Source organism: Oncorhynchus gorbuscha, linkage group LG14, assembly GCF_021184085.1.
Source record: "Oncorhynchus gorbuscha isolate QuinsamMale2020 ecotype Even-year linkage group LG14, OgorEven_v1.0, whole genome shotgun sequence".
NCBI classification, from domain to species: domain Eukaryota; kingdom Metazoa; phylum Chordata; class Actinopteri; order Salmoniformes; family Salmonidae; genus Oncorhynchus; species Oncorhynchus gorbuscha.
The window spans coordinates 34,753,578-34,814,525 of record NC_060186.1 but is presented as its reverse complement, the minus strand read 5'-3'; the positions used below and the strand labels follow the sequence as shown (position 1 = coordinate 34,814,525).

General features: G+C 42.6%; 1 protein-coding gene, 1 long non-coding RNA gene and 1 pseudogene across 6 annotated transcripts; 1 reads left to right on the top strand and 2 right to left on the bottom strand.

The window, feature by feature from the left end:
* Positions 1–734: 734 nt before the first annotated feature.
* On the top strand, positions 735–34,983 carry LOC123994838 (lysosomal-associated transmembrane protein 4A-like). 5 transcript variants are annotated; one of them, XM_046297868.1, is made up of 8 exons: positions 6,233–6,428; positions 10,371–10,373; positions 19,652–19,790; positions 23,327–23,403; positions 25,419–25,541; positions 26,828–26,941; positions 27,209–27,307; positions 33,359–34,983. In XM_046297868.1, the coding sequence occupies exons 1-8, from the start codon at positions 6,303–6,305 to the stop codon at positions 33,431–33,433; spliced, it is 756 nt and encodes a 251-aa protein (XP_046153824.1). In that variant the 5' UTR covers positions 6,233–6,302; the 3' UTR covers positions 33,434–34,983. The 5 variants fall into 5 exon arrangements, with proteins under 5 accessions (XP_046153828.1, XP_046153824.1, XP_046153827.1 ...); XM_046297869.1 differs by having other exon boundaries at positions 6,234–6,428; positions 26,828–26,923; XM_046297872.1 differs by lacking the exons at positions 6,233–6,428; positions 10,371–10,373 and adding an exon at positions 735–1,070.
* A 9,675-nt stretch (positions 34,984–44,658) lies between these two features.
* Positions 44,659–49,714, bottom strand: LOC123995517 (annotated as a pseudogene).
* A 16-nt stretch (positions 49,715–49,730) lies between these two features.
* LOC123995878 lies at positions 49,731–50,005 on the bottom strand. Its single transcript, XR_006831902.1, has 2 exons — positions 49,837–50,005; positions 49,731–49,760 (listed from the first exon to the last, which is right to left on the bottom strand). It is a non-coding gene; the product is annotated as an uncharacterized LOC123995878 (long non-coding RNA).
* Positions 50,006–60,948: the final 10,943 nt, after the last annotated feature.

Below are 60,948 nucleotides of genomic sequence, written 5' to 3'. Positions count from 1 at the left end.
TATGGGCAATGGCCTAATGACTTCTTGGGTCATTTCTACACTGAAGTTGTCCTTGTGTCTGTATGTCCTGTAAGCAGTATTATATACCTCGAGAAGTCTTGTATGGATCTGGAAATCATCTAGATGTTTCTGGCTCTGGCTTAGGCTCTGGGCCTGGCTCAGGCTCTGGAGAGTGGGCGGAAGGTAATCCTGTTCATTTTATGTCTGGGTGTGTATGTGCGTCTGTCTGTGTCTGAGTTTTTTTTTACATTTCTCAGTACCAAACATCTCTGACCAAACATGCTTCCACTCCTTTCAGTGTCCAAAGGCAGCAGCAGTTTAAATGACCATGGCACAGTGAGGTTAACCACAATCTCAACATTTACATTGACAATGAGTCAAGATGACTCCTTGTTCAATGACATCGACAAAGAGGATAAAAGTGTTCCAATTATAAGGAGAGACAACACCATAATAAAATAACAGTTTTTTGGGGATTTACTATGAGCTAAATATGTTCTCAAGAAAAAAATTGTGGAGTGTGAGTATCCTCTCTTTTTAGTCTTTAGTGTGACTCCGACCTGACCTTTGACATAAGGCCTAAGATAGGAGATGATTCTGGATCTGTCACGCCCTGATCTGTTTCACCTGTCCTTGTGATTGTCTCCACCCCCCTCCAGGTGTCGCCCATCTTCCTCATTATCCCCTGTGTATTTAAAGCTGTGTTCTCTGTTTGTCCATTGCCAGTTCGTCAAGTCAACCAGCATTTTTGTTCTCAGCACCTGCTTTTCCCAGCATCTCCTTTTTCTCACCCTCTTGGTTTTGACCCTTGCCTGTCCTGACTCTGAGCCCGCCTGCCTGACCACGCTGCCTGCCCCTGAGCTTGCCTGCCGACCTGTACCTTTGACCCACCTCTGGATTGTTGACCCCTGCCTGCCTTAACCTGTCTATTGCCTGCCCCTGTTGGAATATTAAACCATTGTCAATTTGACGTGTCTGCATCTGGGTCTTACCTTGATTCCTGATAGGATCCGCCATTGGCAACGTGGCAAAGAGCGAGGTTCATCTAGCAAACAAAAAAACTCTTGCAGGTAACGTCTGACTTATTTACTATATATTATTCAGTATATTACTTCCTCCATATTTACTAACAGATGCACTTAGAGGAGGCTGGTGGGAGCAGCTCTAAGAGGATGGGCTCATTGTAATGGCTGAAATGGAATCCGTGGAACGGAGTCAAACGTGGTTTCCATATGTTTGTGTTTTATATCATTCCATTTATTCTATTCCAGCCATTACAATGAGTCCGTCCTCCTATAGCTCCTCCCACCAGCCTCTGTTTGCTCTGTGGTACTTTTAGTCCAACCTTATTAGATTATTCCTCTTTGCAGCTATTATTGCTGGAGTGGTGGGGAGATTGGTATTGGCTGCCGCTCTGTTAATTAACACTCATGATCTATAACCTAAGACAAAGGAGTTTATTGCGTAACTTCCTTATGCATGCATGACTGTAAGTCGCTTTGAATAAAAGCGTCTACTAAATGGCATTTATTATTATATAAAGAAGAATGTATACATTAATGATGTCGTTCTTGCTGCTGGTGATTCTCTGATCCACCTCTACGCAGACGACACCTTTCTGTATACTTCTGGCCCTTCTTTGGACACTGTGTTAACTAACCTCCAGATGCGCTTCAGTGTCATACAACTCTCCTTCCGTGGCCTCCAACTGATCTTAAATGCAAGTAAAACGAAATGCATGCTCTTCAACTGATGGCTGCCCGCCCCTGCCCGCCTGTCCAGCATCACTACACTGGACGGTTCTGACTTAGAAAATGTGGACAACTACAAATAACTAGGTGTCTGGTTACACTGTAAACTCTCCTTCCAGACTCATATTAAGCAACTCCAATACAAAATTAAATCTAGAATCGGCTTCCTGTTCGCAACAAAGCATCCTTCACTCATGCTGCCAAACATACCCTCGTAAAACTGACTATCCTACCAATCCTTGACTTCGGCGGTGTCATTTACAAAATAGCCCCTGACACTCTACTCAGCAAATTGGATGCAGTCTATCACAGTGCCATCCGCTTTGTCACCAAAGCCCCATATACTACCCACCACTGCGACCTGTATGCTCTCGTTGGCTGGCCCTCGCTTCATATTTGTCGGCAAACCCACTGGCGCCAGGTCATCTATAAGTCTTTGCTAGGTAAAGCTCCGCCTTATCTCAGCTCACTGGTCACATTAGCAGCAACCCCATAGGACGCTCTCTAGCAGGTATATTTCACTGGTCACCCCCAAAGCCAATTCCTACTTTGGCCGCCTTTCCTTCCAGTTCTCTGCTGCCAATGACTGGAACGAATTGCAAAAATCACTGAAGCTGGAGACTCATATCTCCCTCACTAACTTTAAGCATCAGCTGTCAGAGCAGCTCACAGATCACTGCACCTGTACATAGCCCATCCAACTACCTCATCCCCATACTGTTTTTTTTCTTTCTCCTTTGCACCCCAGTATCTCTACTTGCCATTCATCTTCTGCACATCTATCACTCCAGTGTTTAAATTGCCACTATAGCCTATTTATTGCCTTAACTTCCTTATCTTACCTCATTTGCACACACTACATATACATTTTTTTCTATTGTGTTATTGACTGTATGTTTGTTTGTTCCCTGTGTAACTCTGTGTATGTGTCGTACTGCTTTGCTTTATCTTGGCCAGGTCGCAGTTGTAAATGAGAACTTGTTCTCAACTAGCCTAACTGGTAAAATAAAAAATGATTCAAACCTGCAGATATCCACTTACAGTAAATGAAGATACTTTTAATTTATAAAGGGTTGGTCACCACTGAGATCAAGGGAGCCCTGTGAACATGAACACACACAATTTAATGTAAAATAATAAAATCAATATAACAAGATTAATCAAAACAAATGTAATGATTATTGGGTGTCTATTTCTCCAGAAACTCAATCCAGGTGTGTGTGTCTGTATGTAGCTTAGATACACGATGAAGTGAAAGGGCTAGCATGCTTTTTGTCTCCAAAAAATACAATACATGTAGTGATTGTTATTGGTGTGAAAATGCTATATATTTTGATTTAGTTTTGTCATGTGTAGTTTCCTAACAGAAATGTTTCTATTTATTAGAACTTTTTGACAGACTTTCGCTCTTTTGTAACCACAATGTACTTTATATGTAATTTTAACAACAAAAAAATCCATATTTTTATTATGATCTGTAAAATGTGTTAATTTGGGATGTTACACACACCTTGATGAAATGGACACTGTACATACAACTGTGTTGCATGTAATTAATGTAGTGAGTCTAAAGTGTACCTTGTAATAATTTGATGTCTTATGTACCATCACTCATTATTATTATTGCTTAATGAGTGGAAATGAACAGTGACATCCCTCACACAATACACTGCTTGTGTTGCAACCGTGAGACAACTTATGAAGCAGAGCCAAAAACAATATCCCTCTGACTCTGATCAATGTCAATACACGGTGTTGAATCACTGAGGTCATGGAGAACTGTATTACTACATTTCTGAAGATTAGATTATGTATATTACATACTTCACCTGCATTGCTTGCTGTTTGGTGTTTTAGTCTGGGTTTCTGTACAGCACTTTGACATCAGCTGAAGTAAGAAGGGCTTCATAAACAAATTTGATTTATTATGTTATTTCCGGAGACCTTCTCCCTTACCTCACCTCGCTCATCAACTTATCCCTGACCGCTGGCTACGTCCCTTCCGTCTTCAAGAGAGCGAGAGTTGCACCCCTTCTGAAAAAACCTACACTCGATCCCTCCGATGTCAACAACTACAGACCAGTATCCCTTCTTTCTTTTCTCTCAACTCTTGAACGTGCCGTCCTTGGTCAGCTCTCCCGCTATCTCTCTCAGAATGACCTTCTTGATCCAAATCAGTCAGGTTTCAAGACTAGTCATTCAACTGAGACTGCTCTTCTCTGTATCACGGAGGCGCACCGCTAAAGCTAACTCTCTCTCCTCTGCTCTCATCCTTCTAGACCTATCGGCTGCCTTCGATACTGTGAACCATCAGATCCTCCTCTCCACCCTCTCCGAGTTGGGCATCTCCGGCGTGGCCCACGCTTGGATCGCGTCCTACCTGACAGGTCGCTCCTACCAGGTGGCGTGGCGAGAATCTGTCTCCTCACCATGCGCTCTCACCACTGGTGTCCCCCAGGGCTCTGTTCTAGGCCCTCTCCTATTCTCGCTATACACCAAGTCACTTGGCTCTGTCATAACCTCACATGGTCTCTCCTATCATTGCTATGCAGACGACACACAATTAATCTTCTCCTTTCCCCCTTCTGATGACCAGGTGGCGAATCGCATCTCTGCATGTCTGGCAGACATATCAGTGTGGATGACGGATCACCACCTCAAGCTGAACTTCGGCAAGACGGAGCTGCTCTTCCTCCCGGGGAAGGACTGCCCGTTCCATGATCTCGCCATCACGGTTGACAACTCCATTGTGTCCTCCTCCCAGAGCGCTAAGAACCTTGGCGTGATCCTGGACAACACCCTGTCGTTCTCAACTAACATCAAGGCGGTGGCCCGTTCCTGTAGGTTCATGCTCTACAACATCCGCAGAGTACGACCCTGCCTCACACAGGAAGCGGCACAGGTCCTAATCCAGGCACTTGTCATCTCCCGTCTGGATTACTGCAACTCGCTGTTGGCTGGGCTCCCTGCCTGTGCCATTAAACCTCTACAACTCATCCAGAACGCCGCAGCCCGTCTAGTATTCAACCTTCCCAAGTTCTCTCACGTCACCCCGCTCCTCCGTTCTCTCCACTGGCTTCCAGTTGAAGCTCGCATCCGCTACAAGACCATGGTGCTTGCCTACGGAGCTGTGAGGGGAACGGCACCTCAGTACCTCCAGGCTCTGATCAGGCCCTACACCCAAATAAGGGCACTGCGTTCATCCACCTCTGGCCTGCTCGCCTCCCTACCACTGAGGAAGTACAGTTCCCGCTCAGCCCAGTCAAAACTGTTCGCTGCTCTGGCTCCCCAATGGTGGCCCCCCAATGGTGGAACAAACTCCCTCACGATGCCAGGACAGCGGAGTCAATCACCACCTTCGCTCTTATCCAGAGCGACTTACAAATTGGTGCATTCACCTTATGACATCCAGTGGAACAGCCACTTTACAATAGTGCATCTAAATCTTTTAAGGGGGGGTGAGAAGGATTACTTTATCCTATCCTAGGTATTCCTTAAAGAGGTGGGGTTTCAGGTGTCTCCGGAAGGTGGTGATTGACTCCGCTGTCCTGGCGTCGTGAGGGAGTTTGTTCCACCATTGGGGGGCCACCATTGGGGAGGCCAGAGCAGCACATTGCCACGTCTAACTTCAGAGTAAGTCAAACCTACTATATCACTAGTACTCTCCTGCCATCTAGAGCTCAAAGGATGAGTACTTTGACTGAATCTCAGTTGAATTTGTCACACGTAATAATACCCTAATTCCATACATGGTCTTTGGTCTACACATAGTTATTTGCTGTTTTGTATCCATCATTCCAACATTAGCCGGGGTATTAAAACCACAACAAAAAAACACTCCAAAAGACTTCTGCATTGCTGAGGCATTGACCTGAATACAGCATGCATTCACTTGAGATATGTATTCTATTCATGTTAACAGATTATCTTTATTTGTAACTCGTAAACAAACCCAGTGCTTTACTTGGATTGAAATAAGTGCCGATACTCATTTTGGGTGCCGGTACTGTTTACATTTGGGTGCAGGAGCTCCACAATACATTTGAGCTAATATGCTATAAGAGAAACAGGAGCTCAAGCAGTAAAACATTTGAGTTGCCCATACTCAGCTCCGGTGAACTCCTGCCCAAATCAAGCACTGCATAAGCCCCATAAAGCAGAAGTGAAAGATGCAGGCCCATATTTAGTATAAGGGTAGAACAATTGAAAGAAAGTTCTGAATAACATTTTTTTTTTTGGAGAGCATGCTTTTAGAGAAGGGAAACTGATGTAAGAGAAGCGAAACTAACGATAGAAATGTAGGAAAGGAATTTCCCCATCATCAACCCCTGATTGCGCCATAGGGACAGTTTTGCGGATATGTCAGTGTGGTGAGGCAGCTGATTGGTTGACGTTCATCATCCTAGCTCCACAATGGCCAAAAACTGTTGTCAATCAAAACAGCTAATCGTTTGTGTTTTCTTTCAACACGCCTGTCACATAAGTGGGCGTTTCATATCAGTGTCGGTTGTTGATGGTGGAGGCTTTCTTAGTCGCCCAGCTTTTTCAGCGATGTTTATCCCTACTCTTGAGGAAGACATGCACCATTTTAAACCGAATCGACACAGGTTCTACACAACGCGATGCTGTGGGTGTTGCCATGTCAGGACGGGAACCATCATTCTCGGCACTTGGTACGTACACAAATGTCAATGTCGCCTGACTTTTTAGATTGTGCTAGCTAACGTTAACTAGCTAGTGTTAGCTTATTTGCGGTTATGTTGCAGTACCCCCCTGGTTGCCACTGTACTATTGAGAGTAGGCCATTGTGCTAACTACCAAAAAGCTAAATCGAATACCATCTTTGTCAAGAAAGTTAGTTTGATATCTGATGCGTGCCATACTTTTGTAACATTGTATCTATATGGAATGTGCTATATTGGCGCTAATGTTATCGGATAGCTAGCTAACTAACTAGCGGTTAACGTTACCCGTATGGACTTTCAGCTCCCCCCGGTGCACATCGGATGTTGTTTTAACGTAGGCTAACTGTTACCAGCGTGTCAGGTAACAGTAATGTTAGGGTAAATCCACTTGAATTCAATCACTTTTTGACCGCATCCCTTTCCATACATGTTTACACATGGAAGAAGTGGTCAGAATTGGACAATTCGGACCATTCAGGAGTTACAAGTAGGGAAGTGAAACATTCATGCTTCTGCACCAGACCGGTCTCATAGACATAAAATCAAAATTGATTGGTTAGCAGATGTTATTGCAAGTGTAGCGAAATGCTTATGCCTCTAGATCCGACAGGTCAGCAGTATCTAACAGTTAGTATATAACAATTCCATAACAACCTAATACCTAACAAATTCCACAACACCTAATACACAATCTGGGTAAAGGAATGGGATAAGAATATATACAATATATGGATGAGGAGTGACCGAGCAGCTAAGATGCAATAGATAGTATATAATAGGATACACTATACAGTATATACATATGAGATAAGTAATGCAAGATATGTAAACATTCTTAAAGTGGCATTATTAAAGTGACAAGTGTTCCTTTTTATAGTGGCCAATGATATCAAGTCTGTAGGTAGACGGCTGCCTCTGTGCTAGTGTAACAGTACTCTTCTTGCGTTGTGTACAATCAGTCATCGACTCGGAACTCCAATATGTAGCACCAGTCATGTAGATTTATTCTGTTAGGAACGGCACAAAATTGCACGTCATGCAATGCACGTCTCACCATCCAACTCTGCACTCACGCACTGTACAAAATATATGAACCCCCCCACCAGACACAGTAAGTTGCTAGCTAGTACTGGCGGGAATTCTTTACAACAAAATGCACAACAAATATTCTCCAAACCAGCCAATAAGATGCCATGTTGAGTAGGTGAAGGCAAGACAAAGTCAAACCAAAAACCCATTGGCTTAACAATAAAGTGGCAAGCAATCCCTGTTACATTAGGGATGGCTGTTTAACAGTCTGATGGCCTTGAGATTGAAAAACAGCTTCTATCCCTCTGTCCCAGTTTTGATGCACCTGTACTGACCTCACCTCCTGGATGGTAAAGGGGTGAACAGGCAGTGGCTTGTCCTTGATGATATTTTTTGCCTTCCTGTGACTTTGGGTGTTGTAGGTGTCCTGGAGGGCAGGTAGTTAGCCCCCGGTGATGCTTTGTGCAGACTGCACCACCCTCTGGAGAGCCCTGCGGTTGTGGGCGGTGCAGTTGCCGTACCAGGCGATGATACAACTTGACAGGATGCTCTCGATTGTGTACCTGTAAAAGTTAAGGGTTATTGGTGACAAGCCACATTCTTTCAGCCTTCTGAGGTTGAAGAGGCTCTGTTGCACCTTCTTCACCACACAGTCTGTGCTATGTACACCGAGGAAGTTAAAACCTTCCACCTTCTCCACTGCTGTCCCGTCGATGTGGATAGGGGGGTGCTCCCTTTGCTGTTTCCTGAAGTCCATGAGAACACATTCTTATTTACAATGACGCCTAGGAACGGTGGGTTAACTGCCTTGTTCAGGGGCAGAAAGACAGATTTTCACCTTGTCAGCTCGGGGGATCCAATCTTGCAACCTTACAGTTAACTAGTTCAACGCAATAACGACCTGCCTCTCTCTCGTTGCACTCCACAAGGAGACTGCCTGTTACGCAAATGCAGTATGCCAAGGTAAGTTGCCAGCTAGCATTAAACTTATCTTATAAAAAACTATCAATCATAATCACTAGTTAACTACACATGGTTGATGATATTACTAGATATTATCTAGCGTGTCCTGTGTTGCATATCATCTGACTGAGCATACAAGTATCTGACTGAGTGGTGGTAGGCAGAAGCAGGCTTGTAAATATTCATTCAAACAGTACTTTTGTGCATTTTGCCAGCAGTTCTTCGTTGTGCATCAAGCATTGCACTGTTTATGACTTCAAACCTATCAACTCCCGAGATGAGGCTGGTGTGACTGAAGTGAAATGGCTGGCTAGTTAGCACGCGCTAATAGCGTTTCAAACTTCACTCGCTCTGAGCCTTGGGGTGGTTGTTTCCCTTGCTCTGCATGGGTAACGCTTCGATGTGGTGGCTGTTGTCGTTGTGTTGCTGGTTCGAGCCCAGGGAGGAGCAAGGAGAGGGACGGAAGCTATACTGTTACACTGGCAATACTAAAGTGCCTATAAGAACATCCAATAGTCAAAGGTTAATGAAATACAAATGGTATAGAGGGAAATAGTCCTCTAATAACTACAGCCTAAAACTTCTTACCTTGGAATATTGAAGACTCATGTTAAAAGGAACCACCAGCTTTCATATGTTCTCATGTTCTGAGCAAGGAACTGAAACGTTAGCGTTCTTACATAGCACATATTGCACTTTCCAACACTTTGTCTTTGCATTATTTAAATTATATTAAGTTAAAATACGTTTTTTTTTTGGTCCTCCAATAATCGGCGTTGAAAAATCATAATCGGTCGACCTCTAGTCAAGACCCAGGGACTCAAACTTAATGATGAGTTTGGAGGGTACTATGGTGTTAAATGCTGAGCTGTAGTCAATGAACAGCATTCTTACAAAGGTATTCCTCTTGTCCAGATGGGTTAGGGCAGTGTGGATCTATTGGGGTGGTAAGCAAATTGAAGTGGGTCTAGGGTGACTGGTAGTGTGGCGGTGATATGATCCTTGATTAGTCTCTCAAAACACTTCATGATGACAGAAGTGAGTGCTATGGGGCAATAGTTTTTAGTTGAGATACCTTGGCTTTCTTGGGAACAGGAGAAATGGTGGCCTTCTTGAAGAATGTGTGGACAGCAGACTGGGATAGGTATTGATTGAATATGTCCGTAAACACACCAGCCAGCTGGTCTGTGCATGCTCTGAGGACTCAGCAAGAGATGCCGTCTGGGCAGGCAGCCTTGCGAGGATTAACACGTTTAAATGTTTTACTCACGTCAGCCATGGAGGAGGAGAGCGGGTCGCGTCAATGAATCAAATCAAATGTATTTATATAGCCCTTCGTACATCAGCTGATATCTCAAAGTGCTGTACAGAAACCCAGCCTAAAACCCCAAACGGCAAGCAATGCAGGTGTAGAAGGGTACTGTATTGTCCTCAAAGCGAGCAAAGAAGTTGTTAAATTTTTCTGGTAGTAAGACGTCGATGTTCGCGACGGCGCTGGTTTTGTTTTTGTAAACTGTGATTGTCTGTAGACCCTGCCACAAACGTCTCGTGTTGGAGCCATGGAATTACGACTCCAGTTTGTCTCTATACTGACACTTTGCTTCTTTGATTGTCTTGTGGAGGGAATAACTACATTGTTTATATTCAGCCATATTCCCAGTTGCCTTTCCATGCTTAAATGCGGTTGGACGTGCTTTCAGTTTTGCTTTAATGCTGCCATCAATCCATGGTTTCTGGTTAGGGAAGGTTTTAATAGTCAGTGGGTACAACGTCTCCTATACACGTCCTTCATAAACTCGCTCACTGAGTCAGCGTATACGTCAATGTTGTTCTCGGAGGCTACCCGGAATATATCCCAGTCCACGTGATTAAAGCAATTTAAGTGTGGAATCCGATTGGGCGCTTCTTGTTTTCGTTCCTGCCTATGGGAGGGAGCATCAAGATGGTGTCATGGTCAGATTTACCCAAAAGGAGGGCGGGAGAGGACCTTGTATGCATTGCGGAAGTTAGAGTAGCAATGGTCGAGTGTGTTACTCACTTGTGTACTGCAATCGATATGCTGATAGAATTTAGGTAGCCTTGTTCTCAAATTAGCTTTGCTAAAGTCCCCAGCTACAGTAAATGCAGCCTCAGGATTAGAGGTCGACCGATTATGATTTTTTAAACGCCGATACCGATGATTGGAGGACCAAAAGAAGCCGATACCAATTAGTCGGCCCATTTAATAAATAAATAATTTATTTGTAATTATGACAATTACAACAATACTGAATGGACACGTATTTTAACTTAATATAATACATCAATAAATCAATTTAGCCTCAAATATATAATGAGACATGTTAAATTTGGTTTAAATAATGCCAAAACACAGTGTTGGAGAAGAAAGTAAAAGTACATATTTGCCATGTAAGAAAGCTAACGTTTACGTTCCTTGCACAGAACATGAGAACATATGAAAGCTGGTGGTTCCTTTTAACATGAGTCTTCAATATTCCCAGGTAAGAAGTTTTAGGTTATAGTTATGGGAATTATAGGACTATTTCTCTCTACCATTTGTATTTCATATACCTTTGACTATTGGATGTTCTTATAGGCACTATAGTATTACCAGCCTAATCTCGGGAGTTTATAGGCTTGAAGTCATAAACAGCGCAATGCTTGAAGCACAGTGAAGAGATGCTGGCAAACCCTCTATCAAATACGAGCCTTTGGTCATTAATATGGTCAAATCCGGAAACTATCATTTCGAAAACAAAACGTATATTCTTTCATTGAAATACGGAACCGTTCCGTATTTTATCTAACGGGTGGCATCCCTAAGTCTAAATACTGCTATTACATTGCACAACCTTCAATGTTATGTCATAATTATGTACAATTCTGGCAAATTAATTACGGTCTTTGTTAGGAAGAAATGGTCTTCACACAGTTCGCAACGAGCCAGGCAGTCCAAACTGCTGCATATACCCTGACTCTGCTTGCACATAGAGTAGTGACACAATTTCCCTAGTTAAAATAAATTCATGTTAGCAGGCAATATTAACTAAATTTGCAAGTTTAAAAATATATACTTGTGTATTGAAGGGCATTGATGTTTATGGTTAGGTACATTAGTGCAACGACAGTGCTTTTTTGTCATGAATGCACTTGTTAAATCATCACTTGTTTGGCGAAGTAGACTGTGATTCCATGATAAATTAATAGGCACTGCATCGATTATATGCAACACAGGACAAGCTAGTTAAACTAGTAATATCATCAACCATGTTTTAACTAGTGATTATGTTAAGATTTTTTGTTATTTTTATAAGAAGTTTAATGTTAGCTAGCAACTTACCTTGGCTCTTTGCTGGACTCGTGTAACAGGTAGTCGGCCTGCCACTCCTTGTGGAGTGCAATGTATTCGGCCATAATCTGTGTCCAAAAATGCCAATTACCGATTGTTATGATTTGAAATCAGCCCTAATTAATCGGTCGACCTCCTAGTACATATTCTTATTCCATCCCTTTTACTTATAATTGTGTGTATTAGGTAGTTGTGTAATTGTTAGATATTACTGCACAGTCAGAACTATAAGTACAAGCAATTCGCTACACTTGCAATAACATCTCCTACCCATGTGTATGTGACCAATCAAATTTCAGTGTGATATCGATTGAAGTGATTAACCAAAAAAAGTGTTGTGTTAAACTTCTGCGTTGGCGATCCACTTGAATCAAAATGAAACAATTTTAACTAGCTGACTCCTACAAATTGTCCTCTAACCAGGGATGTACACGTTATTCCCAGATTGTGTGGTTTTTGAGCTGTGTTCGTTTTAACAGGACGCTAAATCAATTGATTTCGATGTGATAATCGGTATGAGTGTAAGACAAAAGTGTTGCATTTGTCTCTCTGTTTTGGTGACCCCTGTATCAAAATGCAACATACCGAAATGTAGCAGACTGTTCTGCAGGTTGTCCTCTGACCTGTAATGTAAAAATATCTACTGTTTCCATGTGGTTTTTGAGTTATGGTCATTTCCACAGTGTATATCTCGAAGAGTGATTTATTGGCACTTGTCAAAAAAACAACAGGGTTTTTGGTGCGTGTGCAGTTTCCAGTGCTCCTTTTTAAATGTATTATTGTTTTTTTTTACAAGTAATTAGGACTGGTTGATATGCCCTAAAACTTGAATCAATTTTTTTACAAACTTAAGGGCGATTCATGATGTACAGTGCATTCATAAAATATTCAGACCCCTTTTTCCACATTTACGTTACAGCCTTACTCTAAAATTGATTAAAAAAATGTTTAATCAATCTACACAATACCCCATAATGACAAAGCAAAAACAGGTTTTTAGTAATATTTGCAAATGTATTAAAAATACAAAACTATCACATTTTACATAAGTAATCAGACCCTTTACTCAGTGTTTTGTTGAAGCACCTTTTTGGCAGCGATTACAGACTCAATTATTTTGGGGTATGACGCTACAAGCTTGGCACACCTGTATTTGGCAAGTTTCTTCCATACTTCTCAGCAGATTCTCTCAAGCTCTGTCAGGTTTGATAGGGAGCGTAACTGCACAGCTTTTGTCAGGTCTCTCCAGAGATGCTCGATTGGGTTCAAGTGCGGGCTCTGGCTGGGCCACTCAAGGACATTGAGGCTTGTCCTGAAGCCACTCCTGCGTTGTCTTTGCTGTGTGGGTCGTTGTCCTGTTGGAAGGTGAACCTTCGCCCCTGTATGCGGTCCTGAGTGTTCTGGAACAAGTTTTCATCAAGTACCTCTCTGTACTTTGCACTGTTCATCTTTCCCTCAATCCTGACTAGTCACCCTGCTGCTGAAAAACATCCCCAGTTACTGCCACCACCATGCTTCACCTAAGGGGTGGTACCAGATTTCCTCCAGATGTGATGCTTGGCATTCAGGCCAAAGAGTTCAAATATTGTTTCATCAGACCAGAGAATCTTGTTTCTCATGGTCTGAGAGTCTAGTTGTCTTTTGGCAAAGCCCAAGCAGGCTTCAGTTTGTGGCTTCCGTTTGGAAACTAGCATAAAGACCTGATTGGTAGAGTGCTGCAGAGATGGGTGTCCTTCTGGAAGGTTCTCCCATCGCTGCAGAGGAACTCTTGAGCTCAGTCAAGAGTGACCACCGGGTTCTTGGTCACCTCCCTGACAAAGGCCCTTCTCCCCCCCCATTGCTCAGTTTGGCCGGGCGGCCAGCTCTAGGAAGGGTCTTGGTGGTTTCAAACTTCTTCTGTTTAAGAATGATGGAGGCCACAGTGATCTTAAGGATCTTCAATGCAGAAATGTTTTGGTACCCTTCCTCAGATCTGTGCCTCGACACATTCCTGTCTCGGAGCTCTACGGACAATTCCTTCGACCTCATGGCTTATTATTTGCTCTGACATGCACTGTCAACTGGGACCTTATCTATACAGGTCTGTGCCTTTCCAAATTATGTCCAATTTAATTTACCACAGGTGGACTCAGTTGTAGAAACATCTCAAGGATGATCAATGGAAACAGGATGCACCTGAGCTCAATTTCGAGTCTCGTAGCAAAGGGTCTGAATACTTATGTAAATGTATCTTTTTTTATTAATTTGCACACATTTCTAAACCTGTGTTCGCTTTGTCGTCATGGGGTATTGTGTGTAGATTTAAGAAAATGTTTTATTTAAACCTTTTTAGCCTCATGCTGTAACGTAACAAAGTGGAAAAAGTAGTGGGGTCTCAATACTTTCCGAATGCACTGTACACAGGTGAGAGTAGTGTGGAGCCGTCCTCTTTTTCCTTCCTTCCTTCCTCTAAACTAGTCAAGCTTGCTTTTCGTTAATAAAATCACAGTAAGCCTATGCCCCAGCACTTTGTGCCTGCATATGAGAGGCGCAACATCAAATAAATGAATGTGCCTGAAAACAAAAGGCTAAGTGAATTTCTACTCATCGTTACCATATTATATAGGGCGTGCAAATTGACTCGCTTGGACGAGTCATGTTCTCTTCCTCCATGTAAATAAATATAACTGCAACCACAGCGTACACAACAGACACACCCAGGTACCAGGAGACAGGACAGATGGCAGACAGTGGAATGTTTCCCAGTTATCACTCACTTTGTGACTGACAGTCGCCTTTCCTGTCAATAGATTGCTAGAAGATGCATATCGTTCATTCTAGCGGGAAATGGCTCTGAATACTTTCCCCCCTAACTTACTGTAAAAAAAGTAGCCCAGTTCATTGATTTAATATCGTTCCACGTACAAAAAACTGCAGTAAAAGTGCAGTAACTGCAGTTGACTGTAGTATTTTGGATGCAGTAAATGCAGAATAACTTGTGTACTGCAGCTATACTGCACTCCAACTGCAGTTACACTGCAATATTACTGCAGGGGGAGAAAAGTGTTTTGTTTTCAGCATACTGCATTTATGCTGCACTATAACTGCAGAAAAGTTTTTTTTACAAACCTCTGAATTGTAAAAAAAAAAAAAAAAAAATATATATATATATATATATATATATATAATGCAGTTATTTTAATTAGAAAAAGTAACCTGCTCAAAATGAGTGTGTAACCGGCTGTATAGCCACAGCCTGCACTAGTGGTAAACACTGCACTTAGATTAGAACTATGATCTAAGATCCCTCCTAATGTGTTCTCCAACTCATAAAACATTTTAGAATAAAGCTCAGTGCTGTTAACCTTGCAAGGTGAGGTATTGAATGCAGGAGTGTCAATAATTTTGACACCTACCTTTTTTGATGAAAAAAAAGTATTACTTGCTAAACAATCTTTATCTGAGACAAATATTAGTATGAATATATATATTTTTTAGTATACAATATAGCTCAGTATTATAATGATTTTATACAGTAGTTTTTGCGCATCTTTATCAAGGGTGTCAATAATTTTGAACTCCACTGTTTGCTTTCTTCGTGTGAACATCAAGAGACGTCACTATTTTCAACATTCTACAACACACAAGTGTCCTGGGCCCGGTTTCCCAAAAATCATATTAAGGCTAAGTTCATTATTAGAACCTTCTTAGAAGCATCGTTAAATATCTGAGCTGTTTGCTAAAACCATCGTTATTTGTACTTGAAAATGTTTGTAATCTTAACGCCTGCCTCAGACCACTCGTAGGACAGCTAAGTGTGTCCTTAGATATTTTTTCCCCCTTTGCCCTTACACAAGATCTCAGCTAAACAAAGAATCACATAGTTTATCCATCTCTCTGACCCCTGATAACTTCAGGACAAAGTTGACTACAAATACAAAGTTGCCAATGTCTTCAATATGCTTCAAATGAAAACCGAAATGACTTCGTTAAAATATAAATAGTATTTCAATCATATTGAGTTCTTTTTAGCTCCTTGTAGGCTAATGTCTGTAATTTCTCAATATATTTCATGATTATGTGCCAAATCTGTGATTTTAGTGAATTTATATTGAGTATGCATTCAAATAAGCCGCCTCAAAAGTTGCAGTGGTAATAGGAGATGATCCGTCGTCAGTATTGTGAGATCATTTTAAACTAAGATTCTAATGGAGAAAGCTAATCCGAGAGCAGTGCTCCCTTCGATATTATCAGTATTGACACTATAGGTGTGCCAACATGACCATACACTCAATCAGATCTGTAAAATGACAGTTGATAATCAGATCGAATGATATTCGTGATTGGAAAAAACGGAAGTTTTTTAATATGCCTAAATATATGTTGGCAAAATTACTCCCTACACATTCTCAATGCAAAAAAAGATGCAGATTATGAGCCGTGTGCGGAGGGGTGTGTATGTCCTCCAATTTGCAGTGGGCGAGAAACTGATCGGGAGAAATTATGTAGAGTGGATGGAGAAATACATTTTTACTCTATCCAAACAGAACAGCAGGATCAACGTACAGCCTGCCCTTCTCTTTACAGACAGCCAAACTAGCCAGTTGAGTTATTTAGACCACGTTGAACCTTGCACATGACTGACTGACATGAGAAAAATATGTGCTGGCATCCGAAAAGTACTTTTTTTTCCCCAAATCACAGATAATTACAAAATACTATGATCATAATCGTATCTAAAAAAATAATAAAAAATGCCCGTATCTGTTATGATACTCGTTTTGTCTTACTACTCGACACCTGCTCCAACGATGCCTTAGCAATTTCTCTCTGTGTTGTGTTTTGGGAAGCCCATGTTACATCTTTGGCCGTTGTAGGAAAGATGCATCTTTAAAACGCTCGACCTCATCTTTACTAGATGCTGTTTTTCCACTAACCTCATTGCAACTCCCCTCCAAGTCTCCGACCACTACCTTGTATCCTTTTCCCTCTCGCTCTCATCCAACACTTCCCACACTGCCCCTACTCGGATGGTATCGCGCCGTCCCAACCTTCGCTCTCTCTTCCCCGCTACTCTCTCCTCTTCCATCCTATCATCTCTTCCCTCTGCTCAAACCTTCTCCAACCTATCTCCTGATTCTGCCTCCTCAACCCTCCTCTCCTCCCTTTCTGCATCCTTTGACTCTCTATGTCCCCTATCTTCCAGGCCGGCTCGGTCCTCCCCTCCCGCTCCGTGGCTTGACGACTCATTGCGAGCTCACAGAACAGGGCTCCGGGCAGCCGAGCGGAAATGGAGGAAAACTCGCCTCCCTGCGGACCTGGCATCCTTTCACTCCCTCCTCTCTACATTTTCCTCCTCTGTCTCTGCTGCTAAAGCCACTTTCTACCACTCTAAATTCCAAGCATCTGCCTCTAACCCTAGGAAGCTCTTTGCCACCTTCTCCTCCCTCCTGAATCCTCCTCCCCCTCCCCCCTCCTCCCTCTCTGCAGATGACTTCGTCAACCATTTTGAAAAGAAGGTCGACGACATCCGATCCTCGTTTGCTAAGTCAAACGACACCGCTGGTTCTGCTCACAGTGCCCTACCCTGTGCTCTGACCTCTTTCTCCCCTCTCTCTCCAGATGAAATCTCGCGTCTTGTGACGGCCGGCCGCCCAACAACCTGCCCGCTTGACCCTATCCCCTCCTCTCTTCTCCAGACCATTTCCGGAGACCTTCTCCCTTACCTCACCTCGCTCATCAACTTATCCCTGACCGCTGGCTACGTCCCTTCCGTCTTCAAGAGAGCGAGAGTTGCACCCCTTCTGAAAAAACCTACACTCGATCCCTCCGATGTCAACTACAGACCAGTATCCCTTCTTTCTTTTCTCTCCAACTCTTGAACGTGCCGTCCTTGGTCAGCTCTCCCGCTATCTCTCCCAGAATGACCTTCTTGATCCAAATCAGTCAGGTTTCAAGACTAGTCATTCAACTGAGACTGCTCTTCTCTGTATCACGGAGGCGCTCCGCACCGCTAAAGCTAACTCTCTCTCCTCTGCTCTCATCCTTCTAGACCTATTGGCTGCCTTCGATACTGTGAACCATCAGATCCTCCTCTCCACCCTCTCCGAGTTGGGCATCTCCGGCGTGGCCCACGCTTGGATTGCGTCCTACCTGACAGGTCGCTCCTACCAGGTGGCGTGGCGAGAATCTGTCTCCTCACCATGCGCTCTCACCACTGGTGTCCCCCAGGGCTCTGTTCTAGGCCCTCTCCTATTCTCGCTATACACCAAGTCACTTGGCTCTGTCATAACCTCACATGGTCTCTCCTCTCATTGCTATGCAGACGACACACAATTAATCTTCTCCTTTCCCCCTTCTGATGACCAGGTGGCGAATCGCATCTCTGCATGTTTGGCAGACATATCAGTGTGGATGACGGATCACCACCTCAAGCTGAACTTCGGCAAGACGGAGCTGCTCTTCCTCCCGGGGAAGGACTGCCCGTTCCATGATCTCGCCATCACGGTTGACAACTCCATTGTGTCCTCCTCCCAGAGCGCTAAGAACCTTGGCGTGATCCTAGACAACACCCTGTCGTTCTCAACTAACATCAAGGCGGTGGCCCGTTCCTGTAGGTTCATGCTCTACAACATCCGCAGAGTACGACCCTGCCTCACACAGGAAGCGGCGCAGGTCCTAATCCAGGCACTTGTCATCTCCCGTCTGGATTACTGCAACTCGCTGTTGGCTGGGCTCCCTGCCTGTGCCATTAAACCCCTACAACTCATCCAGAACGCCGCAGCCCGTCTAGTGTTCAACCTTCCCAAGTTCTCTCACGTCACCCCCGCTCCTCCGCTCTCTCCACTGGCTTCCAGTTGAAGCTCGCATCCGCTACAAGACCATGGTGCTTGCCTACGGAGCTGTGAGGGGAACGGCACCTCAGTACCTCCAGGCTCTGATCAGGCCCTACACCCAAATAAGGGCACTGCGTTCATCCACCTCTGGCCTGCTCGCCTCCCTACCACTGAGGAAGTACAGTTCCCGCTCAGCCCAGTCAAAACTGTTCGCTGCTCTGGCTCCCCAATGGTGGAACAAACTCCCTCACGACGCCAGGACAGTGGAGTCAATCACCACCTTCCGGAGACACCTGAAACCCCACCTCTTTAAGGAATACCTAGGATAGGATAAAGTAATCCTTCTCACCCCCCTTAAAATATGTAGATGCACTATTGTAAAGTGGCTGTTCCACTGGATGTCATAAGGTGAATGCACCAATTTGTAAGTCGCTCTGGATAAGAGCGTCTGCTAAATGACTTAAATGTAATGTAAATGTAAAACACTCAGAAGCCTATCTTCCTTCGTGATGACGGTCCCAGGTCCAACATTGTACAGTTGTTATTTCAGTGGAAATGAATAATAATGTTGTTCCTAAAACACAAGAGACTATCGGCCTCATGAAATAAATTGGTTAGGCTTAGGCCCACCATGTGTAGTGGTGGCGGATGGGATGTTGACCTTCACAGAAACTAACAAGGTTTTTTTGAGAACACTATCCAGACTAAATGTTTCATGAAATGTGGCTCTAAATCTCCCTCCATTCCCTTCTTTCTATCCATCTTGGCTACATCTCTCTGCACTTTCTACTCCTTTTTTTTACCACTTTTACTGACATTCCTTAGTCTATCATTCATGTCTGCGGAAAGGAAACGTAAGTTGAAACAGAAACTGGTGTAATAAAATATAGATTGTATCCTAGCCTGGTGCCCAGTCAGATCTATTTGTAATGTCTTGACAACTCCTATGGTTGTCACTCAAGCAAAATTATAGGCGTTAGCAAACCAACACAAACGGATCTAGGAGCATGCTATGTATTCAAGAACATAGTCTAACAATACCTTTCTCTCTCTTGCCAGGTGGTGAACCTGTTGATGGGCATCCTGCTGACTGTGGCCGTGACCCACCCAGAGAATGTGCCCACCGTCGACTTGCAGTATGAGGTCATCGAGCACTATTTTAGCCACACCTTCCAAGGAGAGGGGAATGTCCTTAAGGGTTAGTTTATCTAATCTTCATGTGTGGCTCATTTTCAACTAGAGTTGTCTATGTTCACCATTAGTGACATCGTCCACAATTGCTGCAGGCAGTAGCTAGCATGATTTAGCATCGTCCCCCAATTTATACAATATTTGTTAACATTTCCACGTAGTTAGCAAAGCTGCACTACCTTTTTATATACTGGTAGCTCATGGCTGTCCCACACACACACCGAGAGACACACCGAGAGACACAGCCAAATCCCCTTGATAACGTCGCCATGGATAACTATCACCAAATGCCTGCTTCTTTAACCTTTTTAGCCCAATACGGACATGCACAAAATAGTCCAAATTGGTGAAGTGAAAAAAAAAAAACTAAGTGGTGCGTGCATATGTATTCACCCCCCTTTGCTATGAAGCCCCTAAATAAGATCTGGTGCAACGAATTACCTTCAGAAGTCACATAATTAGTTAGATTGCACACAGGTGGACTTTAAGTGTCACAAGATTTGTCACATGATCTGTGTATATATACACCTTTTCTGAAAGGCCCCAGAGTCTGCAACACCACAAAGCAAGGGGCACCACCAAGCAAGCGGCACCATGCAGACGAAGGAGCTCTCCAAATAGGTCTGGGATAAAGTTGTGGAGAAGTAAGGATCAGGGTTGGGTTATAAAAAAATGTCAGGAACTTTGAACATCCCACAGAGCACCATTATTTCCATTATTAAAAAATGGAAAGAATATGGCACCAACAACAAACCTGCCAAGAGGGGGCCGCCCACCAAAACTCACGGACCAGGCAAGGAGGGCATTAATCAGAGGGGCAACAATGAGACCAAAGTTAACCCTGAAGGAGCTGCAAAGTTCCACAGCGGACTACAATTCAGCTTTTTTTGGCCATGAAGGAAAACGCTATGTCTGGCGCGAACCCAAAACCTCTTATCAACCCGAGAACACCATCCCCACGGTTGAAGCATGGTGGTGGCAGCATCATGCTGTGGGGTTGTTTTTCATCGGCAAGGACTGGAAACTGGTCAGAATGATGGATGGCGCTAAATACAGGGAAATTCTTGAGGGTAACCTGTTTCTCTTCCAGAGATTTGAGACTGGGATGGGGGTTCTTCCAGCAGGACAATGACTCTAAGCATACTGCTAAAGCAACACTTGAGTGGTTTAAGGGGAAACATTTAAATGTCTTGGAATGGCCTAGTCAAAGCCCAGACCTCAATCCAATTGAGACTCTGTGGTATGACTTAAAGATTAATGTACACCAGGGGAACCCATCCAACTTGAGCTGGAGCAGTTTTGCCTTGAAGAATGGGCAAAAATCCCAGTGGCTAGAAGCTTATCGAGACATACCCCAAGAGACTTGCAGCAAAAGGTAGCTCTACAAAGTATTGATTTTGGGGGGGGTGAATAGTTATGCACGCTGAAGTTTTCAGTGTTTATCTTATTTCTTGTTTGTTTCACAAAAAAATATTTTGTATCTTCAAAGTGGTAGGCATTTTGTGGAAATCAAATGATTACAAACCCCCCAAAAATGTGTTTTAATTCCAGGTTGTAAAGGCTTCAAAATTGGAAAAATGGGGTGAATACTTTTCGCAAGCCACTGTAGATGATTTCAATGAAGACATAAAATGATGGCATTATAAACAGGAGGCTATAGGCCTATTTCAATCATTGAAATACATTTAATACTAATCAATGAAGTTCTATTTTGATACCTTCAGGCTTCTGTTTGTAATTTGTCTCAATATATTTCATGATGTGTAACATGTGCACAATGATGTGACTCAATATTTTTGGCTGTAGGCGGTAATAGGAGCTGATCCGTTGTCAGTATTGTGAAATAATTCTTAGTGTTCATTTTCACAAGTACTCTTAAGTTGTTTTTAGTGGTTGTACTAAATAACTTCTAATTACACGTTGCTTTTGTTTATGTTGTGAACATAGCAGAAACTCAAACTAGCTACATTGACTAACTAGTAGTTTCTTGACTTCATGAATATTAGTAAAATAGCTAGTGGTGTCTAGTGGGAGACATTGTGCAACCAAAATCAACTATATTTCTCATTTCAATTCACAAGATGGAATGAACGTGTGCGTTATCAGTCAAAAATGGAACCTCTGAGATTCTGGAGCTTGAACGATGCCGTTGGATGTGACTCAACGCGAGCAGTATAGCAGATTTTAATGATTTCATAGGGAGCATTCCCTTAATGGTTAATGTCTGGCGGCAACTCCGGACGCCCGATTGCTGTAGTGTAGCAGGGCTGTTAGTGTCCGAAAGTAACTTAGCCATGCATTGCATTTGTATTGGGTAACCATTAGAATAAGGCGCCTCATATTTGCAGCCATAGGTGGTAATAGGAGTCAATCCGTTGTAAGTATTGTGAAATAATTATAATTTTAAGATAAACTTTTAATGGACAAAGCTGATCCGAGAGCAGTGCTCCCTTTCGATCTTATCTGTAAGGTCCCTATGCCTCTAACGCACTTGTCGACCGTTCTCTCTGCATGATGTTTTGGGAAACGAGTCTTTGGCCGTTGTAGAAAAGATGCATTGTTAAAACACACTTAAGCCTAAATTCTATCGCTATCATGAAACTGGGCCGAGTTTCTATGCACTGTGGTTGACTTGCTGTTTACAGGGTGGGGGGTGCGCTACATAAATCCTGGCTTTGATACAATGTCAGCATTCAGCGAATTGATTGGGCTATTATCAAAGCCTGGCACTGCTGTGGCTTCATCAGTGCCATTTCTAATCGGTCTCTTCCCACTTAGTTCTTCACATATGATTTGGCGCAGTATTTGCACATGTACACAGCTTTTCCTTCCACATTAGCTGCAGTGAAATGTCTCCACACATCAGATAGTGCCCGTGGCATTTTCCTGTAATGATTAGAAAAAAATAGTTTAAAAAAACATATAAATAGATAAGCAGTTAAATTAAACAACTCCTCTGTGAGATAAAGGTTTTAAAATGAAACATGCATGGAAACAGGTGAATTAACACTGTTAGCAGGCTCAAGCAAGCTAAAACCCACATGATAGCAAAAACTAACTAGCAGAAATTGTTAACAAGTTTGAAATGATTTAAACACACTTTGCTGTAGGCTACTATTTACTAGTTAACAAACAATCATGTATGTCAAAAAATATATTCACCCCACCCAGTATTGTAATCAACTTACCAGAAAGCATGTAGTCCTTAGCTCAGACCGTGTAGTAGTGTGGGCTCAATAGCTTCTCATTAGTGTGCAAGATCTTGAGAATCATCTACAATTGCAATTGCCATAGAATTGGGGATAGTTTAACCAAAATATGCCACAGGACCTAGAATTGCCTTATGTGTATCCCACAAAAAGGTTCACTGTTATAAGTTAACTTTTAAAAAATGAATTTAAGCAACATTCCCCAAATTCCAGGGCTTAACTTCCCATGATAAATTCAGGAAATTTAGCGGGAAGTTTCCCACCCTTTGCAACCCTATTTGTCCTTCAATAAAGTAATTTACCCTATTAAATGTCTCTATCTGTGTGTTTATAGAGAATGCCTGTGTGGGATTTGCCATCTCTCTGCTGATGCTCACTATCAGCGCCATGATGGTCTATGGAGCCATTACTGTAAGTTATTTCCTTTCTGATTTGTGTGTCTATGTGAGCGTGTTTTCATCCACATCATGTCCATAATGAAATTCATGACAATTACAAATTCTCGAGTCAACTTCTCAACATTTTTGCTCAGGGGTGGGAAAATAACCCCCTGCATAATCTTTCATCCTGACTACTCTCTTGGTTTGTTATGCAAATGTCTGCTCCTAAATACACACTCATGAAAGCCTCGTTTTCCTACTTTCTAATACACCTTTTGGTCGCGGCTATTCTAAACCCTGAATACAAATTAAATTAACATGTATTGCGGGCCTACGACAAATACCCCTGGAGGAGTGTGTAACATAGGAGGTTGAAATTATGTTATTGAACCTCAACCGTTACGAAAGAAAGCGGATTGAAACAGGGAGGGACTACCTGGAGTTGTCAAATAATAAACACTCATTTTGAGTTTTGCATTGCAAAATGTTTTAAAACGATATGTGCCCTAATGAATACAACTCAGGTGGCAGCCCTCCTGGTGTCTAAAAGGACCATTTCTAACGTATTTAATGCTTTTCCAGCAATGGACATTGACTCACTGCATGCAAACTCCTTACTTGTGCATTCTACTGGCCCCACCAGGGCAAGCAGAATGTTTGCTACACAATGTTGCTCTAATGATTATCATGTTTACCTCACCAGGCCTGCCTGATGGGCATCCATACTGACAGGTTTGGTGGCTATGTGACGTGGACCCGACTAGATCTGCTAGTTTAAATGGCGACGCACAGCCAACGCTTGCGTCTCGTAGAGGTTCTGCGTAAGCATAGAGCGTTATGCCTTAGCTGTGACTGCAGGCTCTTAGGTTACCCTTGATGCCCTGTATTCAGTGTTCACACAGTAGGTCCATTGCTGGCTGTAGCCTCCCCTGCTAAATACCAGTCATGATGACCTAAGCAAAGACGTGTACAGTGCCTTCAGAAATCATTCACACCCCTTGACTTAAAAAAAACAACCTTTGTTTGTGCTACAGACTGAATTTCTAAAATGGATTAAATTGAGATTGTGTATCACTACACACAATACCCCATAATGTTAAGGTGGTATTATGTTTTTATAACTTTATAAACAAGTCACATGGACTCGCACTGTGTGCAATAGTAGTCTTTAACACGATTTTTAAATGACTACCTCATCTCTGTAGCCCACTCATACACTCATCTATAAGGTCCCTAGCTCGAGCAGTTAATTTCAAACCGACTCAACCACCGATCAGGGATGTCTTCCAATGCCTCGTAAAGAAACACCTATTGGTAGATGGGAAAATAATTTGTATTTACTCCACATTACTAACCTAAGTGACATGGTGAAAATAAGAGCCTGTATACTGTTATGTTCCCCAACAAGAAAACCAAAAATGTTGTTCAAACAGAAGGGGGAACGAACAAAGAGTCACTGACAACAACCAAAATGAAATGGGTGGATTTTAGGAGGGTGTCCACTGAAGGTTGCATAGCAACAACTGGGACCTAAAAAATATCCACCATGAGCACCCACTACCAAACTTACACAGGAAGCAAACCAAAAAGTGGAGCAAAATGAAAACAGGTAAGATCAGACAAAGGAATTTTTATTTTGATCAAACAGGGAGAGTCAACTCAAGACAACTGGAGCACTGGAGCACCTTCCGTCTAACGAGGTGACACCAATCGGTGCGCCCTATGTGCTAAAAGACCAACCTCAAAACATAAATGGAAAAACCAAAACTTATAACAATACAAAAAAGTATATTTAACCCATTTTGAATTCAGACTGTAACACGTGGAATAAGTCAAGAGGTATGAATAGTTTTTGAAGGCACTGTACATAGAAACTCTTGATTTTGTGAGATCCTCAACATAGTACCCAACATTTAGATTAAGCTTTTGCTATGGCTACATATGGCCCTTGCTTGACAAACCTCATGATGAACTCTAGTGAAATGGCCATCCTTTCACACTTTTGTTTAGTAATGTGTGTGTGGTCCCCCCCCCCCCCCCCCGTAGCATCGTGACGGCTGGCTTATCCCGTTCTTTTGCAGCCAGCTCTTTGACTTTGCTCTGAGTTGCCTGGTGGCCATCAGCTCCCTCACCTACCTGCCCAGGATAAAGGACTACATGAAGGAGCTGGTGAGTCAGTCTAGTCCTTCACCACTGCCTGTCAGCTAGTCTCACAAATCACAATTATGAAGCGAACCAGAAGTCTTGTAAATGTTTAAAAATAATTTAAATAATTGTTTTATTCTAACAATTAACAGGAACAATTTTACGATAACCACCATTCTTATGATACAGAAAAATACAAATCTGCTATAAAACATCCAGTTAATGCTCTTCGTTTTCTGGTCAAAGCACAATCAAGTGGTGAGGAGGTGCTCCGCGGACCCTTACACTTCAGCTCCACTATAAAAGTTGCGTTACCTTCAGCGTTGTGGCGTTCTACATGCTTACACGGAGCACGTTGTTTTGAGAGCGAAGGAGCAGAGTGGAAGAGCAACTTTATTTAAAAAAATCTCTACTGTTACATATTGATCTGTTATGCGTAAGTGCCATGGCTTCGGTCCAGTTTTTCCGCAAGTACTCATTGTTTCTAGTGGTTGTACTGAATATCCTCTAATTACACGTTGCTTTTGTTTACATTGTGAACATAGTCAATGTAGCAAGCTAGAGTTTCTGTTAACTAGTAGCTTCTTAACTTCATAAATCTTAGTAAAATAGTGAGTGGTGTCTAGTGGGGGCCATTATGCAACCCAAATCAATGTCATGAAAGTGTGCTACTCCGGACGCTGTAGTGTAGCAGGGCTGTTAGTGTCCAGAAATAATTTAGCCATGCATTGTAGTCATTGCGATCTCTAGCGTTACTATTTTCTCCAGTTTTCTCGTGTCAATTAACTTGTGACATTCCTGGATTACTCGTTATATTATTAAAGCCCGATTTTAATCAACAAATACGATGGTCAGTTGAAAAAAATGTTTTAACAATTGAGACAAACTAATAAATCAGATTACTTATATTTAAGGACAGAATCTATATACAATCCCGATATGAGCTTTAACTGTCGGTAGTAAAACAAAGCTTAAACTGTTTGCGTGAACTCTAAATATACAGAAAATTAATGTTGAGTTAGCTTCCGGGTATGGTAGACTGCTCCTCACCACTCTATGAAAGCAGGTAATTAAAGAAAAACATTAATATGGGTTGCTGATTCAAAGTTAGAGTTTATATTCAGAGAGAACTAAAGTAATTTCTGAGTACTTGGGAATGTTAGCTGGCTAACTCATTGACCTCGCTCTGTAATATACCCCCCTAGAGGGTTTAAATGTGTTCTCACTATCGTTGTCACCTGGCCTGTCTGTCTTTATGGGGTTTTGTTTAGCTTCTGTATGTGCCTAATGCCTCTCTCCTCGCCTCTCAGCCAGACTTCCCCTACAAGGACAACCTGCTCTCCATGGACTCCAGCTGCCTGCTGCTCTTCGTCCTCGTCTTCTTCACCTTTCTCATCATCATGAAGGTCTTTGGGGAAATAGCTGTGATTGAATGCTCTACTCCATTCCCAAGAATATGCAATTTATTTGATTTACTGCACTTGTTAGTGTTCATGTGAGATTTGGTCTGAATGACCAATCCATGAAAGTAATTTAGTAGACTGATAGACCCTGACTGACAGGTCTTTAGTAGATGGGTTATAGGCCTTCAGATGCTGAACACATTGCACACATTGTGGCTCTCTAGGACCAGGATTGAGCATCACTGGATCAGGTAGAAGGACTAAACATTTTGACCACTTTCCCCTCAGGCTTACCTGATCAACTGCGTGTGGAATTGCTACAAGTACATCAACAACAGGAACGTGCCGGAGATCGCCGTCTACCCTGCCTTTACGGCGCCTCCCCAGGTATGTTTGTGCCTGAAAAGCCCCTACTCGGATTACCGGTAATTACATCTGAAGCATACCTTTCACATCTTTAAGCAGTCTGCAAACAGGTTTGGTTTGCTCCTAGCAGAACTTGACTAGGCGATGCAAACGTCTGCTCCCTAAAGACCTTCACTTGAAAATTTTCAAAATAGTATGCCAATATTACTGTTTATCCCTCTTGAGCAACAACCGCCTGAAATACTTCATCAAAATGGATAAATCAAGAAATCTGTAATTAATGTTGACGATTTTTCAGAGGTCTTAACTAAGATGTTTGGAGCAGTATTTCAAGTGAAAAGATTTGAATGAAAACTAGTAGTCTCTCATTGAATGACAACAAACACTTAATTGAAGAATCCTGTCCATAGTTCCATCTTCCACTAGGAGTAGTACTGTTGACCATTCACAGACGAAGGGGCGTGGACTTTGTCTACCGAACTTTGACTTGCCTCGAGGAAAAAAATGTTTGCTCGATCAACCGAAGTAAAAACTGCAGAATAAAAATAACTGTTTTCCACAAGCACAAGTTGCTAGCCCAATAATTCAAAAAGTAGCAAGCCAGGCTCCCCTGGTTTAAGACATTTTTGCAGAACAAACTATTTTGGTGGCCTCTGGTACATTCTAATGCTATATGGTATTTTCACACTAATTAGTGTTAGTTTTATCAGCTGGTGTACAATATGATATAAAACACCGGAAACATTTTAATTTTGACTGCACTGGACCTTTAAAGAATCCTATAAGAGTCTGCTGACTTCCACGAGCTTCAAGCTTCCTTTTTTAAGACAGATGAGAAAATACATCTGCCATACAGGTATGATTGAAGAATGAAGCAGGTGTCAAGCATTGGCTTTGCTACACAGAAAGCAGCAGCAGCTGACTACTCCATTGTCAATACTTTGATTAAATCAAAATCCATATCAGTATCGTTATTTTTATTCAATCTGTTTTATTTGATCATATTTTGGACCAGAGTTAGGCTAGTGGCGAGATCCTACCTATTGTTTCTGCAGTGAAGAGGATTCACCATCTTCATCAAATGTTTGCATAATTAATCTGCAGATTAATCTCAAAAAGGCCTACCAGTATGCAAATTAGGGAGCCAAATGAACAGCTATCTTACTGATGGAATTTGGTAGGCTACTGACGAGTCACTCACTTTAACGTCACGGTTTGGCAAGTCCTGATGGACTTCATATAAAAAATACAAACAAGATCGTTACTCGTCCCGATGTGATACTATGGACGTACACTGTGTACGAAACATTAGGCAATCTTTTCATGACATCGACTGACCAGGTGATTCCAGGTGAAAGCTATGATCCCTTATTGATGTCACCTGTTAAATCCACTTCACTTAGTGTCGATGAAGGGGAGGAGACAGGTTAAAGAAGGTTTTTTAAGCCTTGAGATAATTTTGATATGGAATGTGTATGTGTGCCATTCAGAGGGTGAATGGGTCAGACAGAAGATTTGCCTTTTGAACGGGGTATGTTAGTAGGTGCCAGGCGCACCAGTTTTTATGTCAAGAACTGCAACGCTGCTGTTTAAAAAAAAAAAAAAAAAAAGTTTCCTGTGTGTATCAAGAATGGTCCAACACCCAAAGGACATTTGGCCAACTTGGCACAGCTGTGGGAAACATTGGAGTCAACATGGGCCATTCAGCACCTTGTCAAGTCAATTCCTAACGAATTCAGGCGGTTCTGAGGAAAAAAGGGGTGAAACTCAATATTAGGAAGGTCTTCTTAATATTTGTGGACTCTGTGTATAACTACATTGTATGATTTATTAAGGATATACAGTACTTTTTATACAGTAAAGTTGTAGAAGAATAATGAAGACATAAAAATGATGAAATAACACATGTGGAATCGTGTAGTAACTAAAGTGTTAAATTGTTTTTGGGAATCTTCAAAGTAGCAATACTTTGCCTTGATGACAGCTTTGCACATCCTCTTTGGTGGCTTTGACATTCTCTCAACCAGCTTCACCTGGAATACTTTTCCAACAGTCTTGTAGGAGTTCCCACATATGCTGAGCACTTGTTGGCTGCTTTTCCCTTCACTGTGGTGCAACTCATTCCAAACCATCTCAATTGGGTTGAGGTTGGGTGATTGTGGAGGCCAGGTCATCTGATGCAGCACTCCATCAATCTACTTCTTGGTCAAATAGCCCTTAAAGCCCAAGGGTTTGTTGGGTCATTATCCTGTTGAAAAACCAATGATAGTCCCACTAAGTGCAAACCAGATGGGATGGCGTATTGCTGTGGTAGCCATGCTGATTAAGTGTGCCTACTCTGCGTCTCACAAAGACACGACGGTTGAATCCAAAGATCTCAAATTTGACTCATCAGACCAAAGGACAGATTTCCATGTCCATTGCTTGTGTTTCTTGCCCAAGCAAGCCTCTTCTTCTTATTGGTGTCCTTTAGTGGTTTCTTTGCAGTAATTTGACCATGAAGGCCTGATTTCATAGTTGTTGCAATTTGTAAGTCGCTCTGGATAAGAGCGTCTGCTAAATGACTTAAATGTAAATGTAAATGTTGTGTCTGTTACTTGAACTCTGAAGCATTTATTTGGGCTGTATTTTCTGAGGCTGGTAACTAATGAACTTATGCTCTGCAGCAGCGGTAACTCTGGGTCTTCCTTTCCCGTTGCAGTCATTTACATTACATTTACATTTACATTTAAGTCATTTAGCAGACGCTCTTATCCAGAGCGACTTACAAATTGGTGCATTCACCTTATGACATCCAGTGGGACAGTCACTTAACAATAGTGCATCTAAAACTTAGGGGGGGGTGAGAGGGATTACTTATCCTATCCTAGGTATTCCTTAAAGAGGTGGGGTTTCAGGTGTCTCCGGAAGGTGGTGATTGACTCCGCTGTCCTGGCGTCGTGAGGGAGTTTGTTCCACCATTGGGGGGCCAGGGCAGCGAACAGTTTTGACTGGGCTGAGCGGGAGCTGTACTTCCTCAGTGGTAGGGAGGCGAGCAGGCCAGAGGTGGATGAACGCAGTGCCCTTGTTTGGGTGTAGGGCCTGATCAGAGCCTGGAGGTACTGAGGTGCCGTTCCCCTCACAGCTCCGTAGGCAAGCACCATGGTCTTGTAGCGGATGCGAGCTTCAACTGGAAGCCAGTGGAGAGAACGGAGGAGCGGGGTGACGTGAGAGAACTTGGGAAGGTTGAACACCAGACGGGCTGCGGCGTTCTGGATGAGTTGAAGGGGTTTAATGGCACAGGCAGGGAGCCCAGCCAACAGCGAGTTGCAGTAATCCAGACGGGAGATGACAAGTGCCTGGATTAGGACCTGCGCGCTTCCTGTGTGAGGCAGGGTCGTACTCTGCGGATGTTGTAGAGCATGAACCTACAGGAACGGGCCACCGCCTTGATGTTGGTTGAGAACGACAGGGTGTTGTCCAGGATCACGCCAAGGTTCTTGGCGCTCTGGGAGGAGGACACAATGGAGTTGTCAACCGTGATGGCGAGATCATGGAACGGGCAGTCCTTCCCCGGGAGGAAGAGCAGCTCCGTCTTGCCGAGGTTCAGCTTGAGGTGGTGATCCGTCATCCACACTGATATGTCTGCCAGACATGCAGAGATGCGATTCGCCACCTGGTCATCAGAAGGGGGAAAGGAGAAGATTAATTGTGTGTCGTCTGCATAGCAATGATAAGAGAGACCATGTGAGGTTATGACAGAGCCAAGTGACTTGGTGTATAGCGAGAATAGGAGAGGGCCAAGAACAGAGCCCTGGGGGACACCAGTGGTGAGAGCGCGTGGTGAGGAGACAGATTCTCGCCACGCCACCTGGTAGGAGCGACCTGTCAGGTAGGACGCAATCCAAGCGTGGGCCGCGCCGGAGATGTCCAACTCGGAGAGGGTGGAGAGGAGGATCTGATGGTTCACAGTATCGAAGGCAGCCGACAGATCTAGAAGGATGAGAGCAGAGGAGAGAGAGTTAGCTTTAGCAGTGCGGAGCGCCTCCGTGATACAGAGGAGAGCAGTCTCAGTTGAATGACTAGTCTTGAAACCTGACTGATTTGGATCAAGAAGGTCATTCAGAGAGAGATAGCGGGAGAGCTGGCCAAGGACGGCACGTTCAAGAGTTTTGGAGAGAAAAGAAAGAAGGGATACTGGTCTGTAATTGTTGACATCGGAGGGATCGAGTGTAGGTTTTTTCAGAAGGGGTGCAACTCTCGCTCTCTTGAAGACGGAAGGGACGTAGCCAGCGGTCAGGGATGAGTTGATGAGCGAGGTGAGGTAAGGGAGAAGGTCTCCGGAAATGGTCTGGAGAAGAGAGGAGGGGATAGGGTCAAGCGGGCAGGTTGTTGGGCGGCCGGCCGTCACAAGACGCGAGATTTCATCTGAGAGAGAGGGGAGAAAGAGACAGTCCTCATGAGAACTAGTTTCATCGCGCTTTATGGTTTTTGCGACTGCACTTGAAGAAACTTTAAGACGTGAAGGTATGTCAAAAACTTTTAAAGTAATGACTGTTGTTTCTCTTTGCTTATTTAAGCTGTTCTTGCCATAATATGGACTTGGTATTTTACCAAAATAGGGCTATCTTCTGTATACTACCCCTACCTTGTTGGCTCAAATGCGTTAAAAATAATTTTGTGGAATTTCTTTCCAAGGCACACCTTTTTGATTTGTTTAAACACTTGTTTGGTTAGTGCATGATTCCATGTGTTATTTCATCACTTTTATTCTACAATGTAGAAAATAGTAGAAGGAAAAGAAACCCTTGGATGAGTAGGTGTCAACTTTTGACTGGTACTGTATGAGATTAACTTTGAGTCAGTTCGACACCTTTTAAAGACTAGCCAAGCTTGCTGTTTGTCAATCAAAGCACAGTAATTGGCCTATGCGCCACTAATCCGTGGCTGCATGTGAAACTAGCCAGGGTGCAACGTTCACTTCTCACTGGCCCGGAGTGGTGATCTACTGGCCCGAACATGGTGTAGTTCTTAAATGCATTGTGGACATACAGGGGCCTATAGGTTGGCATGCTTTCTCTCTATATTCAGCTATTAATAGGCTACATTTGGTTATTGTGTATTAAACATCTGTGTAATATAATTTAGCAATGCAAGTCATTACTCCATTGTTTAGAAATGCATTCTATTAATTGCATTCATTTTTGTTTCTAAATGGTCATTTTGTGAAGATTTTAAAATAGGACACTATTTCCAAAAGAGTAGACAGTACAGTAGGCTTTCCAAGACAAATGCTACTGCTTGATGTGACTCGTGGGAGCGTGGTGGTGCTTGAATGAATGGCCATCATATTTCTCAAATACAAATAGCATGACGTGTGTAGTCTTCGATGGTAGACTGCGACTGAGCAGGTAAATGTTGAACTGGAATGCGAAGTTACTGTCTCTGTCAGGCCAGTGACTGACGAGATCCTCTGGCCCCACACACATTTTTACTTGCCCTGGGTCAGTGGTCCATCAATGATGTCGGACCCTGCCTGCAGAATAAAATAAATGTGTCTGAAAACAATGGGCAGAGTGAATGTTGACTTACCTTTACCACATTATATGGGATGTGCGTGAATTCATTCTATCTCCCTCTGTGTAAAGAAATATGACTGGAACCACAGCGTACACATCACACACCCAAAGTTACAAAGAGGTGGGACAGATGACTGCCAAACCAGCAGTGTTTCTCTGTTATCGTTCACTTTGTGACTGACCAGGCGCCTGTACTATATCAATAGATTGCTAGAAAGTGCATTTTGTTCATTCTAGTGGAAGAGGGCTCTGCAGTCTTTCTGACTAGGGAGTTGAAAAGTGGACAAAGTAGCCGACTGTAAATTAGTCTCTGTAATCTGGAAAACACTTAATAACGTCATAATATATTGAGCGTTACTGATACAGTACACCCAGTCTCCTTCCCAGATAGTTTAAGAGACATTATAGCATTATCAAATATGATTCATGTCCATCTCTGGTCCTTTCACACTGCGAAGTTGGCTATATTTCTAAATTTATTTATTGTTTAATGAACTTTTCTCTCTCTCCTCAGTACATCCTGCCCACCTACGAGATGGCAATGAAGATGCCAGTGAAAGAGCCCCCTCCCCCCTACATGCCTGCCTGAAGACCCCCCTCGTGTGTGTGTGTGTGTGTGTGGCCTCCCACAGCTCGCCATTTTTAACCCAGCAGTGCATTTCTAGAGAGGGATAATCTTTAAAGGCCCAGTGCAGTCAAAAATGTGATTTCCCTGTTTTTATATACATTTCTACACTGAGGTTGGAATAATACTGTGAAAATTATAAGGCCCTTCAAGTTTCAAGTTGTATTGGTTGTATGTATGTGATACACGGAATGCTTCCTTACAGGTTCCTTCTCGACAATGCAACAATAATAAGAAACAATAAAAGAATAATACTAACAAAGTATAAATGGCTCAGTTGAATAACATTTTTAGAATGATTATAGTACAGGAAGGCACAAATTATAGTCCAATATTTGTGTGTTTTGGGGGCAAGTGGTTAAATGGTGTAATATTTGGCCCTTTTAGTGTAAGAGCTGTTTGAAAAGCGCGCCTGTTTTGGTGGGATGGAGTTTTGGCCTTCCATGGTGACATCACCATGTAGTAAATTAGTTAATAGACCACTAAGGAAAGAGTCCCAAACTTCTTTGCCTTAAGAGGTAAATGTTCAGTTCTCCACTCAGACCATTCCAACAGTCCTAGCAAAATTCTTGCTTGGGAAATTGCTCTTTGCTGAGAAGCAGTTTTTTGTTTTCAATTAAATGGTCAAAAACAACTACTTTTAAGGTGCTTAATTGTTACCCAGAAATGATTTCATATTTAGATAAAAACAGCTGCATTGGAACTTTCAAAGGCCCTGCATCATTCAAACCCAGACCCCATAATATTGTAGATAGGTGAAAGGAGAGTGGAGGGGCAGATCAAGTAGTCTGCCATTGGATAACGTGAAATGTATAAAGCGATGAAAGCTTTCCGATCTCACCCCCCCCCCCCATCTTTTTGATGTCTTAGTAAAAAATATATATTAGTGAAAGTACAATCGCTTGAATGCCTATCAACAGTTAGTTCTTCTTTAGAATAAACACCATCCTTATAGATTTGATATTGTGTGACTCTAAAAAAAAAAAAAAAAAACATTCTTAAGACAATCCACTTATGATCTCTTATCTTATCGTTGAATCTGTTTTTTTTGTCCAGAGTTTGACGGGGACATCTGTAGCAGTTTTTATCTCTTCGTCCCTTTATTTATTTAGCCTTGGATGTCCATCAGTTAATCCGCCACCTGTGTGCCATTTCCATTATCCACCGCCGCCTTCTGTGTGACCCTGCGTTGTTAGCTTAGTTAAGCTATTGAATTATGCTGCTGGTTAAAGGGAAAGTACACTCCAAAACCAAAGTTTGTCAGATTTCAGACAAAAGTTGTCAAGATGAGTCTTATTGTCTCAAAGGTCCACTTTGGAGGTCTGGAAACATCTGATAAATGTTGGTTTTGGAATGGATTGTCCTGTTTAAGGAGAGAGATGCCTTATCAGGAAAGTGGAGGGAATAAATGGCTAGTTTTGTGAACAGTGGTGGATGCATGCTACTCTTTCTGCCTTTTTTACGTTGTTTTGATCCTTGTGAAAAACACATTCAATAAACATTTGTTTTCATCACCTGACTGAACAGTATCTATTCTTTTTACCTGATATGAGCAAAGAAATGTCATTACTTTTTGGATTTATTTCGTTCTGTACTCAATCTGGATTTATATGAAACATACTCTATTTCTTGGATGAAGCATACCGAAGAGTTCTTTCTTGGATGTAGCATACGGTAGTAGTGGACGCCGCTGGAGTGTTGAGTCTGGCCTACAGAATGACATGCAGTATTAAAATAGTGCGCCTTGTGAAAGTATTCGTCCCCCTTGAACTTTGCGACCTTTTGAACTTTGCGACCAATTTTTCAGTTTTTGATTTGTTAAAAAAGTTTAAAACATCCAATAAATGTCGTTCCACTTCATGATTGTGTCCCAATTGTTGTTGATTCTTCACAAAATACAGTTTTATATCTTTATGTTTGAAGCCTGAAATGTGGCAAAAGGTTGCAAAGTTCAAGGGGGCCGAATACTTTCGCAAGGCACTATTTGGAGGCAGCTTCTCTGTCCTGAATAATAGATCTGGCGTCATCTCATGTCAGTAAATTATGAAAATTATCATTTGAATTGCAAGCTGTGCTCTAAAGCCTTGTTTACACTGCAGGCAGTAATGCTCAAGTTGTTTTCCAAATCGGTTTTGTGTGTGTGAAGACAGTTATTTGCTGACATGTCTACACTAGTTGTTATAGTAAAGACAGGTGTCGGTGCAATGGTGAATGCTGATTGTGATAGAACGAAGAGTGTGACAACCAGTAATTTAGCAAGGTAAGGTGACAATGCTTGCATGGACGTTTCCCAGTTGCTATGGACATTTCGCAGTTGCTTTGAATGTTCAAAATCATAGTTTAAGAACACATTTAAAGCCTTAAAGGATAAGATGACCCAACTTTCAAAACAAGTCCTTTTTGGCTAGCAACAGCAGTCAACTAATTCAGCAAAAAAATAAATGTCCTCCCACTGTCAACTGTTGATTTTCAGCAAACTGTATAAATATTTGTATGACCATAGTTGTTGAAACATGAGACAAACTGAACAAGTTCCACAGACGTGACTAACAGAAATTGAATAATGTGTCCCTGAATGAAAGTGGGGGGGGGGTAAAAGTTAGTCAGTATCTGGTGTGGCCACCAGCTGCATTAAGTACTGCAGTGCATATCATGGACTACACCAGATTTGCCAGTTCTTGCTGTGAGATGTTACCCCACTCTTCCACCAAGGCACCTGCAAGTTCCCGGACATTTTTTGGGGGAATTGCCCTAGCCCTCACCCTCCGATCCAACACGTCCCAGATGTGCTCAATGTGATTGAGATCCGGGCTCTTCACTGGCTATGGCAGAACACTGACAATTCTGTCTTGCAGGAAATCACACAGAATGAGCGGTATGACTGGTGGCGTTGTCATGCTGGAGGGCCATGTCAGGATGAGCCTGCAGGAAGGGTACCACATGTGGGAGGAGGTCTTCCTTTTAAAGCACAGCGTTGAGATCGCCTGCAATGACAGCTCAATCAGATAATGCTGTGACACACCGCCCCAGACCATGACGGACCCTCCACCTCCAAATCGATCCCACTCTAGAGTACAGGCCTTGGTGTAACGCTCATTCCATCGACGATAAACGCGAATCCGACCACGACTCGTCAGTGAAGAGCACTTTTTGCCAGTCCTGTCTGGTCCAGCTACGGTGGGTCTGTGCCCATAGGCAACGTTGTTGCCAGTGATGTCTGGTGAGGACCTGCTTTACAACAGGCCTACAATCCCTCAGTCCAGCCTATTGTGAACAATCTGAGCACTGATGGAGGGATTGTGCAGGTGTTACACGTGGCCTGCTACTGCGAGGACAATCAGCTGTCCGTCCTGTCTCCCTGTAGCGCTGTCTTCGGCGTTTCACAGTACAGTACGGCACTTGCCGCAGTCCTAATGCCTCCTTGCAGCATGCCTAAGGCACATTCACACAGATGAGCAGGGACGCTGGGCATCTTTCTTTTAGTGTTTTTCAGAGTCTGTAGAAAGGCCTTTTTATAGTGTCCTACATTTTCATAACTTTGACCTTAAATTAAATTTTTTAAATTTTATTTCACCTTTATTTAACCAGGTAGGCTAGTTGAGAACAAGTTCTCATTTGCAACTGCGACCTGGCCAAGATAAAGCATAGCAGTGTGAGCAGACAACACAGTTACACATGGAGTAAACAAGTCTATATACATTGTGTGCAAAAGGCATGAGGTAGGCGAATAATTACAATTTTGCAGATGAACACTGGAGTGATAAATGATCAGATGGTCATGTACAGGTGGAGATATTGGTGTGCAAAAGAGCAGAAGAGTAAATAAATAAAAACAGTATGGGGATGAGGTAGGTAAAAATGGGTGGGCTATTTGCCGATAGACTATGTACAGCTGCAGCGATCGGTTAGCTGCTCAGATAGCAGATGTTTGAAGTTGGTGAGGGAGTTAAGTCTCCAACTTCAGCGATTTTTGCAATTCGTTCACAGGCAGCAGAGAACTGGAACAAAAGGCGGCCAAATGAGGTGTTGGCTTTAGGGATGATCAGTGAGATACACCTGCTGGAGCGCGTGCTACGGATGGGTGTTGCCATCGTGACCAGTGAACTGAGATAAGGCGGAGCTTTACCTAGCATGGACTGCATATCGATTGCGCAACCAGGGGTGGTAAAACCTTGGATCATTGTTACTCTAACTTCCGCGACGCATATAAGGCCCTGCCCCGCCCCCCTTTCGGAAAAACTGACCACGACTCCATTTTGCTGATCCCTGCCTACAGGCAGAAACTAAAACAAGAGGCTCCCACGCTGAGGTCTGTCCAACGCTGGTCAGACCAAGCTGACTCCACACTCCAAGACTGCTTCCATCACGTGGACTGGGACATGTTTCGTATTGCGTCAGATAAAAATATTGACGAATACGCTGATTCGGTGTGCGAGTTCATTAGAACGTGCGTCGAAGATGTCGTTCCCATAGCAACGATAAAAACATTCCCTAACCAGAAACCGTGGATTGATGGCAGCATTCGCGTGAAACTGAAAGCGCGAACCACTGCTTTTAATCAGGGCAAGGTGTCGGGTAACATGTCCGAATATAAACAATGCAGCTATTCCCTCCGCAAGGCTATTAAACAAGCTAAGCACCAGTACAGAGACAAAGTGGAATCTCAATTCAATGGCTCAGACACAAGAGGCATGTGGCAGGGTCTACAGTCAATCACGGACTACAAGAAGAAACCCAGCCCAGTCACGGACCAGGATGTCTTGCTCCCAGGCAGACTAAATAACTTTTTTGCCCACTTTGAGGACAACACAGTGCCACTGACATGGCCTGCAACGAAAACATGCGGTCTCTCCTTCACTGCAGCCGAGGTAAAAAATAATAATAAATAAAATAAGGTGAGTAAGACATTTAAACGTGTTAACCCTCGCAAGGCTGCAGGCCCAGACGGCATCTCCAGCCGCGCCCTCAGAGCATGCACAGACCAGCTGGCCGGTGTGTTTACGGACATATTCAATCAATCCCTATACCAGTCTGCTGTTCCCACATGCTTCAAGAGGGCCACCATTGTTCCTGTTCCCAAGAAAGCTAAGGTAACTGAGCTAAACGACTACCGCCCCGTAGCACTCACTTCCGTCATCATGAAGTGCTTTGAGAGACTAGTCAATGTAGTCAAGGACCATATCACCTCCACCCTACCTGACACCCTAGACCCACTCCAATTTGCTTACCGCCCAAATAGGTCCACAGACGATGCAATCTCAACCACACTGCACACTGCCCTAACCCACCTGGACAAGAGGAATACCTATGTGAGAATGCTGTTCATCGACTACAGCTCGGCATTCAACACCATAGTACCCTCCAAGCTCGTCATCAAGCTCGAGACCCTGGGTCTCGTCCCCGCCCTGTGCAACTGGGTACTGGACTTCCTGACGGGCCGCCCCCAGGTGGTGAGGGTAGGCAACAACATCTCCTCCCCGCTGATCCTCAACACGGGGGCCCCACAAGGGTGCGTTCTGAGCCCTCTCCTGTACTCCCTGTTCACCCACGACTGCGTGGCCACGCACGCCTCCAACTCAATCATCAAGTTTGCGGACGACACAACAGTGGTAGGCTTGATTACCAACAACGAGACGGCCTACAGGGAGGAGGTGAGGGCCCTCGGAGTGTGGTGTCAGGAAAATAACCTCACACTCAACGTCAACAAAACTAAGGAGATGATTGTGGACTTCAGGAAACAGCAGAGGGAACACCCCCCTATCCACATCGATGGAACAGTAGTGGAGAGGGTAGCAAGTTTTAAGTTCCTCGGCATACACATCACAGACAAACTGAATTGGTCCACTCACATTGACAGCGTCGTTAAGAAGGCGCAGCAGCGCCTCTTCAACCTCAGGAGGCTGAAGAAATTCGGCTTGTCACCAAAAGCACTCTCAAACTTCTACCGATGCACAATCGAGAGCATCCTGGCGGGCTGTATCACCGCCTGGTACGGCAACTGCTCCGCCCTCAACCGTAAGGCTCTCCAGAGGGTAGTGAGGTCTGCACAACGCATCACCGGGGGCAAACTACCTGCCCTCCAGGACACCTACACCACCCGATGTTACAGGAAGGCCATAAAGATCATCAAGGACATCAACCACCCGAACCACTGCCTGTTCACCCCGCTATCATCCAGAAGGCGAGGTCAGTACAGGTGCATCAAAGCTGGGACCGAGAGACTGAAAAACTGCTTCTATCTCAAGGCCATCAGACTGTTAAACAGCCACCACTAACATTGAGTGGCTGCTGCCAACACACTGTCATTGACACTGACCAAACTCCGGCCACTTTAATAATGGGAATTGATGGGAAATTATGTAAATATATCACTAGCCACGTTAAACAATGCTACCTTATATAATGTTACTTACCCTACATTATTCAATGTTACTTACCCTACATTATTCATCTCACATGCATACGTATATACTGTACTCTACATCATCGACTGCATCCTTATGTAATACATGTATCACTAGCCACTTTAACTATGCCACTTTGTTTACTTTGTCTACATACTCATCTCATATGTATATACTGTACTCGATACCATCTACTGTATGCTGCTCTGTACCATCACTCATTCATATATCCTTATGTACATATTCTTTATCCCCTTACACTGTGTATGAGACAGTAGTTTTGGAATTGTTAGTTAGATTACTTGTTGGTTATCACTGCATTGTCGGAACTAGAAGCACAAGCATTTTGCTACACTCGCATTAACAACACCATGTGTATGTGACAAATGAAATTTGAATTTATTTGACTTGTAGATGACCTGGAGCCAGTGGGTCTGGCGACGAATATGTAGCGAGGGCCAGCCGACTAGGGCGTACAAGTCGCAGTGGTGGGTGGTATAAGGTGCTTTAGTGACAAAACGGATGGCACTGTGATAAACTGCATCCAGTTTGCTGAGTAGATTGTTGGAAGCAATTTTGTAGATGACATCGCCGAAGTCGAGGATCGGTAGGATAGTCAGTTTTACTAGGGTAAGTTTGGCGGCGTGAGTGAAGGAATAGAAAGCAGACTCTTGATTTGATTGTCGATTGGAGATGTTTGATATGAGTCTGGAAGGAGAGTTTACAGTCTAGCCAGACACCTAGGTACTTATAGATGTCCACATATTCAAGGTTGGAACCATCCAGGGTGGTGATGCTGGTCAGGCGTGCGGGTGCAGGCAGCGAACGGTTGAAAAGCATGCATTTGGTTTTACTAGCGTTTAAGAGCAGTTGGAGGCCACGGAAGGAGTGTTGTATGGCATTGAAGCTCGTTTGGAGGTTAGATAGCACAGTGTCCAAGGACGGGCCGGAAGTATATAGAATGGTGTCGTCTGCGTAGAGGTGGATCAGGGAATCGCCCGCAGCAAGAGCAACATCATTGATATATACAGAAAAAAAAGAGTCGACCCGAGGATTGCCTACCGTCTGTACCGTCTCTTAACGACCGTTCCACGGGTGCATGTTCATCAATTGTTTATGGTTCATTGTACAAGCATGGAAAACAGTGTTTAAACCCTTTACAATGAAGATCTGTTAAGTTATTTGGATTTTTATGAATGATCTTTGAAAGATCCTGAAAAAGGGGACTTTTTGCTGAGTTTAGCTAGGTAGCTTTTTAGCACATTCACCAATTTGTAAACAAGTAAGCTAGTTAGCTACCACATCCCTTCTGAAAAAAGATTATAGTCAGAGTGAAGTATAACTGCAGTATTCTGCAAATTCTGTCCAAAATGACTTTTTACTGCAGTAATTTTGCAGTGTATAAATTGTATAGAATCAGTTTGATCCCTTCTGTCGAAGATGCTTCTACCTTTTTTGATATTTTCAGTGGTATTGTTAACAATCACACCATAAAGAAAATATTTAAAAACGGGTTCAGCCCCTGGTTTGACTGTGATCTTACCTCAAGAATTGCATTTGGCAAAAGGCTCGGCCCACGCATACTCGGGCAGATTGGCTCTCATTCAAGCAAATGATAAATAAGTGTAGTTGGGCTATCCGGAAAGCCAAAGTTAGTTACTTTAAGGAACAGTTCATTCTCTCTCTCTGACCCAGATGTTTTTTTGGTATAAAGTTTCAGGAACTCTTGTAGCATCTCAGACTCAGTGAATGCCTGTGGGGACAAACTTTGTAGTGGGGAAGGGGAAAAAAAGGGAAGAGCATCGGGAATAGTGGGAGTGGGAGATGAGGAAACGTTGGACAGGCAAGGAGGCATGGCTGAGTCAAAGAGGAATCCTGACTTAATGAAGTGGTGATTAAAGGAGCTCAGTCATATGCTTTTTGTCAGTAACAACCACATCAACATTAAGGGACATAAGAAGCTGTGAGGAGGAGGGTTTATTGTGTTTTCTATCCCAATCTACTAATAATATGCATATCTTAGCTTCTGAGCCGGAGTAGCAGGCAGTTTACTCCGGGCACCTTATTCATCCAAGCTACTCAATCCTGCCCCCAGCCATACATACTGTGGTTCCTACAGTGGTTCCTCCTTGCGAGCTTACACCGTGGGACTTAGAGGTACCCAGCGTCACAGCTTCATTGCTCCAGACCATAGCAAAGGGGAGTTATGCATAACGAGTGCTCTTTGGGTCCCAGGGTTTTTATGACCAATCATATCGAGTGGTTCCAATTACAAATTTGACACGACCCACCCGTCCCGGTTGACTTACATTCGCGTCAGCCATCTTTACGGAAGAAAGTAATTATAACATAACGAGTCAAGGTAAAAATATATGATTGAGAACAATATGCTAGTTAACGTAGAGAAACAATTGTGTGTATTTTGTCAAGTTCTTTTTTTCAGTCATATCCAATACCAAGTGCATCACACTCCATTCTTTGAATGATGCCATGTCTGCATTACAATTATACACTTTAGTGTTCACCACTCCTGCTCATAGGACAATGATTACACATTGTAACTATGCAATAGTCTAGAAACATGATTTAAGCAAAGGATGATTTGTAATTCATATATACAGAAAGACAGTACACTACACTTCCTATGCATATCTAACTCCCTTCATCTGCATTAATCTGAGGAGGTTCTCCTAGCCATGCGGACGATGGAAAAAATGGCAGCAAAGTTTGTTTGTCACCAGAGCGGTTTAGAGCATACTACTATTTGCCTGTGAATAACCAGACCTTCATACAAACTTGCTATGCTGAATTCTTGATGCAGAACTGAAGATCCTGCCATATCCTGCCAGCACGCCCACAAGCGAGCCACACAGGTGGAAAATGATGCGTGGAAGACTGAGGAAGGAGATGGGATTAACAATCCAGGCTATTTGCTCTGAGACCGGCACAATAACGTAATGAAACAAGCAGGGAGCAGGTTTCGAACCCTCAACATTCTAGCCCAGCACACTATGGACTGTGCCTAAATATATGAATTGGGGTTAACCGATTAAGGCTAAAACCACTTTATCAAATGGAACATTTAACATGTGGAAAAGGGAAAAACTATTAGCTTTTCACAAGCGTAGCAGGATGGGCTATTAGCTGAGAAATGGACTTAAAGTAGTGTCTTATAGCCGAAATAAGTGAACCCCCCCTCCAGCACCTTTCCACATCTACCCACACAATTGAATGTTCTGAAAAAAGCAGGGGATATACACTGCTCAAAAAAATAAAGGAAACACTTAACACAATGTAACTCCAAGTCAATCACACTTCTGTGAAATCAAACTGTCCACTCAAACTGTCTACTTGATTGACAATACATTTCACATGCTATTGTGCAAATGGAATAGACAACAGGTGGAAATTAGGCAATTAGCAAGACACCCCCAATAAAGGAGTGGTTCTGCAGTTGGTAACCACAGACACCTGAGTTCCTATGCTTCCTGGCTGATGATTTGGTCACTTGAATGCTGGCGGTGCTTTCACTCTCATGGTAGCATGAGACTGAGTCTACAACCCACACAAGTGGCTCAGGTAGTGCAGCTCATCCAGGATGGGACATCAATGCGAGCTGTGGCAAGAAGGTTTGCTGTGTGTCAGTGTAGTGTCCAGAGCATGGAGGCGCTACCAGGAGACAGGCCAGTACATCAGGAGATGTGGAGGAGGCCGTAGGAGGCCAACAACCCAGCAGCAGGACCGCTACCTCCGCCTTTGTGCAAGGAGGAGCACTGCCGGAGCACTGCCAGAGCCCTGCAAAATGACCTCCAGCAGGCCACAAATGTGCATGGTCAGACACAGACTCCATGAGGATGGTATGAGGGCCCGACGTCCACAGGTGGGGATTGCGCTTACAGCCCAACACCGTGCAGGACTTTTGGCATTTGCCAGAGAACACCAAGATTGGCAAATTTGCCACTGGTGCCCTGTGCCCTTCACAGATGAAAGCAGGTTCACACTGAGCACATGTGACAGAGTCTGGAGACGCCGTGGAGAACGCTCTGCAACATCCTCCAGCATGGCCGGTTTGGCGGTGGGTCAGTCATGGTGTGGGGTGGCATTTCTTCGGGGGGCCGCACAGCCCTCCATGTGCTCGCCAGAGGTAGCCGGACTGCCATTAGGCACCGAGACGAGATCCTCAGACCATATGTTGGTGCGGTTAGCCCTGGGTTCCTCCTAATGCAAGACGATGCTAGACCTCATGTGGCTGGAGTGTGTCAGCAGTTCTTGCAAGAGGAAGGTATTGATACTATGGGTTGATATATTTGATTTCCATTGATCATTTGTGTGATTGTTGTCAGCACATTCAACTATGTAAAGAAAAAAAGTACTTAAGAATATTTCATTCAGATCTAGGATGTGTTATTTTAGTGTTCGATTTATTTTTTTGAGCAGTCTACACACATACATATATTGATTAATACACGTCAGATGACAAGCCTACTACATGCGCCTTGGTGTTAAACGCAAATCAGATACAATTAAGTTAGCTCCAATGGTTAGGATTGTTTTATATAAAACATTTTATTGGACATGTTAGAGACATTACACCCAAAGAATGTATCCAGAAGAAACATATAAATGACGCTCCTCAAAGAGGTCTTTGACATGTCGTTGACCTGTTGAGAGAGATCTATTAGTTCAGTTATGGTCTGCCAGGGTCTGAAAAGCATAACACAAGACCAACCTCTCTTCGGGTTGTCCTGATTCACACATTGTCCACTACAGGGGCCGCCAGAGGGACTACTGACACCAGATGACCACATCACAATGGACAAAGACCTAGGAATCAAAGATTTGATGGTGTCAGATTTTGAAAAAAAGGGATGATTTCCACACACAAAATTAATTGTAACCTGGCCACTCTGCTCACCCGCATCCTCGGCGAAGGAAAACATATAGACCTCAAAGCGTTTGACTTGAGGGGGGGGGGGAGTGGACCCTAGCGTCAGCTACCACCAGGTGGAAGACCACACGGTATGGATCACCGGGGTTCTCACAGCTGCCAGTGTAGAGAGAGGGACTAAGTTAGGAACAAGAAAACGCTGCAAACCCCAACCGCCTCGTAGCGGTGTCATGAATGTTCTGTGAGGATCAGATCAATTTACAGCAGAAGTGGGTTCTCCCCCTCCAGTATAAACTAAAGGAATCTTTGTTAACAGGCTTTTCCCACTAAAAATCACCATATCTTTAAAAAACATATTTCATATACACAATGTAAAGGCTCGAGACTTCCTACCTGTAGAGTGAGCACCTTTCTAGTAAAAAAAAAAAAACAAAAAACAAAAAAAAAAAAACAATATGACATTCATTTTCTATAGCTAATCTCTGACCAGTCTTATGTTAGAAATATTGTTTCAGTATTCACTTTTGAACGCGTAAGTGGGTCCATTCTGCTACTATATCCAAACCATCCTACTCTCATCACCCACTGAGGAACCAGCGACAGGGTTGATTAGCCCATCTTCCATGAAAGGATAATCCATCCTGTAGTTCTGTTCAAGACTAGTCATTGGAGCCACGAACAACCAACGACATTGTGACCTTGTGTAGCCAATCAGAGAGAAGACCCAATCACCTACCTTGCCACGGCAGTATCCAACATAAATACATTCATGCTTTTACTTCAAGCTGGTGCTGGTTCTTGTGTTCAAAAATGTATCAACGGTAAGTGTCCCTTATGGAACGGGGGGGGAGAGACATCTTTTAACAAGCCATCATATTGTGTCAGTCTGCTAGGGACCTGTGTGTTTAGCTAGTAATTCAATTTGTATGGTACTGAATCATAAGGCTGGGGTTTTTGCAGCTGCAAGGAGGATACAATGTCATGGTTAATAAGTTGACTTTATCAGTGTAATAGATTTCTTCCGTCTAGAGTGTAAGTCGGGAGACGGTAACTCTTTAAAACCGCTTCCTCGGCACCCCAAATCCTAACATGATTCATTTAGAGTCGGCTAACAATTAAACAGTCCTCAGATAATTCAAGGTCACATCACGACAGTGGTTTGTTGGTTTTAATTTCTGATCTTTTGGCCCATCAGACCTGGATGAATCTGATTTAGTACATTTACTTTTTTTTTAAAGATCATAAAATTGGGCTGCCTAATTGAAGAAAAAATGCATTTATTTTCTGTCAACAATATTATTTTTGGTCTACTGCAATGGCTTGTTAAATGACGGATGTCAAACATGTATATTCAATTACATTGACATGAGGTGAGATGTCCCTCTAAAATGGTTCTTAAAATTCTAAATGATCCAGAATGGTCAGACTACAGGCGACCTGAATATTGATCAATTGACCGTGGTTTAACCAAAGTTGCCAAATAGACAGTCGGTATCATCATCTTCACCCCGCTGATCCTCAACACTGGGGCCCCAGTGTTGATTTGAAGGGCACAGCTCTACTATACAAAGTAACCTACACATTGACAGTTTAGGCCTACTTTAAAATTGGCATCTTTGGGAGGTTAATCATTTACTGTTTAACTCCCAGATATTAGCAAAAAGGGATTTGTGAAATCTGAAGACATTACATTAAGAAACAAACGCCCACACCAAAGCCACTTGAGCCGACAGACGATGGTCAGGATTTTGCACAACGATATAGTTGCAGCTGAAGTGACAAATCTGAACTGCCCATTTCTTGCACAGCCATGTGAATGTGGTGTCTTCTCCTATGATACACAAAACATTCAGCCCGTTTTTTAAACTGCTGTGACATCTGATTTAATAAACAGCTGCAAAGTTACTCCCGTGTCCACATGGCCAAATTTAGGTTTTTGCGACCATTTCATTAAAAAAGGTCAAATTGCGTGATTTGATAGCATTTTGCAAACCCGATCCCCCAAATGAACGGTTTTGACCAATAAAGTTGCTTCACTACACTGCTTGGTGTAACATGTATCCAGATACTGAAAAGGCACCCACAAAATAAAGTGTAATTTGCAGCGTGCATAATCATAAGTCATTGTAGCCCATTACAATGTAGGAAAAATAAGTCATCTTTCAATAGTTACCCAATTTAAATTCTTGAGATAAAAATTAGGCTAGCGGAGTCGATATGTGGCCAAGTGCGCACCCAAATCAAAAATGTAGTAATTAAAAAAAAATGAACATTAGCTAGCAAGCTGCTACACTTGACCGTGGTATTTGTTCATGTTTAGCAACTCCCAATTAGCGCATTCCTCTAGCGGCATCAACTTCTGGGGATCCTGTCAACTGATCCTATTCCGTTTCAAACATCCATGCTGCACAGGCACGTGAACCATCCTTTATGTTTAGTGCAATAACTGTTTTAAACAGAAGACGTCACTTGTGCCTGAATTCAACCCAAAACCAACAAGTATTCAGTCAGTGTTAAGAGCAGTTGTATGAAACCAATCGGAAAGGCAAGCTAAGCTTGCCAGCCGCTCTTCATTTCCATTCGACTGACCATCAGTTCAGCTGAACACGGAACTGTAGCAAACCAAAAGGATAACATTGAGTAAAAAGGGTAGGTCACACCAACAACCTTTTAACACGAGAGTTCCAAATATCTTCAACAGTCGCCCCAGTGGGAGTTGATTTTATGCGCGTGATGTCAGAATGCACTCCGTTCCAAAATGTGCACAGTTAACCCGGGCTGACCTCAAACCAAGGCACACTAACTGCTAATTTTCTATAGGCCGTTCAAACTTCTAATTTTCTAAGTTTCACAAAAGTAGCCCATTTCACTGTTGCAGACCATTTCTATTTGAGAATTTAATGAGACGGACAAACTTTCCTTCAAAAGAAAGTCCAAGCACTTCCCCAGATCAGGTATACAGGTCTTGCACATTTATTGCTTCCCTTACAAATAACTGTGGACATGCGTGCATTCCTTTCAAAGTGCCTTATTTTCTGCGTGTTGTCATTTCTACTGTACCGTAAGTATAATGTACTTATCATTTTATTCATGCTTTCTGATTCTTGCCTAGATTGTAATGACACATGTGTAAAACACTTTTGAAGGTGGTACTGCATATGAGCTAATGCTAACGCCATACAATGCAGTCGGGTTATCACGTAAGCGTCTGTCAGACTCGACTGACTTATGGTATCTCAACTGGAGTACCCCCATTGTCTTGAATGCACTCAAGTCATTAGTTGATTTGAACACGGCAGAGTGTAAACTATGGTACCTCAGGGTTGCCAGATCAGACCTCCCTTCCCAGGGGTATTTAGCTTAGAAAAACTGTTGATAAATCCCCCATCTTAGTAATATTTCCTGCATCATCCTCTCCACAATAACCCCCCCCCAAGGACTTAGCTCAATCCATTTTTGGGAGGTAATATCTTGCAACTCTTTTTAGCTTTCGCGCTACGGTTGTATTTGGAGAGGTGACAACAATTGGCTTTTTGATTAGTTAACTGTAAACTACTTGTCATGTGTACGCCGTAACAAGTACAAAGATTTGTCACATGCGGAAGTGGCCAAACTAAGTTAAGATCTCAGGCAACGGGCGCAGTGAACGGCATGCCATATTTTCTAAACTAGATTTACATGGCTCCCTTGTACCGCATCACATTGTAAAACAAGTCAACCTGTTATTTAAACTAGATGATAACGTTAACATTTAAGGTGGAATAAAGTTGAAGACCTTTATTTCTCATCAGTACAAAACATTGTTTAGATGCTTTTCAGACAACGCGGTTTAGAGTTGTTTGTTGCAGCATACGTTCCATTTCAATGGTACGCTGCAGGGACCACTCAGCATGTGATCGTATGTGCCAGAATCTCCCATAAGTGTTAAATTTGGTGGCGATCTGGTGACAGACCGCACACGGCTTTTTAAGCATTGTGACCACTCAGGACCTATGGATGGGGGCATAGCCACGGTAGCCAAAGTAAATGGCCTGCCAAGCATGATAGGTTGCTAATTACTCAGGAACCACACCTGTGGAATAACACTTGTTTAGGCCCAAAAACAACATGTTACCCATTAATGATGAGATTCCACCGGGGTCGGGAGTCACGGTCCTCGTTGAGGGTGGCCCAGCAGTGGCCAAGCACCAGCGCTACCTTGGGGTCAGAGGACGTGGTCAGCTGCACCTCAAAGTGCAGAGGCTGTCTCAGTTACCTCACCACTGGATAGTCCTCCTCCTGGTGGAACATGTTACGAGGCGTCTGGAACACAGAACAAGACAACCAGGGGTCGTGTTCAGTGGGCACCATCTGAACTTGTCCATTAAGAAACGCTCGTTTATCATATCCTGTTGTGCCCCGATGAACACAAGTCATTTATAGCCAACACCACCCCCCCAAAAAAAAAATCAGCTCCTCACCGTTACTCCATAGCCACACCTGTAGATCTCAGAACACAAGAGTAATATATCATATGGCTTACATTTTTTTGGGAATGGTTTTGTAAAGGAGACCTTCCAAGATTCTTTTAGAGGCTAGGGGTCAAGTTGAAATTCTAATTTGCGCACGCTTACCCTGAGCGAGTCTCATTCTGACCATTAGTCAACCCGTCCCAGTCTCGGCAAGAGGCTCGTGGTCACGCGGCCTGGTCAGGAAGGCCAATGTGAGTGTGGTGTTGGCCACGTAGTAGCAGGAAACCTTTAACCTAAAAAGAAAAACCTTTAACCTTCAAGCAGTGGAGTGGACACACTGGTAGTAGAGGCACATTTTCCCTGTATACAAAGCATTGAGCAATTGGTGAAGGAAAAAAAAAACACCCTATAAAAGCTAATAGCCACAATTGTGATGCGTAATACACTTACTGATATTCCTCCTCTGAAGACGCCGTGGCATTCAGCTTCACCTCAAGTTCATCTGGCAAGGATATTTCGTTCTCATACAGCATGACATTGTTGATAAACTGTAGTAGAGGAATTGCTTATTACAGCCTGCAGAAGCAAACAGTCCGTATCACCTCAAGGTAATAGTCATTTTACCTTCCTGGTGGTGCCACAGGAGTTCACAGTGAAGTGGAAGTAGGCGAAGCGATAGTCGCTGTAGGTGGGACCACAGGCGGGGTCGCTCAGGGTCAGCTGACCGGGGTTCAGACCGGGAGCGGACTCACCTTCACCGCCAGCGCAGTCATCGTTCCATTAGAGAAACACTCTTGGAGGTGGGGGAGCAAAAGACAGGTAGCTATCAGACCTGGGTTCTGTATTTGTGACACTTAATTGAGCTTGAACCAATGGAATAGCACCAAAAGTGCAAACCATGCCCATCTGGCACTATTAGACTCACAGTATTTGCAAGGAACCCAGGTTTGGTAACCATGTCAAACGACTATTTATCGGAAGCGATTGTTCGAGAACCAACCAGTCAGCGTTTTGAGGAAGCTGCAAGCCAGGGAAAAGTATTTGATGTTCATGTTGTAAGGATTCAGAGCCACATCCAATCTGCTCCTGACAGAGGACGAGTGCACCGACTGGGAACCAATGGGAGAGTTCATTAGTCCAATATTGTATATAGGGTAAGGAAAGCGAGGCTAGCTGCAGCAATGTAGGTTAACATGTTTTGGGAGAGCGTCGTACCTCAAACACTGCGTCCGGCGAAGAGAAGGGCAACGTGATGGTGAAGTCTGCTCGCCCTCTGTTAACCTCTTGCTCCTACCTGGCACGCAGGCGTCCCAATGCTAATAGTATTAGTTAAAACTCAAACGTTCATTAAAATACACATGCAGGGTATTGAATTAAAGCTACACTCGTTGTGAATCCAGGCAACAAGTCAGATTTTAAAATGCTTTTCGGCGAAAGTATGAGAAGCTATTATCTGATAGCATGTAACACCCCAAAAGACCCGCAGGGGTCATTTTTTAAAATTCAAAAGTCGACGATAAACTTTCACAAAACACTTCGAAATACTTTTGTAATGCAACTTTAGGTATTAGTACACGTTAATAAGCGATAAAATTCATCAGGAGGCGATGTCAATTCTATAGGTGTCTGTTTCGAAAAAATGTCTTGGAGAGAGCTCGACCAAAACATCCGGTCGGAGACCGGAGGGAATCGATTCCCTGGATTCGGTTAGACCAAGAACCAATTGCGAATCAAATGAAAAGACTCTAGACAACGTGTGGAAGCTGTAGGCACTGCAACCTCGGCCTCATTTAATTCGATTCACTTTGAACAATTCCTTGAAGTCGCGGATGGATATTTATTTCCATTTTCAGTGATCAGATATTCCTGCTCTTTTCGATGAAACGCACGTTCTGTTATAGTCACAGCCGTGATTTAACCAGTTTTATAAACGTCTGGGTGTTTTCTATCCACACATACTAATCATATGCATATACTATATTCCTGGCCTGAGTAGCAGGGTGCTGAAATGTTGCGCGATTTTTAACAGAATGTTCGAAAAAGTAGAGGGTCGACTTAACAGGTTAAATACTGTTGAGCAAGCTCATGGTTAAGCAGCCGCTTGCCATCCAAGACCATGAAAAAGGGATATTGGTTCCTGTCCACAATGATGTGGAAGTTCTCCTGATCACAGTTGCCAGTGACTGAGGGTGGCACTACAATGACAAACATGGTTGTGTTCATTAAGCACAAAAAACAGGAAGGTACTACTTGAACTAGTCCAAGAAGAAGCCCTTGTTTTGCAAAGGTGGGCCTGAATAAACACGATCCTGGCAAATCAGGAACAAGACAACGGGGTCCAAATACTCTCAAGCTTAAAATTTTCTTTGTAGAGAGACCGCATAGGATAAACCTACAGTATGGCTAGTTGGGCTTTCACTGACAATTTCCTTTCAGGGCAATCATTAACGAGAGGAAACCATTCAACAGTAGTCTGGCATAGTCCAGAGATATACCAATGTCCAGCAGTACAGCATCCACAACGGCAGAGTGAGAGAAAGGAGCGTACTCTGGAAAGATGACCAGGCCGTAGATCAGCTGAAGAGTGAAGGTTGTGACACCTTGTTCCGCCCTTCTCTGTAGTGAAATTAAAAGCATTGGTCAATTGATACAACAATGCTAACATAACCTTATTCAACATCAAGTGACAAGTACATATGGGGACTATATTAAAACAAACTATATACTTAAAGTAAAACCGAGCAAACTACTCGATTCCATTCATTTGCTATGGGCTCGCGCTAGTGTTCCGGCTTAGTCAGCGTTCTTATTAAGCCGTTTTTCAGCCTTGGGTGAATTTGAAGTCCTTCTATTGTCCAGCCTGTAGCTAGCCAGAACGAATTTACGAAAGCACAACAACTATACCGTGTAGCTAAACTAAGAATGACGAGACACATTTTCAATGATGTATGAAATTGGAGTTGTTCTTCATCAATAAATAATGAAGCAGGTTAATTTTATCTCTTATTCTTATCCATATTTTTTGAAACGGTTGTGTCTTTAGTATCCTTAATGTGATGACTTGCTATTTTATCAAATCGATTACCTAACGTCAATTGATTACGTGATTGAATTAAATCAGGCAATAACTAACTCATTATGAATCCTCTGGCACCACAAAGCATTAGTTTATACAGAGCGGCTATCTCCAGAATCCACTCTGAAAGATCTGAAGATCTTTTATATCAATAGTAGTCAATTATTAATCGTCATTACTACATTTGTTAGTCTCATTCCAAACGTCATAAAATTCTTGGTTATCTGCACAGACCCAAGTTTAAATTATGAATCTGCGATATACAAATTGGCTTAATTATTTATTTACTAACTAATCAAATCTCAGAAATGCATAACAAACAAACAGTGGATATTATTGGTTACACAAGACAAGACAAGACAAGACAAGACAAGAAAACACAAGACAAGATGGGGCCACAGTGTCTCCTGACCCCTCCTGTCTCAGCCTCCAGTATTTATGCTGCAGTAGTTTATGTGTCGGGGGGCTAGGGTCAGTTTGTTATATCTGGAGTACTTCTCCTGTCCTATTCGGTGTCCTGTGTGAATCTAAGTGTGCGTTCTCTAATTCTCTCCTCTCTTTCTTTCTCTCTCTCGGAGGACCTGAGCCCTAGGACCATGCCCCAGAACTACCTGACATGATGACTCCTTGCTGTCCCCAGTCCACCTGGCCATGCTGCTGCTCCAATTTCAACTGGCCTGGGCCCTAGGACCATGTCCCAGGACTACCTGACATGATGACTCCTTGCTGTCCCCAGTCCACCTGGCCATGCTGCTGCTCCAGTTTAAACTGTTCTGCCTTACTATTATTCAACCATGCTGGTCATTTATGAACATTTGAACATCTTGGTCATGTTCTGTTATAATCTCTACCCGGCACAGCCAGAAGAGGACTGGCCACCCCACATAGCCTGGTTCCTCTCTAGGTTTCTTCCTAGGTTTTGGCCTTTCTAGGGAGTTTTTCCTAGCCACCGTGCTTTTACACCTGCATTGTTTGCTGTTTGGGGTTTTAGGCTGGGTTTCTGTACAGCACTTTGAGATATCAGCTGATGTACGAAGGGCTATATAAATAAATTTGATTTGATTTGATATGACAAGACAAGAAAACACACGACAACACAAGAAAACACACGACAAGACAAGAAAACACACGACAAGACAAGAAAACACGACAAGAAAACACGACACAAGAAAACACGACACAAGAAAACACGACAAGACAAGACAAGAAAACAAGAAAACAAGACAAGAAAACAAGACAAGAAAACAAGACAAGACAAGAAAACAAGACAAGACAAGACAAGAAAACACAAGACACGACAAGACAAGAAAACACAAGACAAGAAAACACAAGACACGACAAGAAAACACAAGACACGACAAGAAAACACAAGACACGACAAGACAAGACAAGACACGACAAGAAAACACAAGACAAGACAAGAAAACACAAGACACGACAAGACAAGAAAACACAAGACACGACAAGAAAACACAAAGACACGACAAGAAAACACAAGACACGACAAGACAAGACACGACAAGAAAACACAAGACACGACAAGAAAACACAAGACATGACAAGAAAACACAAGACACGACAAGAAAACACAAGACAAGACGACAGGACAAGACAACACAAGACACGACAAGACACGACAAGACAAGAAAACACAAGACACGACAAGACAAGAAAACACAAGACAAGAAAACACGACAAGACAAGAAAACACAAGACACGACACGACAAGAAAACACAAGACACGACAAGATAACACAAGACACGACAAGAAAACACAAGACACGACAAGAAAACACAAGACACGACACGACAAGAAAACACAAGACACGACAAGAAGAGAAGACACGACAAGAAGACAAGACAAGACAAGAAAACACACGACAAGACAAGAAAACACGACAAGACAAGAAAACACGACAAGACAAGAAAACACAAGACACGACAAGAAAACACAAGACACGACAAGAAAACAAGACAAGACAACAAGACAAGACAAGACAAGACAAGACAAGAAAACACAAGACACGACAAGACAAGAAAACACAAGAAAAGAAGACAAGACCAGAAAACACAAGACCAGAAAACACAAGACCAGAAAACACAAGACTAGAGAAGACAAGAAAAGAAGACAAGACCAGACAAGACAAGAAAACAAGACAAGACAAGACAAGAAAACAAGACAAGACAAGAAAACACAAGACACGACACGACAAGAAAACACAAGACACGACAAGATAATACAAGACACGACAAGAAAACACAAGACACGACAAGAAAACACAAGACACGACACGACAAGAAAACACAAGACACGACAAGAAGAGAAGACACGACAAGAAGACAAGACAAGACAAGACAAGAAAACACACGACAAGACAAGAAAACACGACAAGACAAGAAAACACGACAAGACAAGAAAACACAAGACACGACAAGAAAACACAAGACACGACAAGAAAACAAGACAAGACAACAAGACAAGACAAGACAAGACAAGAAAACACAAGACACGACAAGACAAGAAAACACAAGAAAAGAAGACAAGACCAGAAAACACAAGACCAGAAAACACAAGACCAGAAAACACAAGACTAGAGAAGACAAGAAAAGAAGACAAGACCAGACAAGACAAGAAAACAAGACTAGACAAGACAAGAAAACAAGACAAGACAAGACAGGACAAGAAGACAAGACAGGACAAGAAAACAAGACAAGACAGGACAAGAAAACAAGACGAGACAAGACAAGAAAACAAGACAAGACAAGACAGAAGACAAGACAGGTCAAGAAAACAAGACAAGACAGGACAAGAAAACAAGACAAGACAGGACAAAAAAACAAGACAGACAGGAAGAAAACAAGACAAGACAAGACAGGACAAGAAGACAAGACAGGACAAGAAAACAAGATAGGACAAGAAAACACAAGACAAGACAGGACAAGAAAACACAAGACAAGACAGGACAAGAAAACACAAGACAAGACAGGACAAGAAAACACAAGACAAGACAGGACAAGAAAACAAGACAAGACAGGACAAGAAAACACAAGACAAGACAGGACAAGACAACACAAGACAAGAAAGGACAAGAAAACAAGACAGGACAAGACAGGACAAGACAGGACAAGACAGGACAAGAAAACAAGACAAGACAGGACAAGAAAACAAGACAAGAAAACAAGACAAGAAAACACAAGACAAGACAGGACAAGAAAACACAAGACAAGACAGGACAAGAAAACAAGACAAGACAGGACAAGAAAACAAGACAGGACAAGAAAACAAGACAAGACAGGACAAGAAAACAAGACAAGAAAACAAGACAGGACAAGAAAACAAGACAAGACAGGACAAGAAAACAAGACAAGAAAACAAGACAGGACAAGAAAACAAGACAAGACAGGACAAGAAAACAAAACAAGACAGGACAGGACAAAACAAGACAAGACAAGAAAACAAGACAAGAAAACAAGACAGGACAAGAAAACAAGACAAGACAAGAAAACAAGACAAGACAAGACAGGACAAGAAAACAAGACAAGAAAACAAGAAGACAAGAAAACAAGACAAGAAAACAAGACAAGAAAACAAGACAGGACAAGAAAACAAGACAAGACAAGAAAACAAGACAAGACAAGATAGGACAAGAAAACAAGACAAGACAGGACAAGAAAACAAAACAGGACAGGACAAAACAAGACAAGACAAGAAAACAAGACAAGACAGGACAAGAAAACACAAGACAGGACAAGAAAACACAAGACAGGACAAGAAAACACAAGACAAGACAGGACAAGAAAACACAAGACAAGACAGGACAAGAAAACAAGACAAGACAGGACAAGACAGGACAAAAAAAACAAGACAGGACAAGAAAACAAGACAGGACAAGAAAACAAGACAAGACAGGACAAGACAACAAGACAAGACAAGAAAACAAGACAAGAAAGGACAAGAAAACAAGACAAGAAAGGACAAGAAAACAAGACAAGACAAGACAGGACAAGAAAACAAGACAAGACAGGACAAGAAAACAAGACAAGACAGGACAAGAAAACAGGACAAGACAAGAAAACAGGACAAGACAAGATAAGAAAACAGGACAAGAAACAAGACAAGAAGACAAGACAAGACAGGACAAGAAAACAAGACAAGACAGGACAAGAAAACACAAGACAAGACAGGACAAGAAAACACAAGACAAGACAGGACAAGAAAACAAGACAAGACAGGACAAGAAAACAAGACAAGACACGACAAGAAAACACAAGACAAGACAAGACACGACAAGAAAACACAAGACAAGACAAGAAAACACAAGACACGACAAGACAAGAAAACACAAGACAAGAAAACACAAGACACGACAAGAAAACACAAAGACACGACAAGAAAACACAAGACACGACAAGACAAGACACGACAAGAAAACACAAGACACGACAAGAAAACACAAGACATGACAAGAAAACACAAGACACGACAAGAAAACACAAGACAAGACAAGAAAACACAAGACAAGACGACAGGACAAGACAACACAAGACACGACAAGACACGACAAGACAAGAAAACACAAGACACGACAAGACAAGAAAACACAAGACAAGAAAACACGACAAGACAAGAAAACACAAGACACGACACGACAAGAAAACACAAGACACGACAAGATAACACAAGACACGACAAGAAAACACAAGACACGACAAGAAAACACAAGACACGACACGACAAGAAAACACAAGACAAACAAGAAGAGAAGACACGACAAGAAGACAAGACAAGACAAGACAAGACAAGAAAACACACGACAAGACAAGAAAACACGACAAGACAAGAAAACACGACAAGACAAGAAAACACAAGACACGACAAGAAAACACAAGACACGACAAGAAAACAAGACAAGACAACAAGACAAGACAAGACAAGACAAGAAAACACAAGACACGACAAGACAAGAAAACACAAGAAAAGAAGACAAGACCAGAAAACACAAGACCAGAAAACACAAGACCAGAAAACACAAGACACGACACGACAAGAAAACACAAGACACGACAAGAAAACACAAGACACGACACGACAAGAAAACACAAGACACGACAAGAAGAGAAGACACGACAAGAAGACAAGACAAGACAAGACAAGAAAACACACGACAAGACAAGAAAACACGACAAGACAAGAAAACACGACAAGACAAGAAAACACAAGACACGACAAGAAAACACAAGACACGACAAGAAAACAAGACAAGACAACAAGACAAGACAAGACAAGACAAGAAAACACAAGACACGACAAGACAAGAAAACACAAGAAAAGAAGACAAGACCAGAAAACACAAGACCAGAAAACACAAGACCAGAAAACACAAGACTAGAGAAGACAAGAAAAGAAGACAAGACCAGACAAGACAAGAAAACAAGACTAGACAAGACAAGAAAACAAGACAAGACAAGACAGGACAAGAAGACAAGACAGGACAAGAAAACAAGACAAGACAAGAAAACAAGACAAGACAGGACAAAAAAACAAGACGAGACAGGACGAGAAAACAAGACAAGACAAGACAGGACAAGAAGACAAGACAGGACAAGAAAACAAGATAGGACAAGAAAACACAAGACAAGACAGGACAAGAAAACACAAGACAAGACAGGACAAGAAAACACAAGACAAGACAGGACAAGAAAACACAAGACAAGACAGGACAAGAAAACAAGACAAGACAGGACAAGAAAACACAAGACAAGACAGGACAAGACAACACAAGACAAGAAAGGACAAGAAAACAAGACAGGACAAGACAGGACAAGACAGGACAAGACAGGACAAGAAAACAAGACAAGACAGGACAAGAAAACAAGACAAGAAAACAAGACAAGAAAACACAAGACAAGACAGGACAAGAAAACACAAGACAAGACAGGACAAGAAAACAAGACAAGACAGGACAAGAAAACAAGACAGGACAAGAAAACAAGACAAGACAGGACAAGAAAACAAGACAAGAAAACAAGACAGGACAAGAAAACAAGACAAGACAGGACAAGAAAACAAGACAAGAAAACAAGACAGGACAAGAAAACAAGACAAGACAGGACAAGAAAACAAAACAAGACAGGACAGGACAAAACAAGACAAGACAAGAAAACAAGACAAGAAAACAAGACAGGACAAGAAAACAAGACAAGACAAGAAAACAAGACAAGACAAGACAGGACAAGACACGACAAGAAAACAAGACAAGACAACAAGACAAGACAAGACAAGACAAGAAAACACAAGACACGACAAGACAAGAAAACACAAGAAAAGAAGACAAGACCAGAAAACACAAGACCAGAAAACACAAGACCAGAAAACACAAGACTAGAGAAGACAAGAAAAGAAGACAAGACCAGACAAGACAAGAAAACAAGACAAGACAAGACAAGAAAACAAGACAAGACAAGACAAGAAAACACAAGACACGACACGACAAGAAAACACAAGACACGACAAGATAATACAAGACACGACAAGAAAACACAAGACACGACAAGAAAACACAAGACACGACACGACAAGAAAACACAAGACACGACAAGAAGAGAAGACACGACAAGAAGACAAGACAAGACAAGACAAGAAAACACACGACAAGACAAGAAAACACGACAAGACAAGAAAACACGACAAGACAAGAAAACACAAGACACGACAAGAAAACTCAAGACACGACAAGAAAACAAGACAAGACAACAAGACAAGACAAGACAAGACAAGAAAACACAAGACACGACAAGACAAGAAAACACAAGAAAAGAAGACAAGACCAGAAAACACAATACCAGAAAACACAAGACCAGAAAACACAAGACTAGAGAAGACAAGAAAAGAAGACAAGACCAGACAAGACAAGAAAACAAGACAAGACAAGACAGGACAAGAAGACAAGACAGGACAAGAAAACAAGACAAGACAAGAAAACAAGACAAGACAGGACAAGAAAACAAGACGAGACAAGACAAGAAAACAAGACAAGACAAGACAGAAGACAAGACAGGTCAAGAAAACAAGACAAGACAGGACAAGAAAACAAGACAAGACAGGACAAAAAAACAAGACGAGACAGGACGAGAAAACAAGACAAGACAAGACAGGACAAGAAGACAAGACAGGACAAGAAAACAAGATAGGACAAGAAAACACAAGACAAGACAGGACAAGAAAACACAAGACAAGACAGGACAAGAAAACACAAGACAAGACAGGACAAGAAAACACAAGACAAGACAGGACAAGAAAACAAGACAAGACAGGACAAGAAAACACAAGACAAGACAGGACAAGACAACACAAGACAAGAAAGGACAAGAAAACAAGACAGGACAGGACAAGACAGGACAAGACAGGACAAGACAGGACAAGAAAACAAGACAAGACAGGACAAGAAAACAAGACAAGAAAACAAGACAAGAAAACACAAGACAAGACAGGACAAGAAAACACAAGACAAGACAGGACAAGAAAACAAGACAAGACAGGACAAGAAAACAAGACAGGACAAGAAAACAAGACAAGACAGGACAAGAAAACAAGACAAGAAAACAAGACAGGACAAGAAAACAAGACAAGACAGGACAAGAAAACAAGACAAGAAAACAAGACAGGACAAGAAAACAAGACAAGACAGGACAAGAAAACAAAACAAGACAGGACAGGACAAAACAAGACAAGACAAGAAAACAAGACAAGAAAACAAGACAGGACAAGAAAACAAGACAAGACAAGAAAACAAGACAAGACAAGACAGGACAAGAAAACAAGACAAGAAAACAAGACAGGACAAGAAAACAAGACAAGAAAACAAGACAAGAAAACAAGACAGGACAAGAAAACAAGACAAGACAAGAAAACAAGACAAGACAAGATAGGACAAGAAAACAAGACAAGACAGGACAAGAAAACAAAACAGGACAGGACAAAACAAGACAAGACAAGAAAACAAGACAAGACAGGACAAGAAAACACAAGACAGGACAAGAAAACACAAGACAGGACAAGAAAACACAAGACAAGACAGGACAAGAAAACACAAGACAAGACAGGACAAGAAAACAAGACAAGACAGGACAAGACAGGACAAAAAAAACAAGACAGGACAAGAAAACAAGACAGGACAAGAAAACAAGACAAGACAGGACAAGACAACAAGACAAGACAAGAAAACAAGACAAGAAAGGACAAGAAAACAAGACAAGACAAGACAGGACAAGAAAACAAGACAAGACAGGACAAGAAAACAAGACAAGACAGGACAAGAAAACAGGACAAGACAAGACAACAAGACAAGACAAGACAAGACAAGAAAACACAAGACACGACAAGACAAGAAAACACAAGAAAAGAAGACAAGACCAGAAAACACAAGACCAGAAAACACAAGACCAGAAAACACAAGACTAGAGAAGACAAGAAAAGAAGACAAGACCAGACAAGACAAGAAAACAAGACAAGACAAGACAAGAAAACAAGACAAGACAAGAAAACACAAGACACGACACGACAAGAAAACACAAGACACGACAAGATAATACAAGACACGACAAGAAAACACAAGACACGACAAGAAAACACAAGACACGACACGACAAGAAAACACAAG

Excerpts from the sequence above, each read along its gene's own strand:
- LOC123994838 (XM_046297868.1), top strand. The coding sequence starts at position 6,303 with ATGTTTATCCCTACTCTTGAGGAAGACATGCACCATTTTAAACCGAAT. Across the intron at positions 19,791-23,326 it reads AGAGGGGAATGTCCTTAAGG|AGAATGCCTGTGTGGGATTT; the intron begins GTTAGTTTATCT and ends GTGTGTTTATAG. Across the intron at positions 25,542-26,827 it reads AGGACTACATGAAGGAGCTG|CCAGACTTCCCCTACAAGGA; the intron begins GTGAGTCAGTCT and ends CTCGCCTCTCAG.